The sequence below is a fragment of the Populus nigra genome, chromosome 5 (genome assembly GCF_951802175.1).
Source record: "Populus nigra chromosome 5, ddPopNigr1.1, whole genome shotgun sequence".
Classification (NCBI taxonomy): Eukaryota; Viridiplantae; Streptophyta; class Magnoliopsida; order Malpighiales; family Salicaceae; genus Populus; species Populus nigra.
In genome coordinates this window covers 13,526,932-13,599,020 of record NC_084856.1, presented here as the reverse complement: position 1 = coordinate 13,599,020, position 72,089 = coordinate 13,526,932, and the positions used below count along the sequence as shown (strand labels likewise).

General features: G+C 32.8%; 1 protein-coding gene and 1 pseudogene across 1 annotated transcript; one reads left to right on the top strand and one right to left on the bottom strand.

Annotated features, from left to right (window-relative positions):
* The first annotated feature begins 14,327 nt into the window (after window positions 1-14,327).
* On the top strand, window positions 14,328-15,682 carry LOC133693901 (dof zinc finger protein 4-like; annotated as a pseudogene).
* A 17,879-nt stretch (window positions 15,683-33,561) lies between these two features.
* On the bottom strand, window positions 33,562-38,910 carry LOC133694786 (serine/threonine-protein kinase SRK2I). Its single transcript, XM_062116481.1, has 9 exons — window positions 38,438-38,910; window positions 37,983-38,057; window positions 37,759-37,860; window positions 37,598-37,651; window positions 37,394-37,486; window positions 36,780-36,872; window positions 34,614-34,718; window positions 34,426-34,524; window positions 33,562-34,272 (listed from the first exon to the last, which is right to left on the bottom strand). Exons 1-9 carry the CDS (start codon window positions 38,612-38,614, stop codon window positions 33,982-33,984), a joined length of 1,089 nt encoding a protein of 362 aa, XP_061972465.1. The 5' UTR covers window positions 38,615-38,910; the 3' UTR covers window positions 33,562-33,981.
* Between the last annotated feature and the right edge of the window lie 33,179 nt (window positions 38,911-72,089).

The window sequence follows — 72,089 nt, the reverse complement described above, 5'->3', positions numbered from 1 at the left end:
GTCTTATGTGCTTGTTATTAGGCAAAACAGTGTTAGATGCAAACCAAATTTATATTACAAGCAAAACTTTTAGTACTCTTAGGTCCATGTAGGTATATTATATATATATATATATAAAAAAGGGTCCATGTAGGTAAGGTACCCTTGCAACTTTTAGGAAACTTCATCATGAAATTCGTCGTATATGTGAGCCAATTGAAGCTAGCAAGTAGTCAAATCTAGTACAAATTTTAGGTATCCACAATACCACAACTTCTCCCTTATCCAGGACCACTTCTTAAAATTGTGCTGTTAATTTGGTGAAGACAATATTAGATTAGGGAAGCTTTTTATTGTTTTTGAGTCGTTGGATAAGATTTAATTAATTAGTGGAGGGCTATGCCGACAAGTACAATAGGGAAGCAGATATATTAATCGGATAATTTTAGACGCCACAAGGAGTTTGCGCGCAGAAATTATTTTTGCTAATTAACATATTTTTTAATATTACATTGTTAACATATTCACCACGGCTTCTTCCTTTTCATTGCAAAATCTGCGTTGTAGGAATTATTCTCTTTGTAAGGAAGAATTTGGCTGACTCCCTCTTTTATATTATCTCACACAAACACAGTTGCAGAAGTCTTATTAGCACATCTTCGTGCAATAAAGAGCTTAAAGATGCAAATGCTTCCTGCATGTGAATAATTATACACTTGTGAGTCATTGGGTCTGGATTTAAAATGACTCAACGTGTAGCACACGATGGCTATCATATCTTGATTTTTGGTAGTGTCCGTGGGGAAGGCTGAATTCTAGCCATAAGTCTCGGCACTGGCTTGGTAGTTGGGGGTGGAGCCATCAACTTTACACGTATTTTAATGATGGTTTTTGAACAGCATCTTCAAGAAGGGAACACAAAGTTCCCACCAAAGATTATTCATTTAGAAAACTTGATTACTATAATCATTACGAACGCTCCCCTGCTGTTGACCCACACTCACCTTTAGCTAATGATTTTCTGTAAAGAGTGCTACTTAGCAAATTCTGTGGAAGCATAACGCTGTTGAGGTCATTGGACCAGTACAGGAGCCCATTTCCATGATTGAGATAAGGTTGTCAATTCTGTTTTGTTTCGTCTGAAATGACCGAAATATTCCATACCAATTCAAAAAGTGGAACAAAATGGAACAAATTTCATCTCATTTTAAATCTCAGTCCATTCCAATTTTTTGGTTAAATTCCACCCGGAACGTTCCGGTTTCATTCCACATGTTCCGTTCCGCTATTGAAAAGTCATTGAATCAAATTGAACCTTGTTCAATTTCATTAATTAAACCATCCAATTATAAAAAAACTCTTTTTTATTGCTATTTTCAATAACAATGATATTAATAATAATAATAATAAAAATTATTATTACTATTTTCATTAACAATGATATTAATTTTTTAAAATTAGATTTATCACTAATATATATGGTTTATATTCATGTTGTTTTTTCCATGTTTATACTTTGTAGGAATTTGAGCAAAACAAGTGATGCCTTTAGATTCCATTAGCCTTGATAACATTGACCTAACTTTATATTTAAAATATTTGTTTTAAAACATTTTACTTTCATAATATTTTGATATTTTGTTTAAGTTGAATTACTTTAAGTTAAAAATCTATTTAATCTTGACTATTTAGAAATATTTTAAATTTTAAAATTATATTTGTTTGGCATTGTGTTTGTATTGCATAATTTATAATTAATTTATCTTGAATTTGAATTATGTTTGTTGAATATATATATATATATATATATATATATATATATATATGAACAATACAATCCCGAAACGGCATGCCGAAATACTCCGAAACTGAAACATTTCATTTCAATTAAAAAAACAAAACACCTATCGAAACGAAATTGACAATCTTGATTGAGATATTATAAAGCAATTTAATTACATAAACGCCCTCTTGATCTTTCCATGTATCGAAGAATTAATCCGTCCAAAGCCGAATTGATCATTATTAAAAGTTTTTCGATGCATTAATAAAATATCCCAGTTCCCAATTTATGAAATGCTTGGATTGAAAGACATGTCATATGTCATGAAATCCACTCTTGTGATTGAATGGTATGTTTTGCTTAATGAACAAGATTTACCTTTATAAAGAAAATGAATGCGTTTTAATTTGGTCTGTGGGATAGTCTGGCTTCGGAAAACTTAATATGAAGATATAATACATATATTTAATTTTGCAATGAAATTGAAATTGAGTCACGAAAGTTAAGGGATATTGAATCATTGCTTATATAACTCCATATTCTTCTACAACTAGAATTGTAACTAAAGATATTACTGTAACCGAAGATTCTGGCCTAACATTGTTGCATGATACCATCACAGATCATGTATAGGAAGACGTATGAAATCTTGGGATTCAATCTTTATTGTTGTTGATACTCACTTTTGATCCTAAAAAAAATAAAAACAAAAAAAATATAGAAAAAAAATTCAAAATACAAGAGAATATACATGAAGAAAGCCTAGAAGATTATCAAAAAAAATTTTCTCTGAAAATTAATGGTCAACATTCTGGTATAAATGGTATACTTACAAGTAGGGTAGTATTTAAATATCAAGAGTTAACTAGAAAATTCTCAGAATTTGTTAATATTCACTTATTTTAATTGAAATTTTTTTTCATTACAATGTACGAGTTGTGAGAAACATTTTTGCCTTTCAGGATAGGTGAACCATATCAGGACACCAACATGGATTCTTCCTATAAAGATTTATCTAGGCATACGAGTACATAATAAATTCAAGATGCTAGTTTTGTTCATAAGTGTAAATCTTTGTTCTGAGTCATAGATAGACCACCGACTAAGAACACATCAACATTTTTAAATCACATTCAAACCACATAATGCAGTTTACCTCAGGTAATATGTGCTACGGGTACTAATACCTTTTATTGCCACAACCAGTCCTTTACCTTGAATTTTCCGATAAGACTAGTCTACTTGGGTCTTCTAATGACACAAAACCAAACAACTAGATGACAAATCCTTAACCTTGACGTCCTGCCACGTCGGGGGCTCACGTGCGATAATTGCATACACAAAATCTTAAGATTGTAGCCTGTATTATATATAAACTATTGTATTCCATGAAATAAGAAAATAAATCTTCATTCTTTCATGTGTTATTTGTTTTTATATGCTACCAGAGCCACAGACCCATGTCAATAACTTTTTTTTTTCTTTTCTTCTTCTTATTCATCATATCAATCTCAACCTCATTTGATGCCTAGACAAACCAATTGTGTTTTTTAATCCCACATCATCCCTCAAAATCACTAAACTTAATCATCACAACTATTCTATTTGGAAAGTTACCATGGTTCTATATGTGAAAGGCTAAAAAGTTTTTTTAGCTACATATATGTTACTCTTAAATAACCATCAAAATAAAGTTCTTGCACGTTTCTAACTACACAACTTCTCATTAGGTATGGCAGGCTCTTACCCTGCTTTTGCATTTCAATTTAGAGCTCAAGCAATCTAGATATGATTTCAATTCTCTACAACCCGTAAAACTAATCAAATGACAAGTGGATATTTCATAAACAATATTAAAAGACTTACAGATAATCTTGTCATTGTTGGACAACCTTAAAAGTCTGATGATATTATCATATAGAATCTTGTTGGTTTAGGACTCGAACACAACTCTCTTGTAACCACAATCTTTGCTTGTGATGATTCGCTCACATTGAAAGAGGTTTACTCTATGTTACTTAATTGTGAGACATATATTCAGCACCATTCCAAATATGTTCCTATCTCTCACGCATTAATTCATGTAGCTTCATGACAACCACCTCTTTATGAAAATCATGATCATTGAAATTTCTTTTAAATAAATGGCAAGGGTTGTAATTTTAGCAATCATCTAATATACAATATTTGCAATCTTAATAGTTATGGTGAAGAGTACATTGACATTGATCAAATTCAAGTTAGTGATGGTTCAAGTTTGTATATCTTTTTTTTTTTTATTCGAGGAAACCCCACCCCCCGAAAAGCACACTTTGTGGGCCCAGGTGAGTGAGTAAAACTCCGGCTGTCCCAGGCTCTTACAAGAGGTGCACATCCTGACTCGAACTCGAGACCTGCTGTGCAGATCTCAAGCCCTTTGCCACCACGCTACACCCCTTGGGGACAAACACATATATAAAAATTTACTTTGTCATTGACAACATTCTTATAGTCCTTCAAATAACAAAAATTTACTCATGATTGTTATAACCTATTTTTGGGTTATTTCCTAAATTCAATTTTTCTTCCAAAAATAAAAAATATATATATTCAGACTAAAAAACAAAAAAAAATTAAAAAAATAATAACAGTGAGAAGAGGACGCCAAAGCACTTAAAAATGACTAAAAATTGGTTGAGAAGGTTTACAAATACAAAGATTGAAATTTGACGGTATATCATTGACTGATGAGAACTCGACTGACAAAGAAAATTCAATTTGAGGAAGAAATGTCCAAAATCAGATGTTTATTGGACTCAATTAAATTTATTAAAGGTTTAATTAAGTTTATTAAGAGTTTGATTGCAAGAAAAATTAATTTTGAAGTCAATGTGGGCTTTAATTGGAAGAAATTAAAGTTCTGGGGTCAAAATATAATTTGTGAGAGTTAATTTGGTTAAATCAGGGGCTTAATTGCATAAATATTGAAGTTTAATGGCCAATTAGAGACTTAATTGAATAAATCCAAAACCAAGGACCAAATTGGAAAAGGCACGTAAATAGAAGGACAAAAATTGACAGAATCAGGGACTGAATTGAAGAAATTGAAAGTTATTGATCAATTGAGGGTCCAATTGCATAAATTTGAGACCAATGATCAATTTGAAAAAGACGGCCAACTTCAGGGCCGGCAATTGAATTTGGCAGGGATGCAATTGAATTGATTTTTAAAATCAAAATTACAATTGAGGAATTGATTGAACAAATCACAAAGGACTGATTTGAACTTTGACACGTTTTTTGCGCCATTTCCTTGTAAATGAAACTGCACGTTTTGTCCAAAATGGCGTCATTTCATCCACTACTTAAAAAAAAAATTGCAAAGCCCCAAAATGATGTCATTTTGAACGGCACTGTGGGTCTTCTTCTTTCCCTGGACGCGCGAGGCAGGGGAAGAAGAAGAATTTTCTCCCCTACTTTGCTATTCTCTCCATTTCCCTGAAAACTTCAAAAAAAACATTTACCACAACCCCGCTTGCCTAAACTTTGACTTATGGCCTACTAAGGGATGGTTAAAAAAAATAGAGGGGACATACCCCTTAGGCGGCTGTACAGTGGCCGCCCCGGCCGCCCTATCGCTGCGCCACGACTGGGCAGGGGTAGTAGGTCTCTCCCTCTCCCCCAGTTTTTTGCCTATAAATACAGGGGAGATAGGAGACAAAAAAAAAGAAGGAAGAAAAAAAAAGACGAAGAAAACAAGGAAAACAGAGACGAAGAAGAGAAGGAAAATAGAGAGAGGAAGAAAAAACAGGGGAAGAAACATTGAGAATCGTCATCACTGGCACCTCCACCGCTGCCAAGAGCATCGTGAGCCGCCGCAGGTCAGCCTCCTTTCCTTTCCCTTTCTTCTTCTTCTTCTTCTTCTTCTTCTTCTTCTTCTTCTTCTTCGGGTTTCGCCACTGTTCACGTTGCATGTGAACAGTGGAGAGATCCACTGTTTAATAGGCCGAGTCCGGCCCAATTTAAAAAAAAAATTCAACAATTTCTTTTTTGAAAAATTGTAATTTTTCCATGTATTTTTCTACTAAATTTTGCTTAATATTGGTTTGTATTTTTATACCATAAAAATATAAATCCGATATTAAAATACAGGGTTTTCGTCAAAACATAAAGAAATTATTTTTATTTCATGCATACGGCCAAGTCTCTCAAAAGCTAAAAATCATATTGTATTTTCATACAACAAAGAAAACTTTAAAAAATATGTTTTAGCATGCATTTTGGCTTTAATAACCAGTTTATTAAAGTCACGAGAATTTGACCAATATTTCAAAAATTCCAAAAAAAATATTTTTTTTTTGTTTTAGTATCAAGGATTATGAATTTCTACGTAAAAAGTATTCCCAACATTAAAAGGTATTTCTTTTAACAACATAAAACAGTTAGGTTTTTACCCGATAAGATAAAAATCTCCTTACAGAGGAGCACTTTTCATAAGAAGATAGACAGACCGACAATTAGAAATCGCAACAAGACCTTAGATTTTATCAGACAACAAAACAATGCAACTTACCTTAAGTAGGGCGTAATTGGGGTGTTAATACCTTCCCTTTACGTAACTAGTCTTCGTACCTGATCTCTGGACTAGTTAGGGTTCCTAGTGACAAGAATACTAGGTGGCGACTCCCATTTCATTTTCCACTGATAAAAGACAAGAATTCTTTGTCTTCCCATACTTGCCAGATAGACACCATACCTTGAGGGTGGACCATCGCCACGACACCGCATATGTGCGACAATGATAATAATGTTTTTCTATGTTCCATGACACTTTCTTTTTCATTAAAGACTACTTGAGGAATGTCATGTATAAATGTCATACAAAAGATGGGTTGTATTGCTTTTTGTCGCCTCTCCAACAACTTAATCCTTATATGTTTGTTGGTGTTGATATTTTAATTTCTGATTGGCATCATAGATTGGGATATGCATCCTCTCATATTTTCAACCAAGTATTGAACTCAAATAAAATTCTTATTGCATTTAATAAAAGGAACTCTATTTGCCTTGATTGTGAGATGACCAAAAGCCATAATTTACCCTTTCATAAATCTATTCATCATGTCATCAAACCTTTAGAACTTATATTTTCATATGTATGGGAACCTAGTGCAATTGTTTCTAGTTATAATGCAAGATACTATGTGTGTTTTTTGGATTATTACACCAATTTTATTTGTCTGTTTTCCATTTAAACAAAAATCTAAAGTTGAAAATATTTTTCTTTGATTTCAAAATTATGTGCAAAGGCATTTTGATAGCAAAATTAAAGTGGTTCAAACTGATTATGGTCGTAAATTTCACCATCTAAACAATTACTTCAAATCTTGTGGTATTGAATATTGTATTGCATGCCTTTATACTCATTAATAAATGTGTTATGTTGAAAGCCGTCATCATCAAAATGTAAAATGGGTCTTGCTTTATTCGCTCACTTAAATCTTAAAGACAATATTGGGAATATATATTTCAAACAATAACATATATCATAAATCAATGACCTATAAATTTTTTGAAGAATAAATCATCTTTTGAAAAAGCCTACCAAAAAAAGCAAAATTATTACTTTGTTTCGTGTTTTTAGTTGTGCTTGCTAGCCTAATTTATGACCATACAATCATTATAAAATTGATTTTCTCTAAACAAAACTTGCATCTTTGTTGCTTATAGTCTCTCATATTAAGGTTATAAATGTCTTAACTTATTTAAAGAAAGTTTCTAGACACGTAGTCTTTGATGAATCTTTCTTCTCATACACAAAACCTAGCTCTTCTTACTATCTTTCCTAGTTAGATAAAATTTCTCTCTCATTATCTATAAATCCTTCATGCACACACATCCTTCAAACACATATGTACCCTAACTCTTTCTGTAGGTAATGAAATCTCTCCACCTAAAGTATCACCAACTATATTTAATTAGTTGCCACATAACTTCGCTATGATACACCAACCTGCAGATGTTACCAATCATATAGAAATTCATTCTCCCTCAAACTCAGTTGTTGTTTCTAACCCAAATAGTTTTACTTCCAATAATACAGCAACTTCTACATCATAAATAATGACCATGAGGTCCCAAACAAATAGTCTCAAATCAAAAACACCATATGTTGGATATATCAAGTATCTTTTTTCTCAAGTACTTAGTACTAAAGAAACCTTCATTCCACATAAGCCTACATGTTATACAAAAGCTTCTAAATACCTTCATTAGCGTGAAATAATGACTAATGAGTTCAATGCTCTCATTTAAATTAGCACTTAAGACTTAGTTCCACCATAATAAGATCATAATTGTATTGGCAATAAGTAGGTCTTTATGTAAAATTCAAGTTGATGAGAGCATCGAGCATTTCAAAACACATCTTGTTACAAAAGGCTTCCATCAACAAGAAGGTAGTGATTATACATAAATATTCAGTCTAGTGGTTAAACCAAGCACAATTTGTTTGGTTATCTCTCATATAGTCTCTAATCATTAGTAACTTCATCAATTAGATATTTAGAATGTCTTCCTTTATAGTTCCTTTCAAGAAGATATCTATATGTAATAACCACAAAGATTTATACACCCCTAATTATCAATATCATGTATGTAAATTAAGAAGAAATTTTTATGGCCTTTAGCAAGCCCCAAAATCTTGGTTTTCAAGACTACAAATCAACTCACTCAAAGGGGTTTTGCAGGCTCTAAAGCAAATGCCTCTCTCTATACATTTCATTAAGACAAAGTTCATATCATCATTATTTTTTTTATCAAAATGTAAGTATATATTTAGATAAAAAATGACAATGCTAGAACCCAGCAAGTACAAAAATCTATACAAGAAAGTGAGAACATAGGGAGAACAAACTCCCAAAACAAGGGAAAATTAAATAAATAGGAACGGGAGCATGCTCCCAAATAAAGAAAGACCATGCAAGGCCATGCACCTCTAACAAATAATATCATTATCAATATAAGTTCATATCATTATTACTTATATTGATGATATCATTACTACTGGCTCTAACACAGAAGCAATTGATCAGTTGAACTACCAATTATTTTTGGTTTTTCCATGAAGGACTTAGGGCTTGTATCCTTCTTTCTTGGTGTTCGAACTTTATATATATTCCTCACGTAACAAAAGTATATTGCAGACCTACTAGAAAAGATAAGCATAAACAAAATGAAACATTATGCAACACTTATGTCTACCACCAGTCACCTTGAAAAAATTAAATGAATTGACTTCATTAATTCTATGCTCTATAAAAACATTGGAGCTCTACATTATCTTAGATTTACACATCCAAAAATTGCATATGATGTTCAATGTGTAAGCAAGTTCAGGCACTAACCAAATGATACTTATTGGCAAGCAATGAAAAGTATTAGAGACAAATCTGGTTCCCCTAATTATGACCAAGATATCAGTGATACTCCATAATTATAGCTATTCATTTACTTTGTATATTTGCTTTCCATATTTATTTATTCTGTATATTTGCTTTCCATTTCTATGATTGTACAAATTCTATAAATAAAGATTTTCTCATATTATAACGTTGAGACATTAACTTTTCATGGTATCAGAGCCAACAAGATTATTCTCCACTTTCTCTGCAATTTTCCCTATTTCAACGCAAGTCTAAAATTCTTGCAAATCTGATTACTTGTCATGGCTGAATTCTTTACCAACCAGCTTCCACTCAATATTATGGTTCATATGGTGACCATTAAACTCACTCCCACAAATTACCTCTTGTGGCGTCGCCAATTTGTACCCTTACTTGAAAGTCAAGATTTGCTAGGTTATTTGGATGGGTCTTTCCCAGTACCTTCAGCTCAAATTCATTAGGGTACTGAGCTGGTACCAAATCCTTCTTACAAAAAATGGCACATACAAGATCGGCTTATACTCAGCCTTCTTTATGCCTCTCTCACTGAGGAATGTATGGCTGAAGTAGTGGGTTTGCTCTTCCTCTCGTGATGCTTGGCTAGCTCTTGAAGCTTTTTTTTCACACAGTTCTAAGACCCGAGAAATTCAATTGAAAGATGAACTCTAGCTGATGCAACGAGGTTCTCGTATTGTCACTGAATATGTTCGTTCCTTTCACTCTCTTTGTGATCAACTTAGTGCTATTGGCAAACCTGTTGATGACACCGATAAGGTACACTGGTTTCTTCGTGGTCTTGGATCAGATTACAAAAAAAATTCAACTTTAATATTATCACAATTGTCGATGCCTTCCTTTGCCAACTTGATACCACAAGCTTTTAGCCATGAGCTTTTCTCTCGGTTTCTTCATGATAATTTATCCTCTCTGTCAGCTTTTGTTGCACACCGAGGTTCTTCTTTCAGTGTTGCTTCTGGTCGCCCAAAAACTGTCATCTCTTCATCCGTTTCTGGATTTTTTTCCAGATCTTCAATTGTTACCTGTTAGTGGTGTAATAAAGAGAGGCATACTACTAAGAAGTGTCACAAACTTAACAGGTTATTAAAAAAGGCTAAAGGAGACAACTTAATTGAGGCTTTTGCTGCTACCTCCATTGATCCATCTACTACTTCTAAATGGTATACTAATACTGGCGATATTTCGCATATGACAAATGATGTTAATGCACTTGATAATTCTGTTCCTTATACTGGTAATCAAAGGGTGTATATTGGTAATGGTAATTCCATGTCTATTTCTCGCATTGGCAAAATCAATTCGATTGTTGCCTCTCATCCTTTACCTTTATCTAATGTTCTTCTTGTGCCTAGCATTATTAAAAATCTTTTGTAGATCAGCAAATTTAATCGTGAGAACAATTTCTTAGTCATTTTTTCTTCTTCTGGTTTTTTCATACAAGACCTAACAACAAGAAAGGTGATGGGAGTAGGTCGATGTAAAAACGGGCTTTATGTTCTTGATCATGGCCATACAACTTTTTTATCTAGTCTTTCTACATGTAATCTTCGTGCTTCATCCATTATTTGGCATTATTACTAGGGCATCCGTCTTTTCGTTATGTTTCCTCTTTAAATAAACATGGTGCTATTTCAATTTCTAATAACCGTTCAATTGATTCGAAACCTTGTTTTGGTTGTCAACTAGGCAAAAGTCATCGTTTACCATTCTCTAACTTAGATCAATGATGTAATTCTTTATTTGAACGGATACATTATGATTTATGGGGTCCATCCCCGATCACTTCTCCATCTAGCCATAAGTATTATTGTGTCTTAATTGATGAATTTTCATGTTTTAGTTGGTTTTATCCATTAAAACTTAAGTCTGATTTCTTTGACATATTTGTTCATTTTCATAAGTATGTCCAAACTCAATTTGACATTCAAATCAAATCTTTTCAATGTGATGGTGGTACTGAGTTTACAAATCATCATTTTACCTCATTTCTTCGTGCAAATGGTATCATACAACGAATTGCTTGTTTTTATACACCGAATTAGAATGGCATTGCTGAAAGAAAGCATTGCTGAAAGAAAGCATCGCCGTATTACTGAAACTAGTCTTACCCTTATGTTTCATTCTAATATGCCTTTACATTTATGGGTTGACTCTTTTTCCATAGCTTGTTATCTCATCAATCGCCTCCCATCACCAGTTCTTGATGGTAAGTCTCCTTATGAAACTTTATATTCTCACCATCCTTCTTATTTCGTGCTTTGTACCTTTAGTTGCCTCTGTTTTCCTTTTCTTTGTGATTACATGCCTCATAAATCATCTCCTAGGTCACTACCTTGTGTTTTCATTGGCTATAGTCACCTTCACAAAGGTTTTTAGTTGCTTGGATAAGAAAACTAATCGGGTATACATTTCTCATCATGTTCAATTTTTAAAGACTATTTTCCCTATGTTTATGTTTCTTCCCCTCTTCCTTTTTTAAGTGGCACCGATTATATTACTTTTGATGATTCTTCTGACCCGTCTTTGTCCAGTGATACTTCAACTTCAAGTGTAATTCCAACTCATTGCCTGGCCTCCACCTCTTGTGTGCCTTGTGCTGATTCACACATTCCTTCACCACCTTCAGAAGATTTCTTACCGCCCTCATCTTCGGTTATAGCCTTGGACATCATACCTTTTGCTTCTTCTTCTTCTCATCCATCACCAACCATTAATCACCCTATGGTTACTCGTGCTAAGAACGGTATTGTTAAGCCTCACATTATTCATTCGCTATCTGCTTTGTCTTCTCCACCTTGGTTTTAGGCACATCTTGCAATTAAGGAACCTCATGGCTTTAAGTCGGCCATCAGGCATCCTGAATGGCTTTCTGCTATGGATGATGAAATTGTTGCTCTCAAGTAGAATAACACATAGCGTTTAGTTCCTCGTCCATATAATCATAATGATGTTGGTTATCGATGCATTTTCAAGACGAAGCTTTAGGCAGATGGTTCTGTAGAACATCACAAAGCTCATCTTGTGGCCCAAGGTTTCTCCCAAAAGCATGGCATTGATTTTGACGCAACATTCAGCCCTGTTGTTCGTCCTGCCACTGTTAGAATTATCTTAACACTTGCTGCTATGCATAATTGGACTCTCTATCAACTTGATGTTAAAAATGTTTTCTTCCATGGTTTCCTTTAGAAGGAAGTCTACATGGAACAACCTCCTGGATATATTGATCCTGAGTTTCCCTCTTATGTTTGTTGCTTACAACGGGATCTTTATGGTCTAAAACAGGCTCCCCGAGCATGGTTCCAGCATTTCAGTCATTTTTTGCTTAGCCTTGGTTTTCTTGCAAGTCGTGCTGATTCCTCATTATTTGTTTATCATGGTCCTCATGATGTTCTTTATCTTCTCTTATATGTAGATGATATGATCATCACCGACAGTAATTAGCTTATGCTTCGTACACTCATCAATCGTCTAGCCCAAGAATTTTCCATGAAGGATCTTGGTGACTTACATTATTTTTTGGGTATCGAGATCATTCGAAATGACAAATGAATTTTTCTGAGTCAAGCAAAATATACTCTTGATCTCTTAACTCGTGCTGACATGGTGGATTACAAATCGATTTCCACTCTTTTTGTGGTTAGGTCTCATCTCACAGAATCTGGCACTCCTCACTCTAATGCTACTCAATTTCGGTCGCTTGTAGGAGCTTTACAATACTTAACTCTTACCTGGCCTAATTTGTCCTACATTGTTAATTCTATATGTCAATATATGCATGCTCCTACAACTAATCACTTCCGTGCTTTAAAGAGTATTTTGCGCTATGTTGAAGGCACCTATCATTATGGCTTACAGCTTTCACAGCATTCTTCTTCCACTTTGATTGGCTATTCCGATGCAGACTAGGTTGGTTGTCCTGTTACCAGATGCTCTACCATGGGCTATGCTGTTTACTTTGGCCAAAGTCTCATCTCATGGTGTTCTAAGAAGCAAACCACTGTTGCTCGCTCAAGTGTTGAAGTAGAATACCGTGCTTTAGCCACTGTCGCTATTGAAATTTCCTGGATACTTCAACTCCTTAATGAGCTGCATATCACACTCCCTTCTTCACCAAGATTGTTATGTGACAACACCAGTGCCATTTTCATTGCTTCCAACCCTGTCACCAATTCTCGCTCCAAACATATTAATATTGACTATCATTTTGTTCGGGAACTTGTTGTAGGAAAGACTCTTAGTCTCTGTTTTGTCTCCTCACACCTCTAGCTAGCTGATGTCTTCACAAAGGGGGTGGCTAAATTACAGTTCTTATTGGATCGTGGCAAGTTGTGTATTTTTTCTTTTTCCACCACGACAACATTGAGGGGGGATATTAAAGACAAATCTAGTTCCCCTAATTATGACCAAGATATGAGTGATAGATACTCTATAATTATAAATTATAGCTATTCATTTACTCTGTAGATTTGCTTTCCATATTTATTTATTCTGTATATGTGCTTTCCATTTCTATGATTGTACAGATTCTATAAATAAAGATTTCCTCACATCATAACGTTGAGGCATTACCTTATCAAAAAGAATTCTCTAATATCTTAAATACACAATTTCATTCGGTGTATGATTTACTTCATAAATTGATTAATCCGTTCATGGATTTAGTGATGTAAATTAGGCAACTGATTGTGAAAACTAAAGAAGTGTTGGTGGGTACTTTATTTTTTATAACTACAATCTCATTTCATGGAGTTGTACTCTCTCTCTCTCTCTAAATATACATATATATATATATATATATATATATATATATATATATATATTGAATTTGTTACATTTCTTTTGACTGTCATTATCATTAGATTAAGGTAATTCATAATGTGGCCTTATTAAACTAGAGTTGTCAAATGATGAAAAAGCAAGATGAGCAGGAGGGTAGAGCGGAAAATGAAGAAAAGACATTCCACTTCCTTCTAAAGACAACCGACAGAGAAATTCCAAATCCAGGACCACTTGTGTTTTGCGATGTGAATTAAAGTGAGTGCTTTCACATTGTACGTTTATATTACATCCCCTCGAATATCCTGCTGTTCTGTATCATCTATTCCTTACGTACACCAAGAAATAAAATAACTGGCCAACAAAGCGAATAACAATAATCTTCTGAATTTTCTAAATTAGATTCCCATGTTTCTCACATTGGTCAACATACACATATACTCTACCAGACAATAAAAACCTGGCTGTCTTTCTTTAGCTGTTCCACTAACTCAAAAAGAATTCTCACCATCTTTGCTTTTCTTGTTTTGGATTGTTATAGATCCAAGAAGAAGAAAAGATGATTCAAGAACTCTTAGGAGGTGCTGGCTTAATTGGCGGGGAGAGGAAAATCCCCGTCAATGCGACCATTTTAGATCAAGGCGCTCCTTCACCATCTCCTTCATCTTCCACAACGACGACTACTTCAGCTACTAATTCAACACCTTCAGCGCAAGAAAAATTGAGATGCCCTTGATGCGATTCTTCAAACACCAAGTTCTGTTACTATAACAACTATAACCTCACTCAGCCTCGCCACTTCTGTAAGACTTGTCGCCGGTATTGGACTAAAGGTGGTGCGCTTAGAAACGTTCCAATTGGAGGTGGATGTAGAAAAAACAAGAACACAAGCGTATCGGCCTCTGTTGGAAAATCTGGCACAAGTAAGATAAAAACTATAGCATCTGAGATTGGAAGATCAGGTTTTGGAAATGGGTTTGACCACGAGCTTTCATCAAGCCCCATCATGCGGGCTTCACCACAGAATTCTCATATTTTTGCTTTACTTAGAGCCATACAAAACCCTAACCCGAGTACACCATGTAATTCTATTTCTGTGAAGCAGGAGGGGTTTTTGATTGGAAAGCATATGATAAGTGAGCCAGCAGTTGAAACAGCTGCTTTGAATGCTAGAATCCTAGGCTTGGACCCTATTAGTCAAGTTTCTTCTCTTGGTCTTTGCAGCCCTTCTTGGAAAAGCAATCAGCTCCAACAAAATCGCTTCACTGTTGGTGAAGCTCAAAACTCGGGGATACAAGAACTGTATCAAAGGCTTAGATCATCAACAAATTACTATACTGATAACCCATCAGCAATAGTTCTAAGCAATGTGACCACTTCATCATCAACCTCAACTTCAACTTCTTCAACCATTTTGGAGTCTGCTCCAGTTGCTGGAGGTGAATTCAGTTACTGGAATCAAGCTTTTTCATGGTCTGGTCTTCCAACAACTAATGGTGCATATCCTTAAGAACACTTTTTATCTTTTAGATCTCCTTTGTTGTTTGGGGTGTGGTATAAGAATATGGTCGTAAAATCAGTATTTCCTTTCCCTTTCTTTTATTGTTCCCGATTATCTGTGTTTTGAAGTTTGTTTAACTTGTGAGGATGTACCGAGGACCAACAAGTAGTGAAAATATAAATATCAATAATTGGCTTTAAATCCATCTTCATATAAATCATCTTTCTTTACTTTAAATGCAGGATTCAATAGTGCACTGCCTAGGGTGTTACAAGGTTCCAAACAGTTATTAATCTTGTAAAGATGATGCAAAGATTTTAGGCAATTTATAGTCCATCGTTCTTGTACTCTGAGAATAATAAAATTTGATTTAGTTTATCATCTTTGTTAACATAAAAACTGTACAAGCTTTCCTTTTCATACATATTAAGAGGTGGAGGTCAGGTGCAAGGTGTTGGTATGGTAGTCTGTAGGGTGGCATCTGCAGATTCTTTTGATTGTTACGAGAAAGTGATCAAAAGTTTAAATATTAAAAGCAATTTGATTCTCACAGTTGGGAAGAAGGATTCCTCTTGCAGCCTTATCTCAAAGGCTTCTGTCTGCCTGCTCTGTACTGCTTCTGAGTAATTTGTCTAGATTTATTCCCTTCATCTTGCAATGGAAAATATGCTCACCACCATCACCTCCCCCGCTCCCGCTCCCTCCTAGCTCCCTGCCTCCCTCCCTCTCTCACATACAAACGCCCGTGCAACCATACATTAGCTAACATGCATATATAATTAACTATCTTTTGATACCTTATTTTAGTTTTGAAGTGATAGAGTATGCCATGCATGATAATAATCAAATGAAGGACTTCTAATATGTCATGAGCCCTCCACCAAACTTGATTGGGTTTCTTCAAAAAGTAGAAAACTTTTGCGTACCTATAAGTCTTCTATACTATATTCTTTATCGTATCTATTATCAACCCATCACAGCAAAATTATCTTTTAGTTACATTTTCTTAAAAATTCCAATTAAAATGCCGCTATAAATATATTTTACCATGAGATTTTACAATTGCTATCATTATATATTTAATTATCGGTATTTAACATAATTTTAGTTGCAATAATGATTATCTTTACAGATATTAAATCTAAGGCATTTATACCCAATGCTGCTTATTTTAGTAGCATTTAGCGTAAAGGAGTTTAGATCTAATGTAGTAAAATCCATCATGATTGCTACTAAAAGTTCATTTATATAAATAAGAAAATCCTAAAAGAGCTCATACTTTCATTGTTTATTGTGAGGGTTTTTTTTCTCTCTTATTTTTTTTACCTTTCAATTACATTCTTAGATGTTTTGTTGATTAGGGTCAATGAAAGGTACCCAGAATGGCAGAGTGGGAAATCGATCAGTGGTCTAGTAATGAGAATCCAAGAGGCTGGTACTTCACAAAAAAGGATTGAAGTTGTGAAGCATAAGAGAAAGAGACTTGAAGAGGAAGAAGAGATAAAAAAAAAAAAAAAAAAAAAGGTAGAGTAGTTGCAAGCTGAGTTAGAAGCTGAAAAGATATCCAAAGCCTCATTAGAACAACAATTTCTAGAAGAGAGAGCTGTGAGGGAGAGAGTTGAGAAAGAACTAGATGTAGAAAGGGAGGTAAAAAAACTAGTTGATGCTAATGTTGAGTCAAAAAGGAATGTGAGGGTTCAAGCATAGCAAAAATAAGATAATAAAAAAGAATCCTGAAGAGCAACCGAGAAAAAGAGAGAAAATTACAAAGAAATGGTAGAGCACTAGGAAAAAGTGGTCATAAGAACCCAAACAGAATTATACATGAGGGTAAAAAAGTTAGAGAGGCTAAAGACTCAACTCATGGATACTGAGGCAGAATTATCTGGGGCAAAAAAGATAGAACTAGGCTATACAGTTGTGTTAGGGACTTCAAAGCTGAGTTAAATGCCAAGAATGCTAAAATACAAGAGAAAAACTCTGAATTAGCTAAGGTAGAAGATATAGTAGTTTTGACTAAAGAAGTAGCGACTTCTCAAAGAAAGTAAATGACAGAAGCGCAAAAGATGCTGAAAAAGCACATCAAGAACTTGGACACTAACAACAACTCCTTATTAATATATGCCAACCTAACCATTACTCATAACTATAAACTCTACAACCTTAGATTAATCAAGCTACTATTGAAGTTGATCAGCTATGACTACAATCCTACTAGATTAGAGGCTGTCAAAGAATTATCTCAATCTAATAACTTAAGTTGTTAGGTAAGGTTTCAAGATATGATTTATATTATTCTTTAACGCACCCCTTCAAGTGAAAACCCTTTTAGCTTGAAATTTGCACAGGCTCACATTACTTTGTGCTTAATTTTTATCAAATAAATAGGGATGGTGAGATTCAAACTCGTAACCGCTTGGTCATCAAGGCTCTGATATCATGTTAAAGAACCATCTCAACCCAATAATTTAAGCTATTAGGTGAGGTTCCAAAATATGATTTATATTATTCTCTAACAAAAGTCATATACATAGGTTATGGAGGAATCTTAGTGAGACCAATGAATTCTTAAAAAATATATCCAACAATGACTTTCTTTCTATGTAATACTTTATTGAATAATCTTTGTGTTGAGCTTGGCAATGCATATAAATTTCTTTTATGATCAATAAAAGGCTCTAAACAATCTTTTGAGATGTCAATTCTTTTGTGGAATGTATGGCTAAAAGCTAAGGAAAAACTAGTTAAATTTTCCATCAATAGTATGATAATGACATAAGGATCTTGCTCTTTAAAATCTATGAGTGGCAACTATTTGTCATATTTAGAAGGCAAATCCATATCTAATATACTCTTTTTGTATGCATATATACTTGTGCGTTTTACATTCATATACTTAACATTTGTTATAATTACTATTATAGGTGAAATATAGGTCCCCTCATAGACTAACCCCTCTCAATATTTACAACACTAAACTCCATAAAAAATAAATGTAGCATAAAGAGATAACTTAGTTAGAGGTTAACCAGCAAAATGAAATTGATAGCCTCAAATGTGAGGTTATTAGGCTTGTTGGTCTACTTAAATAAGAATTACAAGCCATCCGATCAGGGGATGGAACTTTCAGCCTAGGATAGGCTCTTATTGAGGCACAACCTACAACTAACACCCACCAAGTTCCACCTATATAAGTAGCCCATTTCATTTTTTATCCCACCAAACTAGTGAACAAATGGTGCTTCTCTAGAATCCCTGTACATAAGTTATTTTTTCACCTAGTTAACTCTTCATGCACAAACACCTTATATCATAGACTTGGCTGCTGATGAATCCTACAAGGCTAAAGTGGTAAAAGATTTTAAATCTGATAAGTAGTATATGATTGAGGAATGGTTACAAGCCTTAAAAAGGATGAACCTTTATTGTTGCGATGTCGTGGTCGTACAAATTAATTACCCTAGCTTAAAACACACAAGATAGTATAGAGCAAGCAAGGGGTCGATCCCACGAGAAAGTTTCAAGTCAGATTTTTATGTTGTACGCTATGTAATTGGAGGGATTTGGTTTGTGATTATCTAAATTATGACAGCAATTAAACTAGCAAACAAAATCAATTAAAACCGAAACTTATCAAGAAAACAAACCTTGGTCGCAAGCACACATCCACCAACGGAAATTAGAATCGATCCTTGAAACAAAAATTACAGTTTATGTTCTGAAATTTTATTTTTTCTTAACGTTGATTAATTAACGGATCTGTCGTATAACTAATACTAACCAATAAACAATCAAAGTGTCCGCACTAATGATTCAATTTAATGGTAGCTTTAAGAACTAGATAATTTCATCAAGATTAACATACAAGTTGTCCGCAGCTTGTGTCACTTTGTTCTAATGTTCTCCCTAAGTTCAATAACGTAGTTCCACCACAATTATCAAGCTTAGTTGCTTCACAAGTTCATATATCACAACTCCGGTTTTGATATTAAACTTAGTAATAGATTGTTCACAACAATAACTTAGAGTCCGCTCTAGCAATCATCAACAACAATCATAAGAAATATGCATAGGAAAACAATCATACTCATTCATAACATAAACTAAAAATAGAAGGAAGAATAAATCTCACGGTTCTTGAAATCTGAAGGTTTGTTGTGTCCTTGCAACCAAGAAAAGAGCTTAGCCTTGCATAACTATTGAACAACTACTTTTAAAGAATGAAAAGAGCATGATTTTTTTGGGTTTGTAGAGGAGAGAATTTGTGTTTATTCTCTGCTGGCTGCCTTCTGCTCTCCCTCTTTTCTGTTGGCTACTGCCTCTTCTCTCTTTCTTTTTATATGCTAAGAAACCCTAGTCTCTATTTTACATAATAGTCCTTCCTTAAGTTGGCAATTTACATTTAAGTACTTCAATAACTATTTTTCCTAAAAAGAAGAAATAGTCTTGCATGAAATCTTCAAAATCTGACTTAGAGGAGCTAAATTGCTGATATAAAAACTTAGATGTCGGTTTAGATGCTTCGGAATGTAATTTGGACTCGTTTCTTCACGAAACCTGTTTGCTGGCAGAATTCTATTGTCATCTTTGGAAAATCATATCTCCCTCATATGACATCGTTTTTTGCTGCAATTTGGAACGTGGATAGGTCTTTGAATTAGGAATCCAATAAAATTGAGTTTGCATCAATTGGACTTCTGTAGTTCCAGATATTAAATTTTTGAATGGCCAAAGGCCAACACTGGCAGAATGCGAGATTTGACTTTGCAGGATGTGATTTCCATGATCTTTCTCCTTTTATTTTTCTTACATTACATTTCCAGAAAGGTATGGATGTTAGCTTTTTAGTGCCACTGGAATCACTTCATTTCGATCTCTAGAACTCACGCTCTGCACAAAACATCTAGAACTCACGCTCTGCACAAAACATCGACTGAATGTTAAATCTGCCAATTACCTCCAATTTACTCCTTTTTGCATCTTTCATCCAAAAATGCCTTCAAAACATAAAACAAATAATATCAAGGCATTTTATATATAAAACATGGACAAAACATTAGGTAGATGTGGGTGAAACTATCGAATAATATGGTTACATCATTTATGATACTAAAAATATATTTAGTCCCTGACCTGGTGATCACAAATAAATTCAAGGTACTAGAATTTATCAAGTATATTGGTACATAATTCCTAATGACTCACCTTAGGGTATACTGCAACAAGATGACTGATAATTTTTCCATAAAAGTTTGACTGGTGACGGTTTGTGTTGGTACATAAGATTGAATAAAGGATATGAGACTGGAATAATCTTATAGAAAGAACAATAGAAGAACTTACTAAGTTGGAGGCTCAATAATATAATATCAAATGATGAAATAAAAAAATAATTTAAAAAAACTATATAAAAAAAAAGCCACAGTCAAACCAAGACAATCTTCAAAACTCGTGACCTATGTCATGAGACCGGGTTATCCTCATGAAGGAAAACTCAAAAAAATCATGAAGTAAAATTCTCAATCATCTAAAATTCAAAAATAAAACAAATAGCAATCAAAAAATAAAGAACCAAATCTAGTATAAAAATCAAATAAATAAAACTCTAGTCTGATTCCCTACTTTTTTTAGTAAGAGAAACAAAGTAATTAAGCATGAATTAAGAGAGAGTACATAAAATTTAAGTTTCTTTATCAGTTTTTAGAGAGAGAGAGAGAGATAAAGAGAAAAGGTGGGATTTGGGTTTTTTAAGGTTTCTTCTAATCAAGAAACAATAATAATAGGTAGTGATAATAATAATGTGATAAACAAAAAAGATTATATTTTGCTGAAAGATTTCATAAAGGAAATTGAAGTTGAAAATGAAAAGGATTTTTCTATTTCTTTTTGGGTTTATCTTATCAACTCCTGTATTTAGGTATTTCCTGTTACAATCATCAAACAAGTTTGGAAAACATTGTCCTTTTTCTCTCTACACTGTTTGTTTGTTTTCCTGCATTTAGGTGTTCAACTAAATCTTCAAGTTTATTACAACTTCTAGCGTCTATTCCTATCACTTTAAGTGTAACCCAAGTTTAATTTTTTGTTTTTTTGATGGGTTTAGTGTATTTTAGTGGTAGGGAAAAGCTTGTATCTTTTTTAATGTTTGGATGTAATCATAGGTAAATTTTATTTACATATTTGGTATGTTGTCAATTGGAGTGGGCATCAAAATCCTGAATTTTGTCTTTTTTATGGACATGTGATGTTAGTATTGGTCAAGTACATTACAAGTTTTTTGTTGGCTTGTTATTTTTGTTATCGCTAATGTTGTTTACATTATTGTTGTTATTTTTGCTTTTTTATAGGGCGACTTGAGTGGTTTTTTTTAGTGGTTTATAGGTTATACTAGAGGATGATTTGTTGTTGAACAATGAGTGTTTAAAGAGGAATGATGGATAGTTTTATGTTGTGTATGAGGTTGTTATTTGTGACGTGTATAACTGATATTGGTGGTTTTTTTATGGCATATTTAGATTGTTTTGGTTGTTTTTTAGAGGTTGTTGAAGGCATCTATTTTGAACAATTTTATAAATGTTAAAGGGTTGTTGTGAATGGTTACTTTAGGCTATTTTAAGGGATGTTGAAGGTGTGTATTTTGGACAATTTTATGGCCATTAAAAGGTTTTTGTGAATTGCTTTTTTAGGTTGTCAAGGAGCTATTATGAGTAGTTGGATCATTTAATTGTTAGGAAAAAACCAAAACATGCTCTTAGTTGATGAAGGACAATAATGAATTGAAAAAAAGAGAGAATAAGAGAACAAGATAAGAAGAAAACATGGGAAAAAGATGAGAAAGTTATTAGAAGTAAATATCTTATATAGAATTTGGTCTTCGTATAAAAAAAATTTAAGGGTGACATCTTTATTGTGTCAAAGAACATCGATATGGAAAGCATTATTAAGAACTACTCAATCATAAAGGTCAAAAGTATAATAGTGATTTTTTAAGTGATTATGATATAGTCTACCGATAGGAGCAATTTTTGAAAAGCACAGAACCAAATCCAACATTGTTGATGTTTAGCCTAAGTTAAAGTCCTTTATTGAAAAGTTTAAGTTCCAAATAATAGATTACAAGATTTTGGTAAAATCAAGATCTATATTTCCAATATGTGGTTTAACATACAAGTTAAACCATTTAATTACGAAGATTCCTTGACTCTTTTTTGCAACTTTACATTCCTTACCTAATTAGAGTCGATACGTTCTAGATAAAAAAGTTATCAACAAGTTTCTAATTTTTACCTTTCAAAAACAATATATGTGTGACACATAACCAAGTTTTTAAAGACTTTGAAGCTATTGTTAAATCCCTAACCAACACCAAAGAGTGACATATTTCATTCTTTACATATAGTGAAAAGTTATAAAAGATTCCTTAACTCTTTTTTGCAACTCTACATTCCGTACCTAATTAGAATCGATATGTTCTAGATAAAAAAGTTATCAACAAGTTCCCAATTTTTACCTTTCAAAAACAATATATGTTTGACACATAATCAAGTTGTTAAATACTTCAGAGCTATTGTTAAATCCCTAACTAACACTAAAGAGTGACATATTTCATTCTTTACATATAGTGAAAAGTTATAAAAGGTTTCCACTCGCTATTAAAGTTATTGACAGGTCACTCTATAGAGAGTCTAGAAAAATTTAGAAAATAAGAACAATAGAGTCTTCTACAATTAGTTCTTTTTAATATAGTGACCTCCTCAATTCTCTCTAGAGAAGTATGGATACCTTGGATAACAAGGTTATAATGAAGAATTGTTTTATGGACCCATGTTCATTTCCTAAAGATTAAAAGGCTCTTGTTAATGCCCTTTGATTAATGGATGGAATTGTACAATCTTTATGAAGAAGCATAATATATATTGGGGATTTTTCTTGCTTGGTTTATGAGAACCTATCTTCTACAAGGATTATATAAGCCAAAATAAAGTTTATTGAGGAACTTTGACCTTCAAATAAAATTAGGTATTCACATAAAATTATTCTAAAGTTCTTATTCCATTGTTGCCTTAATTTATAAAAGCAATTTCTAATATTAATAACTAATAAAATAGGGGGAAAAGGTTATAAAAAATTACAAATACCGAAAATAGAGAAGATTAGCTCTTTCCTTTAGATTAGAAATCTAATAACTACTTGAACTCTAAATATCATTATCAACTAGGAAACAAATTATTAAAAACAATATAAACTAAGATAAAAGATCTCTAATAAGATAACACAGGCTCATAACAACTCCCTCTTTAAAGAGATGCATTGTCCTTAAGGTAGTAACCAGAGGCTTGTTTTTCATGATTGCCAAATCTTCATAAACAACTTCTGCTAGTGATAATCCCTACAAATGGATGAGGACTTCTTTTTTTTTTTCCTTATGCTTATGATGATCCAGAACTACTTGAGTTTTAGGATATAAAACTTTATCTTTGGTGCTTACCATAAGAAGCTCACTCTAAACTTGGATCTTTTCTCTAGTTTTTTTCTTCAATAATGAGACATAAAATTTAAGATGGATTTAAGCTTTCCTTGGTAATTCTAGCTTGTAAAAGACTATACCAATACATTTCAAAACCTGAAATGGTCTATAATATTTAGCTGAAAGTTTAAAATTGCTTTTTATAAAAACTAACATTTTTCTATAAGGTTGTAACCTTAAATATACCCAATCACCAATAAAAAAATCTTTTTTCATTATTCTTTGAGTCATAAACATGCTTTATTCATGCTTGAGCTTTTTAAATTTATTTTTTTTTAACTCTATCAAATTTTTGTCTATATTAGACAACTCTTACTCAACCACATCAATCCTTGTTATGTCTGGAATATATGCCAGTGGAGTGGGAATATCTCATCCATATACTTCCTCAAAAAGGACTCTTTTAATTATTGAATGCTAGCTAGTGTTGTAACAACATTCAACCTATGCCAACCATTTCACCCATTTACTTGGTTCATTGCTTTATTTTTCCTATCAGTTTGTAAACGATATGTCAAGCTAAAATTGAATTGTGTGTCATTTAATCTGAATAGCTCTTGCTAGAATAAACTTGTGAAACTTGAATCTCGATCACATATAATTGGTCAAGGCATCTCATGTAAATAAAAATCTTGATAAAAAAATATGTGCAATTCCTATTTGTGATGTTGATAAATATGCATAATTTGATAGGTTATTAACTACAATAAACTTAGTCGATTTTCCTAGTGAAAATGGCAATCCATCAATGAAAACATTGATATATCCTCTCAAATATAATATGGTATTAGAAATGATTGCGTAAACCTTTCTAAAGCTAAATGTTCCACCTTATGACGTTGACAAATATCATAATTCTTGATATACTCTATAACTTACCTCTTCATTCCCTTCCAATAAAAATGGAGTGAATTTGATTTAAGGTCTTCAAGTTTATATGTACTATTATGGACTTGGCCTATAATATCACCACAAGGACCAAATAGATTTTTCTTTAAAGATTAAAATTCCATCTTGAATCCTCCAAGGACCAACAACCTCACTATCTTTGACCAATTGAACTAGATGTTGTAAAGATGGGTTGGATAATGTCTCCTATTCAATTGTCTCTACCTAGCTTGGAATGGAAGAGAAATAGCTATGATTTCTCCCACTTGATGTTCATCTTTCTCATTTCTTCTAGTGATATGTTAGCTATAAGATTCTCTCCTCCTTTTTTATATTTGATAACAACATCAAATCATATTAGCTTGTAAAGCCATTTTTGTTGCGCATCTATATAAGTTTTTCGATCCAATAAGTATTTGAGAATTTACTAATTAATATACACAACAAACTACCTTCCAATGAGATAATAATTCCATTTTTAGATGGTAAGAACACGTGCTAGCATCTTTTTCTTGTATATATACAACAATAAATTTTTCCCTTGAAAAGTGTGACTATAAAATAAAATAACCTTTCCTGTTTCAAAACTACACTAACACTTGTACTAGATGCATCACACTCCACTATGAATTATTTTATAAAATCAAGTAAGGCAAAGATCGGTGTAGCAGTTATGACTTCTTTGAATTTTTGCAATTTTGTTTCAGTTGTTGTACTCCATAAGAAAGAATATTTCTTGAGCATTTTTATGAGAGGAGAAACTATTTTACCAAAATTATGGATGAATTTTTAGTAATATCCTGTAAAGACAAGGAATCCGTATAATGAATTTGGTGTTTTAGGTTTTGGTCACTCAACAATTTTATATAGATCCACTACCACACATGTTTTGGATATAAAATGGCCTAGGTACTTAACTTCCCCTTAGCTAAATTGATATTTTTCAACCTTAACATAAAAGTTGATTACCCTTTAATACAAAAAATGTAATCTCAAGATACCTTAAATGGTTATCCAAAGTCTTACTATAAATTAAAATATATTAAAAAAAATAAAGATAAACTTCCTCATATAGTCTTTGAACACCTCATTTATGAGAGCTTGAAAGGTAGATGGTGCGTTGGTGAGACCGATTGGTATGACCAAAAACTCATAATGTTTTTTATAAGTGTGAAAAGTTATCTTTCTCTCATCATTTGGATACTAAAAAATTTGATGATATCCTAAACACCAATCCAACTTTGAAAAAATATATGAATCATGCAGTTCTTTTAGGAGCACATATATCATAGGAATAGGGAACTTATCATTGATAATGACTTTATTCAAATATCTATAATCAATACATATACACCACAATCCATTGTGTTTTTTACCAAAATAAGTAGAGAAAAATAGGGTAGTTACTCATATGAATCATTTTAATTAACAATAATTCTAATCAATTTTAGCTTTCTAGAAGTAGGGATACCTATAGTGTTTAACATAAGCATGAGCTTGTCTAAAAAGTAATAGAATATGATGGTCTTGCTTACAGTGAGGTGGTAAGCCTTTTGGCTAACTAAAGAGCTCCTTATAGTTATTTCATAGTGGTTGCATTGGTAAATGAGTAAGAGAGCTACCTATCTTCTTTAGTGGAACTCTCATCATTAATAGATGCAAGAAAACCCCTTATTTTATTATCACTTACTCTAGTTGGTGCTCACTAACCATTTTATTATCTAGTGTGGATAAGTCTTGTAATGCCACTTCTTTATTGTTCATAATAAACCTTATCTGTAATTTAAATAGATCCTGAATAATGGGTTCCAAGGTGCATAGCTACCAAGTTCCTAACATCACATCATATCTTTTTAAAGGAAACAAATAGAAATCAATAGAGAGGGGATTCCCTTGCAGAGTAAGTAGAACTTGAGTTTATTTACCTGGACTAACTAATTTTTTTCCCAAAGGGTACCATGACATCAAACTTTCCACCCAACATTGATTTCAATCCCACCCTTTTTGTTATTATTCCACTCATAAAGTTATGAATGTTGCCTAAATCCACAAGTATAAAAACTATTTTTTTCCAAAAAAACCTCTAACATGCATGGTTTAAGGTGCATATGCTCTATTAATATGGTGAAGGGAGATTTATGGTGTTTCACCTAAATCGTTTACTTCGTCTTTTTTCATCAGTATATCACTATCACTCTCTTTCATGCAAGCTTTAATGATGAAAATGTTTTTACAATAATGTCTAAGGATAAGTTTCTCATTGCAATTGTAATAAAGGCTCTTTGTCTATTGCCCTTACAATTCAATAGCTGGTATTTTTCTGATAAAAATCATTAGTTGGTTGATGTTATCCTCTTTGTTAGAACCAGGCTTAATTTTAACAAAAAAAATAATTGTCCACTATTAAGATAAGTTTTGTGCTTTATATAGGCAAGTTAATCCAATGAAAATAAATAATGTAGTTGGTTTATTAGCCACTACATCAACATAAATGTACTTGTACAACTTGTTAATAGAGCAACTCATTTGGTGAGCTTGTAAAAAGGTCCTAGTTTTTAGTTTTTTAAAAAATTTTGTATGATAGTCATGAACTGATCCATCCTATCATAATTTTATAAAATCCCTAAAGAAATCAAAGAATTCATTAGGACCATAGTAAGAAATAAGTCAATCCTTGAGTTTTGCTTGAGTGACAATTGTCATCTCTTGCTTCAATAATTGAAGCTATAATTGAGCATCACCCTCTAAATGGTGGGATACCAAATATACCCATTAAATTATTGGTGTGGAATGGAATTTAAAGAACTGCTGAACTTCACAAAATGAGGAAAATGCAACTTGACTTTAGAAGTTGGAGAAACATCGTTGTCATTACCATTGTTTGGCCCTTTTTCAAGGATAGGAGTGTGATCCTTCTTCTTCATGAATATGATAAAAAGAGATTTAAGTAACTCAATTTTTTATCTTTTCAAACATTTGTGTCACTTGTTTTAAAAGTTCTTTTTGTCCCTTGGAAAGGGAAGCCATAGCAAGCTCAAGTTACTCAAGTTGTTGCTCCATGCCAAAGCTCTAATACCACTTTGGTATGTATTTAAGATTCTTCTTGCTTGTTTTTTTAGAACCTATTTTGTACAAAGGATTATATAAGTCAAGATAAGGTTTATAAAGGAAAGTTGACCTCCAAATATAATCAGGTATTCTCATAAAATTATTCTACATTTTTTATTCCATTGCTACCATAATTTTAGGCAATTTCTAACATTAATAACTAATATAATTAGGAAAAAATTATAGAAGATTACAAACATAAAAAATAGAGAAGGCTAGCTTTTTCCCTTAATTAGGACTTTAATAACTAATTGGAATCTAAATATCCCTATCAACTAGGAAATAATTTATTGAGAGCAATAGAAATTAAGATAACATATCTCTAATAAGATAATAGACTCATAATATAGCATATGCAGTTGCTAAACTCCATGAACTCTACAACAAGAATCTAATTGATCTTGTAGTTATACTTTATGCTGCCATAATGGGTGGTTCTCTTCTTCTTCAAATTACATTTGAATAAATATATTCTTATTTAATTTTCCTATATGCAATTTTAAACAAATTTTTTATGGTTCATAATGTTTAATTGTAATTTGTCTAATAAAGTTACCTTTATAACTATTATATTCATTTTTTATTAGAAAAGCTTTTATTATACATCCTATAATAGGAAAGATCTAAATTATTCTGTAAGCAATTAGTTTTTGGTATTTAATTAGGAATTTGTTATGAGAACTAATTGATTGCATGTGAAGAAATAATAATTATCTCAAAACAAAAGTATGAAGACAACAATAACAAGCAAGTAACAGAAATGATAGCAACATCAATAAGCATTAAAATAATAGTAGTTATATGTTAGCTAACTAAAAAATAACATGTGAAGAAGTCAATTAGATGTTAATAGTTAGTTGGTAGTTAATTGGTTAGTTAGTTAAAAGGAGGAATTATACTTGTATAAGTAGATTGCAATATAAATATGTGAAGAAGTTAGTTAGATGTTAATAGTTAGTTGGTAGTTAATTAGTTAGTTAGTTGAAAGAAGGAGGAATTATACTTGTATATGTAGCTTGTAATATAAATATGTTAAGCAAGAAAAAAATTGAAAGAATAATTTTATATAATCTTTTTTTTTGTTCTTCATCTCTTTTCTTTTAATTATACGACTCTTTGTTAAGGGAAGCCTTAACAAGTTGGTATAAAAGCATGATTTTTAGGTATTAAACACAGTTTTCATCATTAATAAGCATGGTGGAGAATAACAAGATGAGAGCTTTGGAAGAACATAATTAAAGGTTTGATGAAGAAATACAAAATATCCATCAAGAAATACAAGAATCCATAGTTAAAAACCAAAAGTGATGGATGGAACAAAACCAAAATATTGAATGTTGCAATGAAGATGAAAGCTATAGTGATAACCCTAAATTTTTTTCATGGTTAATTAGGAGCATAGAAGAGACAGAAGGGATGACTAGAATCATAATGGGATTAATCTTTAATCAAGAAACTGCACTCGTGGTAAAGCTAATAAAAATCAAGACAACAACAAAACTGGATATAATGTAGCTTTACCTAAGATGGAATTACCAATTTTTCTTGGTGAAACTTAAAGGAGGTGGATTATGAAAGTAGGAAGTTTTTTAAAATGCACTTCACATTATTGCATCAATGGGTGGAGTTTGTTTTACTATATCTTGAAGGAAATGTAGAAATCTAGTATGATATATTTTTGTTGGGAGATAATGATTTAACTAACTGGGAGAAGTCTTCTAATGTTATTTGCATGAGATTTGATAGCCTAAATGATATAGTAGAGGAGTTTAATAAGATGAAATGGGACAAAGCGGTGAAAAAATTTGTAAATAGGTTTAAACAGCTTAAATTATTGATGAACACCCTTAATCTCTCATTATTATAATCAGATTATATGTCTAGTTTCATTAGTAGGCTTAAAAATGATATTAAACTAATTCTTAAGATTCTTAAGCCAACTACTTTAATGTAAGTTTTTGACTAGGCTAAGTGGAAGGAAGAATCAAACAATGCATAGCCAAGAAGAACAAATTTATTTCAATAATCACTCCCTTATACAACATTGACAAACTAATAGGTGACTCACTATTCAAATCCTTCATTCAACCTAAAACAAAAGTGTCACAAGGCTTTAAACAATCTATTGAAATTATATGAGCAAAGAAAAAGAATGTGATAGTGTTTTAAGTGTAGAGAAAAATATGTTCCTGTGCATAAATATAGAAAGAGAATGTTATGATAAAAGGAGTGAAGGATGACAAGGAAAAAAAATTATGTTAAAAAGGGGAATGAAAGTGGGGATATCACAGAGGATGGTAAGATTGATGAATATAGGTTGTCATTAAATGCTTTAGCATAAAGCTATGCACATAACACCATTAGAAATAGAGAGAGATGTTAAGGAAGGGATATTGTTATCTTTATTGATAGTGAATGAACATTTAACTTTATTGATGAACAAGTTATTAAAGAAATCAAGGTTGTTATTATGGGGGCAACTGTACTAGTAGTAATAGTGATTAATGGTAATGTCATAAAGTGCAATGCTCATGGTCCAGGGTTTACATAGTTTATAAAAGGGTATGAGTTCCAAACAAATTTAAGGATATTGAAGCTTGGAAAGTATGATATGGTGTTAGGAGTGGATTGATTGAAAATCTACTCACCAATATTGTATGATTTCAGAAATTATCATTCAAAAAAGAAAGGTGAATGATTAAATTAAAAGGAATCTTAAAAGAAGTCAGGTTGTATATGGTGTCAACTACTAAAGTACATAAAAGTTTAAAGGAATCATTTTATGAATTCATTGGCGAATTTTTCTCTTCAAAAGTCTTTGAAAAACCCAAATAGATTGTATAAAATTTAGAAGTGAAGACCTTGCTAGAGAAATATCAAGAAGTTTTCACAGAACCAAAACACCTTCCACTTGCAAGACAAATACATCACATAATTCCACGTATTCCAGAAGCCAAACCAGTCAACATTAGACCCTATAAGAGCTTATTTATGCATAAGGAAGAAATTAAGAAGTTAATAAAAGAGATGTTACATAATGGCATCATTCAACCAAGTTTCAGTCTATTTACTTCTCATGTTCTATTGGTGAAGAAAGAAGATAATATTATAAGGTTTGTTGACTATAAACAACTCAATGACTTGACTGTTAAGAAAAAATTTGTATGCCAAGCAATCAAAGTGTTCCTTTTATAAACATCTAATGGAATACTTAAGATATATTATTTAGGATAAAAGTTTTGCTATTGATCTTCAGAAAATAAAAGTTGTGAAGAATTGGCCTACTCCAAATTTTATCAAGGAACTAAAGAGGTTCCTAATATTAGTAGGTTATCATAGAAAGCTTATCAGAGAATTTGGAATTATCAGCAAACCCTTAATTGTTATGTTGAAGAAAGATAATTTCAATTGAGACACGAAGATTGAAGAACTTTTAATCAATTGAAAGAAGCATTGTGTAAAGATTTTGTGTTAGCCTTGTCAATAAGAATTATAAAAGGAGATACATTAATTACAAGTAATAACATTGTTGAAAAAATCAAGGGCATTTTGATGGCAACAACTACAGTAATTCTAGCTTGGTATGAAAAAATAAGTGAGACTTATGAAGATGGTTTCAATTACAAAAAATTATCACTAAAAATATAGTTAATACATATAGTTGGCTAGATTATAATCTTATATAAGGAGTTTTGAAATACAATAACAAGATAGTGATTGGTAAGAGAGGGAATTTATGGACTAAATTAGTAAGTGAAATTCACAACTCATATATAAAGGGGCATACTAGTGTGCAAAATACTTACAAAAGGCTTAAAACAATGTTTTATTGGCCTTCAATTAAGACTGTTGTGAAACAGTTTGTGAAAGAGTGTGATATGTGTAAGAAAAAAATGATTGAAATGATAGCTTATCATAGATTATTGCAGCCATTACCAATACAAGAAGGGTCATGGAGGAATACCACAATGGATTTTATAGAATGGTTACCAAGTTAAAGGGGAAGGACATTATCATGGTCGTAGTAGTGGACAAGTTCATCAAATATACACATTTCATTATAGTGACACATTCAAATATAGCTCAAGATCTGGCTCAAGTATGCCTAGATTATTTCTACAAAATCCATTTATTACCAGCTACAATTATCACAAACAAAGACAAGATTTTCACAAACTTGTTTTGAAAAAAATTGTTCAAATTATTGGGAGTGAAATTATTGAGGAGTTCTTTATATCATCCACAAATAGATGGTCAATCTGAGAGAATTAATTAATATTTATAAACTTATTTAAAGTGTGTGAGTATGCATAATCTAAAAAAATAATTTCATTGGTTGTCATTAGCTATGGTGGTATAATACTAGCTTCTATTTTCCTATTAAAATAATTTCATTTTAAGCTTTACATGGTTATCATCCACCCAGCAAGGAGATAATTATTCAAGAATCTACTATAGTGCTTGCAATTAAAGAGGTGATTTAGTAGAGAACTCACATAGATTTGTTGTTAAAGACAGTTGGAGAGAGCTAGGCATAGGCACAAATTGTTGATAAAAGAACAAAAAGGGAGTTTAAAATTGGAGATTAGCCTTATAGACAAACCAGTGTTGCCTTAGAATGAGTATGAAGTTGAATCCAATATAATAAATGTTGTTGATAAATGGTTGCAAAGTCGGTTTAAATTAATATCTTCTTTCTGCACTTCAATTGATTTCCATGCACAGGTAGTTTCTTCATTACATCAGAATTTCTAAATGAGTTCTGAGTTGTTCCGATAGATCCTATTTGAAAACACAATTCAAACTTCGTTCCATCAAGATTTAAAAAAAAATTGCTTAAATTTAATTATTTTTTTTATTTTTAAATTATTTGGATGTGTTGATGTTAAAAATAATTTTAAAAAATATATATTATTTTAATGCATTTCTAAGTGAAAAACATTTTAAAAATTAATTGTTACCATATTCTGAAACACACATAAGAAAGTCACGTTGCTCGGCAAAGTGCTGATTGTAGCAGCCATAAGCAGAATTCTGTTAAGGCTTCTCTTAACAAAGAGTTGTAGAATTCAAAGAAAAGAGATGAAGGATAGAAGATGAAGAAGAAGAAAGAGACAGAGAAGAAAGGATTACAGAAAACTATTCTTTCAATTATTTTCTTGCTTAATTTCATCGTAATACCCTTCATTGTTTTCTTCAGTTAATGTGAAAGTTCACTTTTTCTATTTTATTGTTTTGGTGGGAGCAATTACGCAAAGGAAGCTGTGAGATTGCCCTGAGTAAAAGAAGAGAAGCTGCAATTTCCTGACTCGAGTGTTTGTATTCTGTTGCATATATGGTGACAGTATCATTCATTCTGAGTAATAGATAATATCGAAGGTAGAGGGAGAGCTTGACTACTTCAAATTAGAAAATTTCCTATGGATTGACTTTTAGGGAGAGATCGGTGAGGGCAAAGAACAAGGGATTCCACGACTATCTGCCGGTGCCCCCTTATGCAAGATAGAGGATCTAGGTCAAACTACTCTGTACATGCACATGCTCAGGCAGGGACGAGTTTATATTAAGACAGGAAAAATGATTCCTAAAATATATAAATTCCATGTAATACAAGCAGATAATATGCCATTGCACAAAGAACAAAACGCATGGGACAGACGCAAAACTGAAAAATGTGATGAACAGACTAGTTCGATAGGAAGGCAGAGGATGGAGATCCCCTGACATACAGAATTTTTTACCAGATTCCCACCCTTCATGAATAAGATCAAATCCCTCCACGCACAAAGGTATGAAAGCTTACAATGTGAACATGAAATGTCAAGTAGCATGCATTGAACTTTCCCATGCTGTTGCCTATTCTACACCTACAATATTCTACAACACATTTCTTTGGCTTTTGAACTCCATGCATCCATTTGCTCCATGAACATCATCTTGCCAAGCATGCTGAGAGTGCAACTGCATGATGATCAGATTACAATGCATAAACTATCTCCCCACTGCTGTCAATATCAAGCTCGGATTCAGAATCTAGATCGTCCATGTCATCATCCATGTCCAGATTGTCCATCAAACATCGATTAAGACCATGCACTCCAACTGCTGGTACAGTGGCCTCGGAAACTATCTGCATGATTGCATCAACGCTCTGCATGGGCTGATCAGGCTCTTCAAACTGGCTGCCCATAGTTTTTTCATCCATTAGGTCAGCGGGAAGATTCTTCAGAAACCACTCATGATTCCTGATTTCGGGGATGGTAATCCTCTGTCGCATGCAAACAGAAAAGGCAGGAGGATTACCAGAAGATCACACAAACTCAAGTGCTACAGGTTGAATGTATCATCTATATCATGCTTTGCATGACTTTAAAGCAATTTGAAGTATCCAACAAAAAGAAAAGGGAGAGAAAGTACTCACAGTTGCAGGATCGGCATCAAAAATCCTTGAAATCAGGTGGCAACACTCTGGTGTTATCAGAATGGAGTCTGGAATAGAATACTGGACATTAATAACTCTCTGCACATAACCAACAAAAAAAAATTCATAAAAATAAATTGCATAAGAATTAAGAGTTTAGTGAGTAATAGCAGGATCCATTAGTGTACCTGTATTGTCTTTCGGAAGTCTTTAGGCTCAGCAGGGTCCTCGAAGGGATATGATCCAACCAGCATCACATATAAGGTTACACCACACGACCAAACATCTGCAACCTGGCATTGCAGAGCAACAAAATATCAACCTGTTTACCATAAATGCAGCTGGAACACATGTATGTGTGCATGTGAAGCATATATCAACTAGTACTTCTAATGGCCACATAAGATATGTTTAGAAAAGAAGAGAGAGGGGAGTTGAGAGGTGGAGAGAGTGAGAGAGAGAGAGAGTTTACAAGCATGCCTACACAGGCTTAAGGCACCATGGGAAAATTGTGTTTCCCCTCAAATCAACACATGTTCACCTTAAGCAAAATCAAGAGGCAGAAAGCACAACTCAAGTTACCCAAGGCATTGAAATCAGCTTTCTCATCTCTAATTAAATTACATATAAATTTATGGTTTTTGACCTTTAATCAACCTTTATTTCAAGGTAACACTTATTACCATACACAAGGCGCCTCCACTAGCTAATGGACTAATTGCACCTTCTTTGCTTTTCTTTATTTATTTTTTTATTTCTATTCTTTGGTTTAAATATTATTCTTAGAAATAATGCTGCACCTTGAAAATGTGTTTTACTATATCTACGTGCACTTGCACTGAGTGCTTTGCACGCATCTGGTGATGAAAACTTCCAACCAGCTTTTGCTACTTGTTAATTGCTAAATAAAACAACCTGCTGGCAACTAATGAATTCCAGTAAGTGTCATCCAAGTGGAACAGAATCAAATCCATTGAAAACTGGAATACCTTATCGTGTAACCAAACACCAGATGAAAAACTAAAAAAGAGCAAACTAATTGAAGTAGAGCGTACCAAAACCCTTCATGAGCTGTGCAGGCATTGCCAGCAAAAGGGGAAGCGAAGCAAAACTTACCCCATGAACCAAAAAAATGAGATATTGACATTATCATTATTTATCAGCCTTGAAAGAGGAGAAATTCATGCCAAAAAATTAAAGGTCAGGATTGCTTCTAGAGTCCATTCCAGGAACCTTTCTATTATGACATGAACAGCAGGGCCTATTGTATTACAGCCATGGGTTAACCCTTTAAAAAAAAAACTCATTTTCTCAGCCAATGCAATGAAGCATCAGAAGCAAGGAAACAAGGGCTACTTGACCTTCAACACTATGGACCAAAACCACTTCAGCAAGCCTATAGCATGATCACTAGTCCTAGACTTATGATATTTTGATAATAAAAGTGAGGATAAGCATGAAAAAACTTCAACCTGCTCCATGTTCTGTCCAAGCAAATCGGAGTTAAGAACAAAAGAATTGCTCAACATTGGCTCAGAGTTGCCTACTATCAGTCTATCACTACTGCAAATGTACATGCAACGTCATAGATAACCCATTTCCAAACAAATGATCATACATGCATACAGCATAGACCAGCAATCAGTCAGAGACGAGCTCTGATATGCTTGCCTGATTCATCTGTAAGAACTTTCAAGCCATAACAGACAATAAAGAAGGATAACCCCACCAAATGCTCCCAACAATCGTAAATTTGAAGGCTCCATAGCAGTCTCATTGGAAAAAAACTTAATGCACACCTAATTCCCAGCTAATAATTATCGCATCCACAATGCTCAAAGCTCACCACCAGAGCCAAAGTAATCAATAACAAGGACAGTGTAGAGAGACCTAAATCTCTTAATTTCCAAATTTCATTTTTCCACCAAACACATTAGTGTGTGTTTGGTAATGCAGTTGAGAGAGCTTTTCAGAATTCTTTTCATCTGAAAAGGAATCAAATTGGTTAAAAAAAAAATTAGATGTTTTTTTATGGTTTTGACATCCTCATATCGAAACAATCAAAAAGCACATAAAAAAACATTAATTTGGTTCTTTTATAGATTTTTAAAAAAAAAAAAAAACCCAAACCACAATAATACCAAATGGTGACTAATTGCCAATCACTTGAAACAAAAGAATAAAAATAGCACTCGGTACAGTAAGAACCTCTAATCTGGGTTCAGCCAAATGATCCTAGCATATTTTGTAAGCTAGGACTTAGAACAAACACAAAGTCCAAGTGCATAAGATGATGTTGGTAGGATGTAATAATAATATTCTAATTGAAAACACAATAAGAGAAATAGTATTACCTTGCCATCATATTCTTGCCTCAACAAAACTTCTGGAGCAATGTATGCAGGAGTTCCCACAGTTGATTTCGGTTGAGAGTGGAGCACTGAAGACTAAGAGAGCACCCATACAAATATGTAAGGTAGAAACAATAATTAGTAATGCTAAAGCCTTTAGATAGTGAATGACAATCATGAAGTGCTACAAAACAACAAACAATTATGATTCACAAACAAGAAAAAAATTGAAAACAATATCTACCGCAAAGGCAGCTTAGGGGTTTTACCACAACACAAATTTGAAAAGCTAAAGATTATTCAATTCCAGTTTAACACAGTGAAAGCAACTTCCGGGCAGAAAGGCGTGTTATAAGAAATATAAGTAAGAATAGAACTGATTGCCATCCATATTGTAAAGATCAACATCATCTGCCTCTAGAGGACAACCTTTCAAAAGAATCGTGTACTCAACATGGAAGCAACACTTAAGTAGGATAATCCTAAGACTTGATCTATGCACCAGAACATTCTTAATCAAAATATATTAAGGTCTGAAAATTTGGTAAATATACAAGTACAGGCCAGACGCTCTGCCCATATGAAAAGAGAATAGGCAAGTGAAAGATAACAATTACCTTGGAGTACCCAAAATCACAAATCTTCAAACGAGGAGCAGGACTATCATCCAACAATGTGTTCTCCAACTTCAAGTCACGGTGACATACTTGCTTCATCAAGAAGCACGTTATTAAAAAGCCAAACAATTAACCTAAAATTTCAGTTTCTATCACCTCGAGGAATTATAAAAAGACAAAAAAAAAAAGAAAAGGAACAAGTACCATGGCATGACAATAGCTGACTCCAGATATAAGTTGTTGAAAGAAGAACCGTGCCTGAACCAGAAACCAGAGTCAAGAAACCATAGAAAAAAAATGCAACCATTACACTGCCGAAGAAAGGAAACACAAAAAAAAAGGTTCAAAGATAATTGTATAGGAACCTCATCCTCGCTGAATCGCCCACTCTTGCAAATTCGCTCAAAAAGCTCTCCTCCAGCTGCATATTCCATTACAATTGCCAAATGGGTCGGTGTTAAAATCACCTGGAGTTAGATTTATATCAATGCATACATATAGCTTAAACCAGCATCCCTTTAAAACACCAACAATCTCATAATAATAATAATAATAATAATAATAATAATAAAGAAACAAGTAAACTAACCTCTTTAAACCTCACAATATTGGGATGCCTCAATGACCTATGATTTATTATTTCTCTCTGAACATTTTCATCAATCTATAACACAATAATACCCCATCAGAAAAACTTCAGGAATTCCATAATCTAATCATCGTCCCCTCAATATTTAATTTTAATAAACAAAAAATAAATAAATTCAGTGAGAAATAATACTCCAAAAAGCTAAAATAGTCTATTTATATCTCCTCTTTATCTTTTAATAATAATAATAGATAGATAGATAGAAATAGAATATCATGTAATCAGAAATAAATCCATAAACGAACCAACAACATTAAATTCAGCAACTATCTAAATTTAGCAACCTCCACCATTAATAAACGTGACAAATCAATCAAACCAATCATCAGTTCACAATAGAAAATAAATAAAAATAATAAAAACCAATCTTTATAAGAACAAAAACAAATACGGACCTTATCGCCTCTTTCTATGTATTTAACAGCAACAAGTTCTTTAGTAACTTTATCTCTCATCAGCCGAGCTACACCGAAATTACCCGACCCGATATCTCTCACTAAATCGTAACGGTCACTGTCATGCATGATCGGCATGTCCATTCCCGGTCCTACTGTCATCGCCGATCTATCCATTTGTCTTCCCCGTTTTATCCCTCACCACTCCTGCTTATCACGCATTTACACCAAGGTTACCCTAAAACGATACCGTTTCTGAACCGGGCCACTGGAAGATATTTTTTTTGTGATGATCGGAGCGGAGGCCAATAGATTAGACAGAGAGAAGACTTTCTTTTTTATAAAAGAAATGATGATATTTTTTAAAAATTATATAACGAAGAGGAGAAGGGAGAGGATGAGACGGGAAAAGAGAAAAGAGGGAGGAAAACGACGCAGTTTTGTGGTTTTGGTTTTCTTTAGTAATTTTATGTTTTTTTAATCATATTTGCATAGTTGGCAGAAATGGTTTTCTTCTCTCTGGTTGCTGGTTTTGTGCTGTCTTTACTGGCTTGTCTATTACTAGACCACTCCTTTTGTTGTCTTCTTCTGTGTTTTAAATGACTTAAATGCCCTTGTTTTTGGATTTACACCCATCACGTGAATTGCACGTGATCAGTTGATAGGTGGAGTTTATTTGGTTTTTGGAAGGACTTGAAAATATCCAATGAAAGTGTCCGAGGAGGTTAGATGGCATCGAGGCATATTAAAGTATTTTTTACAAATAAGTATTGTTTTACAAATAGCTAATAAGCTCATGTTTATGTTCTTCTTTTAATGCATGCATGTGTTTGGGACTGTGATGGGTTATTTTTTAAATTATTTTTTATTTTAAAATATATTAAAATAATATATTAAGATGTATATTTAGGAGTGTAATATTTTTTAAAAAAGAAATTTATTTTAAAATCAACATATTAAAACGCAAAAACCTTCCAAAAAAAAAAAAAGACTTTCAATCATTGGTGCTAAGGCTTCTAGAAATAGATATATGATAGGAACTTCGTATCTTCTTTATGATTTAATTCTGCACGGGTCATTCATTACTAAATAAGATGTTAATAAGAAATGTCTAATAATTTATTTTTTCTTGAATAAAATACAAAATAGTGATTGTTACGCTATAAAAAAAATTGAGAAAGAAGGACGGGGAAGGTGCAGCCCAAGATAATTATTATTATAATAATAGTAGTAGTGGTAAATAAATAAATAAATAAATGGGGGGGATGGCGGGGATGGTGGGCATTCTGATGATTTTGGACAAGTGGGGATGGTCCGTTCATGAATTGAGGCTTCGGAATAAAGGAAAGTTTCTGAAGTTTGAAGGATTTATTAATTTGGTCGAATAAATTAAGGAAATGGGCATGTGATGTGTGGTGGAGTATGCTGCCCTGAATATTGTTCTTTATAGTTTATCTTATGGTATGATTAAAGTGATACGATGCTTATGATACTTTGATTTCTTAATATTTTTTTCCCATTTCCTCACTACCTTACCTTATGCCTTTTGTTATAGGGACCAAATACTAGTTTTTTATTCATGATGAACTTATATGCAGCTTTTAGCATAACCTCTCGTTTATGTCAAAACTCACTGCTACTAAATATCAAGAAATAATTTATGGTTATAAATACAAAATAATTTGTATTCAATGATGCTAGAAAAAAAAATGAACTCAGGACATGTGAGTGATTCACTTATCTTGAGAGATTCTTAATTATGATGCCAATTTTATAGATATTATTTAGATAAATGTTGTAAATATATTTATGAACTAGGTAGTTAAAGTAAAGTGTTGGATCGGGCTCAAATTTTACTAGACGATTCTAAAACTTTAATTGTATAAGGAGTTGAGTGTCTATAACTAGTTAAGGACTAGAAGACACTCAAATTAGACACGAAAAATGTTGTGTTTGCTATTTTAATTTTTTTTTACATAATTTTAGATTTTAATTACTTTTCTTAATTAATTTTAGATTCTTTTGGTTAGTCAGTTTTAATACCTATATAAACTTGATGTGTTATTTTTATCAAAATATTGAATACATATTGTTAGAAAAATATCAATGTTTTCCACCTTATACATTGTGTGAATTGATATATGAACAAGTTGGTCTTTTTAATGTACGGAGATAGTAGCAATAACAAATCAATTATTGATTTGTAAAATGGATCATTATTGATGAGAGACATTCAACATCAAATTAGTTTGATGTCAAGAGCTAGTTTTTCAAATCTATTATATTATCGAACAAGTTCTAAAAATGATGAAATAGTGAAAAAGAAGCTAGAAGAGTTATTAAGAAAATGGTGGATTTAAGACAACATCAGTCTTTGTGCAGTTTCAACCTTGTTGACCTTAAAAAAACATGGTAATTGGTGTCTATATATTGATAGTCACATCATCAATAAAATAATAATATAGGTTACAAGTTTTCAATTTCATGATTAGATGGCATGATTAATGAGTTAGATGGAACATTGATTTTTATAAAACAAATAATAATTTAAAAAGTGGATACCATTAAATCTGAATTTGACTAAGGAGTGAGTAAAAGACAACCTTCATAAAAAATGAAGGATTGTACGAGTAATCACTCGTATAAATAAATTTATAAATCAGGTTATACCTTTATAATTTTCTAACAAGCTGAGTTTTTTTATAAAATTGATGAATCAGGTTTTATGTCATTCTATAAATGATTTTTTAGTTGTTGTTTTTTCATGATATTTTGATTTATAGTGAATATGAAATTGATGTAAGACATCTAAAAAAAGTGCTAGAAGTTTTGTTGGAAAATAAAATATACATGAACTTGAAGAAATAAAGTTTTATGATTGATAAACTACTTTTTTTAGTCTTTATTATTAGTTTAGATGATATATATATATTGATGAGGAGAAGATTAGGGCTACTAAAGATTGGCACATTCGTAAAATAGTTATTGAGGCGAATAGTTTCCGTGGATTGACTACCTTTTATCGATAATTCATACAAACTTCAGCAACATAGTTGCATCAATTACAAAATACATGAAAAAAAAAAGTTTGATCGGGAAGAAAAGGCATAAAAGAGTTTTAATATGATCTAGAAATTGAACACTTCTTCAATGCTAGCCTTTTTGGGTTTTGACAAACTATTTAAGGTCAAATATGATGCTTATGATGTAGGAATTAGAGATGTATTATCTTAAAAGAAAAGATCTGTAGCATTCTTTTTAGTGAAAAGTTGAGTGATAGTAGATTGAAATGGTTCATATATTGATGTGAACCTCGAGGATAAAAACCTTAGAATCCATAATCAAAATAGAAAACAACCCAAGAAACCTAAAATCATATTGATAAAAACATGACTTGATGGTTACCTAAATTAAAGAACTAGAGTTATTGATGAAAAACCTCAACCTTATGATTACAATGAATCACAAACTAGAAGTATAGAAAGAACGCCACAAAGACAGTTGATTTTCGATAAATCAAAAAATAGTTCAATGAAGAATCTAAAATGTGAACAATCTAGCATGCACACACAATATTATTCTGAAATAAATCAAGTCTTCTTTAAAAAAACCTAAATACAAGTTAAATAATCATATTTATACTAGATAAAATATCATAAATAATGCTGAAAATAGCATAAAAGTTCTAAATAAAATTAGAAAAATTTTGAAACCAACTAGGAAAATAATGCAATTCATGTAAAGTTGCTTTTGAGCTTTATTGCAAGGCCTTCCTAAAACACAATCACTAAAAAATTTAACCCTATATAAAAAAAAAGCTTTTGGCATATTTTAAAAAAAGCTTAGCCCAATCTAACAGTCGGATTAAGGGTTATGTTTATTATTGTAAAACTATAAATCTAGAATTTTGCATGAATCGGTCGACCATTTAGGGTTATCAAATGAACTTGTAAGTCGCTTATTTATCAGTGATGAATACCTAAGAATTTTATAGCAACCGATTGATTGATTAGGTTGATCAATTTTAACCGGTCGACCATTTTAGTTGTCAGGAGAATAGTAACGACTATAAACAACTAGTTTTTCTTAGAAACATATATATAACTTGTCTATTTGCAAAATTAACAAGAGAATCCAAACACATGATATACAAGCTATTATAAGAGTAAAACTAGTACAAAATCATCAATCCTTGATCCTACTCTAATTTGTGCTATTAAACATTCATATTCTAGCACAAAGAATATTCATTATCATTCTCACTACATTTAAACATATTTAAATCCTATAAGTGTTATCTAGTGATTTATAGAGATATTAGAACTTAAATTATATTATACACTATAGTGAGAGAGTTTAATGTAAAAAAAAAAATCATCCTTGTAAACCATTAAGAGTTAAGTAAAAGCTATTGGTATTGGTGAGCTATTTTCACCAAGAGAAAAATCTTGAATATGACATGTCTTCAAGTAAGAAGATCTTGAATTAGGGATTTCTTCAAGTGGTATAAAAAACATGGTGTGGATTCATCAAGTGGCAATTATACTATAAAGCTTGGACGGGTTAAAGAATACAATACTTAAGTATAGTTTAGTAATTGAGGTGTAAATGTAGGTTTGTCAAACTACGATAAAAATCTTCAAACAAGTATTGACTTGTCAAATGCTAAGTATGATAAAAACAACTATAATTGTAGATTTAATATTAGGACCAGGCTTAAATTTTTCTAAATGATTCTACAACCCCAGTTCTATAAGGGACCAATAGGATAATTAGTCAAGATCCAAAAAACTCTCAAGTTAGACCTAAAAGATGTTATTTTTGCTATTTGAATTATATTTCTAGTTAATTTTGGATTGTAATTTCTTTTCCTATTGAGCCTTAGATTCTTTTTGTTATGTCAGTTTTATCTTATATATAAATAATTGGTGTCTTATTTTTTTCATCTAATTATTGAATACAAATTTTTCTCTACCTATTTCTTTATAGTTTAAGGTTCTAACCTTTAGGCTTCAGAGCTTTAGTCTTTATCTATATATACATTGTGTTAATATGTTACATGGTTTGAGATTTAAATTATGTCCAAAAATATTGTTTGATTTCTATTTATAAAATAAATAAATAAATTGAGACTTCAATATAATTAGATAATTATCTTACTCTTAGAGATGACAATTTAATCCAAATCCAATTGATACTAACTTGAACAAGTGGATATTTTTTGGATAGTTACCTTAATCAATGGATAATAGGTAAGGTATGGATATTGTCAAACCCAAGCCGAAACCTACCCAAACCTAACTTCAAATATATATTTATATTATATGGATATATTTATAGAACATTTAAATTTTTTTTAATATAATATGATATATACATATCTTAATATTGACATAAAATACATAATTAAACATGTATAATATCTATAATTTTATCATTTAATATACAAATACAGAATTTAAATATATATTAACTAATTTATTTTTTATTAAATAGTAAATAATAGATACCTAAAACTAAATGGATAGTTTGTGGATATATAAATTCATTACCTAATAGATAATGGATAAAGTATGAATATTAAGAAATCCAACTCGTGGGTACCCAATGTCATCCCTACCTACATTATGTTGTGGGTCTGATCAAATTTGTTTTTAAATTAATAAAATGTCTAAGCCACAAAGAACTCGTTGATAATATCATTAAACTCAACCCATCAAGTTAGCTTTGAAACCTTTCAAATTAACTCCTTGTCTAACCTTATTTTCAAATGAAACCAACTGAGAGTTGCTAGACACTACTCAGTCAACTTGGCGAGTCCAAAGGAATATGAGACGATCGATAAAAATGTAATTTGGTTTAAAAATAATTTCAAAAGATATTTTTATAATATTGATGACATGACATATTGGATTAATCGATTTTTGGTGGGTTAACCGGCCAAAACCATAACTTGGGTCTTGGCCTCCATCAGGTTTAATAACTTTAGTTAACATGTTAAACCCATAATCCGGGTTATAAACTTCACTAGGCTTAATAACTTTGTTTTTTTACCATTATTATTTAATTATATGGCTTAAAAAATAGAACCTTTCAAAATTGAGTATCAACCTAATGCTAAAATGTTTGTTTCAGACCATGATAATCCTATAAAAATAAATTATGAATCATAAGTCCTAATCAATCTAAACAACCAATCAAACCTGCAAAGGGTCATGGACTTTATCGAGTTTAACAATTTTGATCAACCGGCAAACTCACAAACCATATCATGAACTTCCTGGGTTTAATAACTTTTTTTTTAACTATTTTTTTTAATTGTATTATGAAAAAGGACACTAACAAAACTAAGCACCAACACAATGATATTACATTTGTTTAAGACTATGATAATCTTATAGAAAACAAACAAAAACAAAATAACAAAGCTCAATTTCTAACAAACTTGAAATTGAAGAATGAAATTGAAAAAACCACAACACTATTTTAGTGAATAGTGATTTGTGAGGAGGTGAATAGTGAATTCACCACCCCTTTTTGTTATTATCAGTAGATAATTGGCTTATGCTATGCCACAGATAAGGCCAATTTGTTTTTATAAAAAAAATATTTAGGTGTTACTAATATGTTTTCCAACAACAAAATAAATTTTAATCATTAACTCAAAATATGATGTATATGTTTAATAAAATATATTGGGGATTATATTTGTCAATAAATGCTAAAAAAAGATATTAACACTAATTAAAAACTAGTGTCAAGTTGAGAATAAAGATATTTGATCATGTGTTGTGGAAAGCCCTTTAAATTTTGAACTTAATTATATGGAATTAATATTTTTTAATGAAAAAGAGTAATAATTTAAATTTCATTGAAACAAAATAATTTTCTAGTAAAAGTCTTTTTTTTTTATTAATATTTTTAACACACACATACGCGCACACACTTTTTCTATGTCATTCATTTAACAAAAACTAAAAGCATTCAAAATACATACCCCCAAAAAAATAAGGATAATTTAACATAAAAATAAGAAAGATACTTTTTAAAACTCCTTTTATCTCATTAACATGCTTTCTAAAAAAACAATTGTTACCCGAACATTTGTTTCATAGACAACATTCTATCATTATTCCTAAAGTGAGTTTAATTTCTAAGAAAATAATACCTTAATTATTTTAATTCGAGTGTATTGGAAAATATAATAATAATAATAATAATAGAACAATCATGCTTTGTCATGTGAAACTCTTTGGAAATGTTAATAAACATAACTTAGTTGGTCATTCTTGAAACCTTTCACCTTGAATCTTTGCCTAGCTTAAGTTTCAAATTAAATCACATAGGGATTAGTTCATCTGATATGACTCAATCAACTAGACAAATACAAAGGCAATCAGGAAGATTGGTAAAAACATGATTTGAATGTAAAAAAAATCAAGATGATATTTTTTTTTAATATTAAAGCAGTAACATGTCAGATCGACTTAAGTCAACCCTCCAATCCCGTGACTTAGGTCATGGACCTGATTAGGCTTAATAAGTTTGTATTTCTAAAATTATTTTTTATTTAATTCTATAATAATAATATTCGTTGTTCATAGCAAAGAAACCAAATAAAAAAAATGATTATGATGGATCAAAGAACATTGTTTAAGAACAATGTGAAAATAAATAGAATTTAATAAAATAATATCTAAAAAGCATTATTAATTAATCTAATAATTTAAAAGAAGTTATATATTATATTTTAAATTATTTAATCTTTAATAAATTAAATACCAATTATTATAAATTATTTTTTTTAAAAAAAGGCTAGGCGAGCTTTTAAAAATAAGCCTATGCATTTGAGCTTGCGTGCCCACCGAAGTCTTTATTTATTTATTTTTTTCAAATTAGAAAGATGTGTTATCCATCCAATTTTTTTAAAAAATACAAATAACGCATCATATGCATGTTTAGATTTCAGCCGGTGGCTTAAAAATCAAGTTGTGAAATTTCTTACTCAAAATAAAATTTTAACTTATTTTCACTTAAAAATACTTGAAAAACACTTTTATAACTTTAAAAATCTAATTGCAAAACTCAAAAATCTGAAATTAATTAAAAACAAAAAATCAAACAAGGAAAATCTCTTAACCCTAATCAATTTTTTTTAGCGATATTGAATCCCATAAATACCTCAATAGCGTTCTTCTCATCAAGAGGAATACTTTGATATTATATTTGGCTATTTTCATCAATGGAATTGGACCAAAATCTCTCTCTCTCTCTTTTCTTTATTGTTTTCTAATGATTTTCTCTCTTCTCTCAAACTAAGGAACTAAAATATAAATAAAATGAAGTTTTAGACGAAATCATATAATTTCCAAACTATAGGGATTAAAAAAGAAACTGGACAAAATCTTAATGCTAAATTTTCAAAACATACACTAACACAATTTTTTTTTTTAAAAGAGCTATTATTTTACCAAGCTTAATTTTCATCACCTCATTTTTTATTTTTTTGCAAACAACAAAACTTTTTTTTTTCAAAATCAAGAAATAACCTAATATCATGGATTTTTTTAAGACTACAATAACCCAATAAAAAGCAATATGAAACAAATTATCAAACCAAATCATCAATCAAAGTGATGTGGAAGGATAAAATTTTAAAAGGAAAAAGTTTGATGGGCGAAGTGAAAAAATAAGTACTTGAATATTTTTTTAAAAAAATAAAGGGGTGTCATGTCACCTTAATTTCAATTTTGATCACCTCATTTTTAAATTCTCACAAACAATTAAACTATATTACTTTTACAAAATCAAGAACCAACTCAATTCCAGGGTGTTTTTTAGATTAAAAAAAACCAAAACAAAGCAACACAAAATAAATCATCAAGCCTAATCACTAATAAATACAATATGAAATGATAAAATAAAAAGATAGATAAATGGAGTAAAAGAAATTGAAAGATAAAAAAAAACACACACTATGTTAATCTATAATGTTTTCACTCACGTAACACAATAAATTATTAAGGTTTGTTAGTATTTTTTAATAGTTATAGTTGTAATAATATCTACTTGCTTCGCCAAATATCAAATATTATTTTTCTTAAAAAAAGTGTACATGCAAAGACTTCATATGTTTTTTTACATAAAAAAATCTTAAGTGAAATTTAAAATATTTATGCATACATCTAATTAAATAAATAAAAATTATTTATATAACAAAAAAAATTAAGAAGCTTGATCTCTACCTCGTCAAAGTTCACCAGCCAAACTCGTGACTTGGATCATGGACTCAATTAGATTTAATAAGTTTTCTATAATTTTTTATCTAAACTAGACACTCATAAAATTAAGAACCAATTATATATCAAGCTGATTGGAAAACAAATATCAAACCAAAACAATTTACTTTGCCCAATTAATAATCAATCAATTATTAAGTGATGAAATTGAAAAAAATAAGTAGAAAAAATAAAAAGAAAATCCAATTGCAATGGATAAAAAAAAAGGTTCAATCTCTCATGCTAGAAAGACCCAAAGCTCCTAGGCCTTTAGAAAAAGACCTAGACGCATGAGTCTAGACCAATTCATGCACCTGAGTTTTATGTTTTTTAAAGAGTTGATAATAGTTTGTCCGTTTTTTAATTTGAGCTTATAAAAATATAATTAAAAAAAACTAAAAAAAATATAATGACAATTCACTATTATTGTCTCTATCTAAACAGTGGCAAGGGACAATATTTTCTCATGATATTTAGAGTATTTTTTTAAGATTAATATAATATAATTATAAGAGTGCACAATAAAAATACCTAATAATCTTCCTTCTGCTAATTCCTACACATTAGCATTTCCACGACTTTTTACAAATGTGACAATCATGACTGCTGCTATCTTCTTCTTTTTAATCGAATTATCTTATTAGGTAATCTCTACAAATTTAATTAACTTGTGTTGGTAAATGTTAATATTGTGAAGAAATTAGTTGGAAAAAAGTGTATTAATGTGGCAAACATTTCTTGACTCAAGTATGTTGCTTGTAAAATTCCAGTTCCGGAATAATCCGCTGGAAGGTACCTTTGCTTTTTTGCTTCTTTTTTTTTTTTTCATTTTTTGTCCAGATTCAGCTGCCCATCTCTCCTCCTTTTTCAGTGTCCGTTTGCTTTACTTCAGCCTTTATTTCCTCTCTTTCAGAACCCCAAAATGTCATAAAGGAAGGTCTCTACGTAAGCCACGAACACTACTTGCGGGCAGTAAATGTCATGAATAAAATATTTATATAACATTTTTGAGGTGTGGTTTTGCAGTGACCTAGTTTCTTTGTAGTTTTGGACCACCTGCATAGATTCAAGATCCCATCAATTTAGAGCTGGAATTAAATTAAGTTGAAAAAAAAATAAGGAAAACAAATCTGGTATAACCCAATTGGCTTAAAAGGTAGACCTGGTGACTCGGCTAAAAACTTGATTGCAACCCGTTGATTTTTATTTTTTTAATATCAAAACAACATCGTTTTAATTTTAAAAAATTGACCCAGACGACCTGGTCATCCGGTCAAAATTCAGAACATAAATCTTGAATTGGATCGGATTTAAAAACTATAGTTTATCCGTCATCTCATTTTTAAAATTAAAAATAAATAAAAATTAATTTTATTAAACTTGACATGCAAACTCTTAGTAAGCATAGCTTTTTTTTTTCCCACGCAATAGTTTGGTGTATAACATATGTGCCATTTATGATGAAAATTTATTCTTTTCTTATATGTTCTGTGGTGTATGCGAAAACAATTTTACTTCGATCCTAGCTTTGTAGTTCAATATTATTGAGTTAATGCACATAATAGAAAAGTATCTAAATCATTTAAAGTGGTTTTTTTAAATGAATTTTTTTTAATAAAATCATTTTCTTACAAATACACTCACACACATGACACATTAACAAAAAAATTAAAAATAAAAAGGATTTTTACTATACTTATAAAGAAAAGGGATATAAAGACAATATATTAAAGTTAAACAAAACCTTATATGGATTGAAGCAAGCTTGAAGAGCTTGATATAGTCGTATTGATGACAAAGAAAGAGGGGTTTTTACATCATTCCTCCTCATATAACATTATTCACTAGAATAGTGTTTTTACTTTTTTTATTTTCTTAACTATATTTTTTTATTTTAATTTCATCATTTAACATTAAATTTATTTAAGAAGTTTTATAATTTTTTTATGAGATTATCACATAATCATGACTCGAACTGCGAGTTTAACAAGTTAACTTGGTTGACTCGAGTTTTTTTTATTTTTGTAATTGACTTTTTTTGCTTCAATTTCATCATTCAACATTGTATTGATTGAGAATTAAGGTTCGTAATCTGTTCCAGTCTGCTTTCTATTAGATTATCCCCATATCATAACTCGAGTCATATGTTTGACATGTTAACTTTGGTTGACTTAAGTTGTTTTTTTTTATCTTTTTTTTTAATAATTTTTTTTTAATTTCATCTTTCAGTATTGGGCTAATCAAGAATTGAGTTTCATGATTTATTTCAATTTTCTTTCTATAGGGTTATCATGATCTCATGACTTGGAATGTGAGTTTAGTACGTTAAAATCGGGTTGACTTAAATTATTTTTTTAGATCTTCTTTAATTGATTTTTTTTTCAGTTTCATCTTTCAATACTGAATTTATTGAAAATCAAGTTATTTAATTTGTTTTGATTTGTTTTTTATGAGTTTATCTTGATTTCATTAAAAAAGTCATTAAAGATCACATTCATCTTCCAATTCAAAAGCATTGAAAATGTGAAGTTGAAATTGATCAATCCTTCGATATATATGCATTAGGTGTGTTATTATATGCACGCAGCCCAACTAACGAAACGGTGAGTTTTTTATCTTTCATTTTTTTTCTTCTTCTTAATATTGATTCATGACACCATGAGTCAACATGGAGCCAAATCAGAATTGCGACAAAAACAAGTAGAAATGGTCCGAATACAATGCAAAACTTGATGTGCCGTCTTGTCTCGGCTGTGTGTGGGCATGATGCATTAGCAGCTTCCCTCGTATTGTCGCCATCTTTTTCAAGCACGTGAATACGATCTCAGCAATCAACTTTGTCATTGATTATCCAACCGTGCGACAGAGATTTTTTTTATTGTTCAAAACTAATTTTGAAAAATTTTAAAATTTTTATTTTTTATTTTAAATTAATTTTTTTATATTTCATATTAAAATAATATTTTTTTAAAAGATATTTTTTAAATATATTTTTAAATAAAAATATTTTAAAAAATAATTATTATCAAACTGCTAAAATCGTATTTTAATACATAAACAGACAGACACATATTTCTTATCTTCGGTGATCCACTTTTCTAGACACAAGATTTATTTAGTGATTCGAGTCCTTTTGGGCGAAACATAACTATTTCTAAAAAGGTTAGTTTCAATTTACTTGCTGAGGTTTGGGGCGAATATAACCTTTTCTCTTGGGTTAATTTTTATGGTTTGAAGTTTTGACATTAAATCATCGAATAAAAATATTTTTTTAGTCCCTTAACTATTAAGAGTTAATCAAATAAAACCTTTTACATATAAATTACCAATCCTCATTTTCTATAAAAATATAAAAACAAAAGCCACATGCAAATAAAAAGTATGAATTGTTCTATAATTCTAATTTTAAAATCCTTATATGATTATGATGTGTGGAATTTATATAGAATTGTGGTTTAAATTATTTATGAAACTCATTCTTTGTAACTATAAATAGATTGTCTAGTAGCCGCAAAAGCTAGTCACTTCCATATATACAATTTCTTTACAAGTTTTCTCTAGTTTGTCACTTTCTCTTGTTTATTGCAATTTATCGCTTTCCTTTATGGTTTTGTTTAGAATTTTTACCTCTATTGCTTTTTAAGTTTTTTTTTAACCTAGTTTGATAGTTTCTTGGCATAATCATTTTCATATCTTAACTTGTTCAAGTTATAAATTTCACACTCTGCTTGATTTGCGAGGTTAGTACTTACTTCTGCTCGAGATCAAGTTTCAATTATAATTTCTTCTTGTTGGAAGAAAAAATGAATAACAAGTATCAAGGATTGTGAAAAGAGTTATGGTTACGGGTATATAAACAATTTTAATTTTTTTTAGAAGGGTGAGATGTAGAAGAGGCACATTTTTAATTGAGATGAGTATAAGGAGACTTGGAATTTTGGATAAACCTCTCTAAGTTTCAACAAGTTACAAGCAAAAGAGTTTATTGATTAGTTTCATGAAGTAGAGATAATTTTTTAATATAAGAAAGTTCCAGAGCAAATGAAGTAAAAGTTGATTACCATCTAACTCAAATGACAAGCTTTTGCTTGGTGGTAATAATTAAAAAGAACCTAATATAGGAATGGAAAACAAATGATCATTAATTAGGAGAAGAAGAGAAATCACTTTCTTAATTTTGGATACACTCAAACTTTATACTTGTGATTCCACACGTCGAGGCAAAGGGGAAAATCTTTTAATGAATACAATAGCAATTTCTATTAACTAGTGATGATGAATGATTTGTCAAAAACAAAGGAACAACTAGTGTACTTAAATGAGTTATGATAGTCAATCCAAAACATATTATGCTTATAGTAACTATATGATACGGATCAGCCCAACACCAAGCGTAATCATGCCAACGACCCATTGGAGGTGTCAATTGGGCCAATCACAAGAGCTAGGGCAAAGAAGCTTAAAGAAGCATTACATGGGCTTGTTTAGAACATATGGAGCAAAATGGACCTAGATGGGCTTGAGACATTTAAGGAGCATGAAGGGCAGCCTTTAATCCATCTAGTTTAGGTCCAAGAAGAGCCCAATTCGTGTGGAACATGGGGTTGATGTGTTCGACCCAATACCAGCCTTGTTAGGCTTGTTTTTCCTAATGCTACAAGGATAAAAAGTCAGCAATTGATTCTCCTAATTAAGTAAGGAAGTTGGTCATATCTTATTCCTAAAGAGAGGAGGACTATTTAATGCTTTTCCTAACTTAGGAAGGAAAGTAATTAAATCAGCAACAAAGGAGGAAATTTATTTTCTTATTTGTCAAAGTTAAACAAGGAAATCCAAGCTAATAAAGGACATCAAGGGGGGCAGTAACACAAATTTTCCAAATCAAATTTGTCCTAGTTTATTTGGGACTTCTTAAGGGTGACAAATCTGATTCTAGCATATTTAGCATGATAATTTTTGGAATTTTATTATTTTTATTATTTTCTTCTTAGTTTTTGGGTTATTATTACTTACTTGGATCAATTGTAAGTGGGCTTCATATAAGTCCACCTAAGGGGGTCCATTAGGGTTTTCTTAAGTCTAGAGTCAGTATAAATAAAGGCATAACCAAACATGTAAGGTTACGCAATTTTCAGATCAATTAACTTCTTTGCTGCACTTATTGTGTGTTGGTGGGGTAATCTCCCTTCCTTGGTTCTCTAAAGAACTGAAAACGACTTATCGAAGAACAACTGTCTTCGTGGCGTCATCCTTATACTTCTCGTTCGCGAATCAATATTCATTGGGTGGGGGTCTCCATTTTCAATAGTGCTGGTGCCTAGGTACAAGTTATCTTTGTGTCACACTCCTATCAAACCTGATTTACTTGGCTTTCCGAGAATTGATGTCTTTGCGTGTGGGTTGCGTGACCACATGATCACAAGGTTCGCATCATTTGGCATTAGAGCTTGGCTCCATTAATCAGGTTATATCCTTCTAAAATTTTTGTTTCTTGTTGATTCCGCAAAAAAATTCCTCAGTATCCAATTTCTTCTTCTCCTTGAATTTGCGGCATATAAAAAAAAATTGTTATTTCATTCTGTTATTGTTCAAAATATATCAGTAGCATCAAAAACAAAAAAAAAAGGGAAAAGAAAAAAGCAAAAAAAAAATCATTCAAAAAAAGATGTTATTGGATTTTGCCGCAATAAACTAAACAAGAGAAAATTGGATCAAATCAACTCGGAATTAGCTCAAATTTTATAATATGATTACTGGGCTCCTAATCGCACCACATATCAAATTTGGGGTCAATTGAATATCGTTTTCTTTGGGTTTCAAATTCGGGTCTAATCAGGTCTAATTCATAACGTTTTTGCGTCAGTATATCAAACCTTATCGTAAATTGCTCAAACTTTATATTCTGTCTATTTGGGTTGATATAACACTATATATGAAATTTTAACTCAATTGGATGTCATTTACTTTAGGTTCCAGATTCGGACTTAACTCTTCGTAAACGAGTCTGTTTTGCGTCAACTTTTGAAATTCGCTTGCTTTCTATTGTTTTCGTTTCTTGCAGTTTATCTTCATCATATACAACATATTTGGGTGTTGTTTCATCATTTTGCATATTTTTTGTTTTTGTTTTTTATTTGAGTCTTCAGTTTCGTTCATATTTCGGATAGACTCGCTTGCTACTCGCGAGACTATCATCGCAGTTTTGTTTTTCTTGTTTTCTAGTTTTTATTGCTTCTTGAGTCATATATATATTTGGATTGCGCTGCCAAGTTGGTTCTATTTGGTGTTGGTTTCAGTTTCGCAAGAACCGTGGAAGGTGAGACGAGAGGTGTGAGCGTGTGAGGATATTAAGAGTGTTTGAACGAAACACGAGCAATGTGAGGATAATTTTTTTTTTACCACTAACCAATTTTTACAGGTACTATCATGTCAGATCAAAACAACACACCACCCCATCCCGAGGGAGAACTTACGTTCCAAATACAAGTCATGACGCAGATGATGGAGAGGATGAATTTTATGATGGGAAATGTGTGTGATAGACTTGATAGGGTAGAGAAACTTGGTAACGAGGCTGGTACAAGCACCCAAAATATGAGGAAGCTTGGGGCTGAACCGAAAGCAAACAATGGCGGTAGGGCCGAAAGGCCAAGATGGGCTGATTATGAGGATTTTGAGGAGGCCGTTGATGATATTGGTGATGGTGGTTTTGAGGATGAGGCCATAGGCCATCGGGAAGGTTTTCAGCAGCCTAGAAACCGAAGGGATTATGGGAATAGAACTAGGGGCCAATTCGGCCAAAGGGAAAATTTCCGTAGTGTTGAGGGACATGCTGATTTAGATGGTGATTTGGATGCCATCAAACTGAAAATACCTTCTTTTCAAGGTAAAAACGATCCCAAGGCATATTTGGAGTGGGAGAAAAAGGTGGATTGGATTTTTTATTGCCATAACTATTCGGAAGTGAAGAAAGTAAAATTAGTAGTCATCGAATTCACAGATTATGCACTGATATGGTGGGATCAGAATGTTATTAGTAGAAGAAGGAATGGAGAGAGGCCGGTAGCGTCGTGGGAGGAGATGAAAGTGTTGATGAGAAGGCGATTTGTGCCTAACCACTATTATAGAGATTTGTATTTGAAATTGCAGGGTTTGAATCAGGGTTCTAGGTCCGTGGATGAGTATTTCAAGGAGATGGGGATTGCCATGATTCGGGCCAATATGATTGAGGATCGGGAAGCTACCATGGCTAGATTTCTAAATGGGCTGAATAGGGACATTGCGAATGTTGTAGAATTACAACATAGTGTAGAATTGGAGGACATGGTCCATATGGCAACGAAGGTGGAGAGGCAAATAAAGAGAAGGGGCAGTACACGTTTTCAGACCAATTCGGCTTCATCTTCCTCAACATGGAGGTCGAATTTGAAAAGAGAGGGGGCTGTCCAACCAAAGCCTTATGCAAAGGTCGAACCATCTAAGGCCAAAAAGGATACTCATACGGATGGGAAAGGTAAATCTGAATCTCAACCTACTCGTGATAGAGATATTAAATGCTTTAAGTGTTTAGGGAAGGGGCACATTACATCTCAGTGTCCAAACCGAAGAGTTATGCTTACAAGAGACAATGGGGAGATTGAATTTGAAAGTGACAAATCTGAAAGTGAAAAGATGCCACCTTTGGTGGATTGTAGTGATGAGGAGATTGCATATCCTGTTGAGGGGGAGGCCTTGGTTATAAGGCGTGCGCTGAACATGCAAATCAAAGAAGATGATATAGATCAGCAACGGGAAAATATATTTCACACTCGATGTCACATCCAAAAGAAGGTATGTAGCATGATAATTAATGGAGGTAGTTGTGCTAATGTTGCTAGTGATACTCTTGTGAAGAGATTGAATCTGAGTTGTGTTAAGCATCCGAGGCCTTATAGATTGCAATGGTTGAATGAATGTGGTGAAGTGAGGGTTACTAAGCAGGTTGTGATTGCGTTTGCTATTAGGAAGTATTCCGATGAGATTTTGTGTGATGTAGTCCCAATGCATGCTAGTCACTTACTTTTGGGGTGTCCATGGCAGTTTGATCGGAAAGCGATTCATGATGGGTTTAGAAATAGGTTCACTATTGTAAAGGATGGTAAAACCATCACTCTTGTACCTCTTTCTCCAAAACAAGTGTATGATGATCAAATAAAATTAAAAAAGGAATGTGAGGATGGGAAGAGTGAAAATTCACGTGAGGACAATGGTGAGAGAAAACCATCAGATTCGGCTAAACCTAAATCATTAATTAAACCGGTTGAGAGTGGAGGTAAAAACCGAGGAGTGAAGAAAGTAAGCTTGTGTGATGATAATACTGTGGAAAAATTAAAGAAACAACCCAATTTTTATGCAAAGGGATCTCAAATCAGATCTGTATTTTTCACTAATAAGCCAATGATCTTACTTGTGTATAAGGAGGCTTATTTTAACACTAACGATCTTGATTATGCTATTCCTAGTGTTGCTGTTTCTTTGATGCAGGAGTTTGATGATGTATTTCCTGAAGACATCCTTAATGGATTACCACCATTAAGGGGGATTGAACATCAAATTGATCTTGTGCCCGGAGCTTCAATTCCTAACCGTCCAGCCTATAGAAGCAACCCCGAGGAGACGAAGGAGCTTCAAAGGCAAGTAGATGAGTTGATGATGAAGGGGTACATTTGTGAGAGTATGAGTCCTTGTGCTGTACCAGTGCTACTTGTGCCTAAAAAGGATTGTACATGGAGGATGTGTGTCGATTGTCGTGCCGTCAATAACATAATGGTAAAGTATTGACATCCTATTCCTAGGCTTGATGACATGTTAGATGAGTTACACGGATCATGTATTTTCTCTAAGATTGACTTAAAAAGTGGGTACCATCAAATTAGGATGAAAGAGGGTGATGAGTGGAAAACTGCATTTAAGACTAAGTATGGTTTGTATGAATGGTTAGTCATGTCGTTTGGACTTACAAATGCACCTAGCACGTTTATGTGTTTAATGAATCATGTATTGCGTACGTTTATAGGTAAGTTTTTTGTTGTGTATTTTGATGACATTTTGATCTATAACAAGAACTTAAATGAGCATCTTGATCATTTGCATAATGTACTTAGTGTGTTGCGTAGTGAGCAATTATATGCTAATCTTAAAAAGTGTACCTTTTGCATGGAAAAAATTGTGTTTCTTGGCTATGTCGTAACTGCGCAGGGTATCGAGATGGACGAGGAGAAAGTTAAGGCCATCCAGGATTGGCCTACACCAAAATCAGTAAGTGAGGTAAGGATTTTTCATGGACTTGCTAGTTTTTATAGAAGGTTTGTGAAGGATTTAGTACTATTGCTGCACCTTTAACTGAAATTGTGAAAAAATCTGTTGGATTCAAATGGAATGATGAACAGGATGAGGCTTTTAATTTGTTGAAAGATAAACTTTGTTCGGCACCTGTTTTAGCTTTGCCAGACTTTACGAGAGCTTTTGAAGTTGAATGTGATGCGTCAGGTATTGGTATAAGAGCTGTGTTAATGCAAGATAGGAGGCCCATTGTGTATTTCAATGAAAAACTTAATGGGGCAGCCTTGAATTACCCTACATATGACAAAGAGCTCTATGCCTTGGTAAGAACTTTAGAGACGTGGCAACATTACCTGTGGCCCAAGGAGTTTGTGATACATTCTGATCATGAATCATTGAAGCACTTGAAAGGGCAAGGTAAGTTGAGTAGGAGACATGCCAAATGGGTTGAATTTATTGAAACCTTTCCGTATGTGATCAAGTATAAGCAAAGGAAAGAAAACATTGTAGCTGATGTACTTTCACGCAGGTATGTTCTTTTATCTACTTTGGATGCTAGATTTCTAGGATTTGAACACATAAAAGAATTGTACAAGGATGATAGTGATTTTGCAAATGTTTACGATGCTTGCAAAACTTTGGCTTTTGGAAAGTTTTATAGACTTGATGGATATTTGTTTAAAGAGAATCGTTTGTGTGTTCCATTAAGTTCTATGCGTGAATTGCTTGTACGTGAAGCACATGGAGGCGGGTTGATGGGGCATTTTGGTGTTGTTAAGACTTTGGATGTGTTGCATGAGCATTTTTATTGGCCTAAAATGAAAAAAGATATGCAACGCATATGTGATAAATGCATAACGTGTAGAAAAGCAAAGTCTAGGACTCAACCACATGGCTTGTATACCCCTTTGCCTATACCAAAAGAACCATGGGTAGACATTTCAATGGACTTCGTCTTAGGTTTACCTAGGTCAAAACGGGGTAGGGATTCCATCTTTGTAGTTGTTGATAGGTTTTCAAAGATGGCACACTTCATTCCATGTCATAAAACTGATGATGCAACTAACATTGCTGATTTGTTCTTTAGGGAGATAGTACGGCTTCACGGGGTCCCTAAGAGCATTGTTTCTGATAGAGATGTTAAGTTCCTTAGTGATGCAACCATATTATTCAATAGTTTCACCCACATTTAACTAGTGTTTTGCCTATGTTTTATATATAAAATGCCTTGATATTCTTTGTTTTATGTTTTGAAGGCACTTTTGGATGAAAGATACAAAAAGGAGTAAATTGGAGATAATTGGCAGATTTGACCTTCAGTCGATGTTTTGTGCAGAGCGTGAGCTCTAGAGGTTGAAATGAAGTGATTCCAGTGGAATTAAAAAGGTAACATCCATACCTTTCTGGACATCTAAGGCAAGAAAATAAAATAAGGAAGAGCATAGAAATCGCAGCCTTCAAAGTCAAATCTCGCAATCTGCCAGTGTTGACCTTTGGCCATTCCAACTTGAATATCTGGAGCTACAGAAGTCCAATTGATGCAAACTCAATTTTGTTGGATTCATGACTCAAAGTTATATAAACGCTCAAAATTGCAGCCACAAACGATGTCATATGAGGGAGATATGATTTTTCAAAGATGACATCTGAATTCTGCCAGCAAACAGGTTTCGTGAAGAAACGAGTCCAAATGACATTCCGAAGCATTTAAACCGATATCCAAGTTTTTATTTCAGCAATTTAGCTCCTCTAAATCAAAGCTTGAAGATTTCATACAAGGCTATTTCTCCTTTTTAGGAAAATAGTTATTGAAGTACTTAAATGTAAACAGTCTACTTAATGGAGGACTATTTTGTAAAATAGAGACCTAGGGTTTCCTAGGATATAAAAAGAATGAGAGAAGAGAAGGGGAGCAGCCAGCCAAGGAGAGAAAAACGCCCCCTTCCTCTAAGAAACCCTAAATTATGCATTCTTTCTTCTTTTTGATTAGTTGTTCAACAAACATGCAAGGCTAAACACTTTTTCTTGGTTGCAAGGACACAGAAACCTTCGGATTTCAAGAACTGTGAGATTTATTTTACCTTTTCTTTTCAGTTTATATGATGAATATGTTTGTTCTCCTATGCTTATTTTTCCTATGATTGTTTATTTTAATTGCTAGAGCGGACTCTAAGTTATTATTGTAGACAATCTATTGTTAAGTTTGATATCAAAACCGGAGTTGTGGTATATGAACTTGTGAAGCAACTGAGTTTAATAATTGTGGCGGATCTACGTTATTAATCTTAGGGAGAACATTCAATCAAATCAAACATAGACTGCGGACAGTTATGTTTTCTTGATTAATCAACTTATCTAGTTCTTAAGGCTGCCATTGAATTAAATTACTAGTGCGGACACTGTGGTTGTTTGATGGTTAGGGCTAGTTATACGGCGGATCCGTTAACTAACCAATGTTAAGAAGAGATAAATATTCAGAATATAAATTGATGTTTCGTTTCCATGATCAGTTCTGATTTCTGTAGGTGGATGTGTGCTTGTGAGCAAGGTTTGTTCTCTTGATAATTTTCTGATTTTATTAAATTTAGTTTGATAGTTTTCTGTTTTCTTTTGCTTTAGCCTAGATAACGTCCAACCCCCCCCCAAATTGCATATCATCTAGCATAAAAATCTGACTTGAATCTTCCTCGTGGGATCGACCCCTTGCTTGCTCTATACTATCTTGTGTGTTGTGTTTGAAGCTAGGGTAATTAATTTGTGCGACCGCGACATCGCAACAAATTTTGGCGCCGCTGCCGGGGAAGTAATTTTAGTTGATTCTTGTGCTATTATTTTTATTTGCTGTGATTGTTATTTCTTTTTCTGAAAAAAAAAAAACAGAATTTTTGTTTGCTGCGGTACTGTTCATTACGGCAGCGGTACTGTTCAAAACAGATTTTTTGGTGGAATTAGGTATCGGCCATTTTTTTCCTGAAGGGAAACGACGTTCTAAACAGGACTAGTGGTAAACCACTAGCCCCACCCTATCGAGGCCAAATTCCGCTGTTTTCTAGGGTTTTTAGGCAGTTTTTGTTTTCTACCGTAGGATTTTCGTACAATTTGCATTGTTTTCGATCTCTTGTGTGGTTGGTTTATTTTGAATTTTCTTGATGATTTATGCCAGTAACCCGTTCTACTAATCAAATTCAAGTGCATTTGGATCTCGAAATAGAAAAAACTTTACGCAGGTTACGAAAGGAAGCTCGCCTTAACACCATGGCTGTTGCACGACAACAAACACTCAAGGAGCTTGCTGCTCCTAACGTGGAAAATCAGCCATTGTGCATAAACATCGACAATAATGTAAACTTTGAGCTCAAATCTGGTTTTATACATTTGCTACCAACTTTCAATGGTCTTGCAGGAGAAGATCCTCATACTCATCTCAAGGAATTCCATATGGTTTGCGTTGGCATGAAACCGAATGGAGTTGATGAAGAACAGGTTAAGTTGAAAGCTTTCCCTTTCTCTTTAAAAGGGGCAGCAAAGGTATGGCTTTTCTCCATTCTCCCAGGTTCAATTGGAACGTGGAATGGCATGAAGAAGATCTTCCTTGAGAAGTATTTCCCAGCATCTCGAGTTGCCAACATAAGGAAAGAAATATGTGGGATTCGACAATCTCATGGAGAGACACTTTCCGAGTATTGGGAAAGATTTGAGCAACTGTGCATTCAATGCCCTCATCATCAAATACCCGATCAGCTGCTCATTCAATATTTCTATGAAGGATTGATGCCTACTGACCGTAGTATCATTGATGCTGCAAGTGGAGGGACATTGGTAGATAAGACACCCGAGGCTGCACGCCAATTGATCTCAAACATGGCAGCCAACTCGAAACAGTTTGGCACTCGTGGAGACTTTGCAAATAAACGAGTAAATGAGATAAGTATTTCTAACCTTGAGAATAAAGTTAATGATCTTACTTCTCTTGTGCGTTCTTTGGCTTGTGGCAATGTACAGCAGGTGAAAGTTTGTAGCATATGCTCCTTACAAGGACATGCTTCAGATATGTGCCCAACAATGCAAGAAGATTACATTGAACAAGCTAATGCAGTTGATGGAGCATTTAATGGACAACCTCAGCGTAAGTATGATCCTTTTTCCCACACGTACAATCCTGGATGGAGAGATCATCCCAACCTACGGTATGGGAACCAGCCTCAACAAGGCAATCAAGGCCGACAATTCCATCCCCATGGATTTCAGCCCCAACAGAATTATCAAGCAAGACAACCCCCTTCATTCACAAACTCCAATGTTATGGGGTCGTCATCCAGTGATGATCTTCGTGAGATGATGAAAACTTTGGCTTCTAACACTGTGACCTTGCAACAAAATGTCATGTCTTTTCAACAGGAAACAAGGTCAAGTATTCACAACTTGGAGAAGCAAATGGGGCAAGTAGCTTCAAGTGTGGGGAAATTGGAAGCACAAATGAATGGAAAATTGCCCTCCCAAGCATTGAATCCAAAAGAGAATGTTAGTGCGATCATGCTGCGAAGTGGGAAAGAACTTGAAGAGAAAAGGTCGAAACAAATTGAGATGGAGGAAGAAGAAGAGATAGAAACTGAATTGAGTACAAAAAAGAAACATCCTTCTCCTTCACAAATTGAAACCACGACCAACACTCTAAAGGTAAGTCCTCAATCAATGACTTCCAGTTTTAAAACAATTCCACCCTTTCCTGTGAGTTCTTCTAGGTCAAAGAAAGAGGACAAAGAAAAAGAGATTTTAGAGGTTTTCAAGAAAGTAGAACTCAATATTCCTTTGCTTGATGCTATCAAGCAAATTCCCAAGTATGCAAAATTCTTGAAGGAGTTGTGTACTACTAAGAGAGCTTTCAAACTGAAAGGTCATGAAACGGTAAGTATGGGTGAAGTTGTATCTGCCGTTGTTCAAAAGAATCTGCCTTTGAAACAAAAAGACCCAGGTGCGTTTACTATCCCATGTGTTATTGGAATGCTAGTTTTAAAAGAGCTTTATGCGATTTAGGTACATCCATTAGTGTTATGCCCAAACATGTTTATGATTCTCTTAGTCTTGAGCCTTTGAATAAAACTAGCATTGTAATACAACTTGCGGATCGTAGTTTTGTTTACCCACTTGGTGTGATAGAAGATGTCCTAGTTAAGATTGATAGTTTGGTCATTCCATGCGACTTTTATATTCTTGATATGGAACATGATTCTTGTGATTCATCAAACAGCACTCCTATATTGTTTGGGAGACCATTCTTGAAAACTGCCAATATAAGGATAGATTGTGGTAAGGATACTTTGTCTATGGAAGTAGGAGATGAAAAGATTGAATTTAATTTTCATGATGCAATGAAATATCCTTATAGCAATGTTTATTCTATCACATGCTATGACCAAGTTGATAAGTGTGTGCAGCAAGTTTTTGATTTTGATTGTGAGGATGGATTAAGCGTAGCTTTGAGCTATGACTATGATTTTACCGAGATAGAAGAGATGGAGAGGCACATATGTGTTCCCCAAAACGTGCACGAATCAGCATTGGCTTTGCAATCATTGCAAACTGTTCCCCATGGTAATGTCTTTGTTGATTTAGTACTCTCACATAAAAAGCTTTTTCCATCTATTTTACAGGCACCCGAGTTAGAATTGAAACCTTTGCCCGATAATTTGAAGTATGTATTCATTGGCGACAACAATACACTTCCCGTTATTATAGCATCAGGTTTGACAAATACGCAAGAGGAAAAACTTGTGAAATTGTTATGTGATCACAAGACGGCCATTGGATGGACTTTAGCTGACATCAAGGGCATTAGTCCCTCAATGTGTATGCATCACATACTATTGGAGGACAATGTGAAACCAACAAGGGAAATGCAAAGGAGGTTGAACCCGCCTATGATGGAGGTAGTGAAAGCTGAAATTTTAAAACTGTTAGATGCAGGAGTCATTTATCCCATCACGGACAGTAAATGGGTTGCGCCAATCCATGTGGTGCCTAAAAAGACCGGAATCACGTTGGTGAAAAACAAAAATGATGAGCTCATTCCTACTCGCATCTCGAGTGGATGGAGAATGTGTGTTGATTACAGAAAGCTAAATCTTGCTACACGCAAAGATCATTTTCCATTACCATTCATGGATCAAATGCTTGAACGCCTAGCAGGTAAGTCTTTTTATTGCTTTCTTGATGGATATAGTGGATACAATCAGATTGTTATTAATCCTGAGGATCAAGAAAAGACTACATTTACATGTCCATTTGGTACATATGCATATAGGAGAATGCCCTTTGGTCTCTGTAATGCACCTGCAACTTTTCAAAGATGCATGATGAGTATTTTTTCTGACTATGTTGAAAGAATAATTGAGGTTTTCATGGATGATTTCACGGTGTATGGTGATTCTTTTGATAAATGTCTAGAAAATTTATCTTTGATCTTGAAAAGGTGCATTGAAACTAACCTTGTCTTAAACTATGAGAAGTGTTATTTTATGGTAGAACAAGGAATAGTTCTTGGGCATGTTGTGTCTTCACGTGGATTAGAGGTTGATAAAGCTAAAATAGACGTTATTTCATCATTGCCTTACCCCTCCTGCGTGAGGGAAATTCGTTCTTTTCTTGGCCATGCAGGTTTCTATCGACGCTTTATTAAAGATTTCTCAAAGATTACAGCACCCTTGTGCAAACTATTAGCCAAAGAAGTGGATTTTGTGTTTGATCAAGCATGTAAAGATGCCCATGATGAGCTTAAGAGGCGTGTCACATCTGCCCCTATCATCCAACCACCAAATTGGGATGAGCCTTTTGAGATAATGTGTGATGCAAGTGACTATGCGGTAGGGGCTGTCCTTGGGCAAAGAATTGGGAAGAATTTGCATGTTATCGCCTATGCTTCCCGCATGTTGGACGGTGCACAATGCAATTACCATACAACTGAGAAGGAACTTTTTGCAGTGGTGTTTGCTCTTGAAAAATTTAGGTCATATCTACTTGGTATAAAAGTCATTGTTTTTACTGATCATGCAGCTTTAAGGTATCTTTTGAAGAAAAAGGAGTCCAAACCAAGATTGATTAGGTGGATCTTGCTTTTACAAGAATTTGATCTTGAGATCAAAGACAAAAAAGGTGTCGAAAATCATGTGGCTGATCACTTGAGCCGACTAAGGACTGAGGATATACAAACCGAAACAATAAGAGAGACATTCCCCGATGAGCAGTTGTATGTGTTACATTCCTCTACAAGACCATGGTATGCTGATTTGGTGAACTATTTAGTCACCAAAGAATTCCCTCCAGGTTTGTCTACATCCCAAAAAGACAAGTTACGAGCTGATGCTAAATATTATTTTTGGGATACTCCTTATCTGTGGAAATTTTGTGTGGATCAAGTAGTTAGGAGATGTGTACCACAAGATGAATTTCATTCCATTCTTACCTTTTGTCATTCTCATTCTTGTGGTGGGCATTTTGGAGCAAAAAGAACGGCCCACAAGGTACTTGAAAGTGGTTTTTATTGGCCTTCTATTTTTAAGGATGCATATCATTTTTGCAAATCATGTGAAAAATGCCAAAAAACAGGTAATATCACTCACAAGAATCAAATGCCTTTAACAAATATTCTTGTGAGTGAAATTTTTGATGTTTGGGGTATTGATTTTATGGGTCCATTTCCTTCTTCTTTTGGCAATCTTTATATCCTTCTTGCTGTTGATTATGTGTCCAAATGGATTGAGGCGAAAGCCACACGAACTAACGATGCTAAGGTTGTTTTAGATTTTGTCAGGACTCACATAGTTGACAGGTTTGGAATCCCTAAAGCTATCATTAGTGATCGTGGCACTCATTTTTGCAATCGTTCAATGGAAGCATTGTTACGCAAATATCATGTGACTCATCGAACTTCCACAGCATACCATCCTCAAACGAATGGCCAAGCTGAAATTTCAAATCGAGAAATCAAGTCCATTTTGGAGAAGACAGTGCAACCTAACCGGCGAGATTGGAGTCTACGACTTGGTGATGCACTTTGGGCTTATCGGACTGCTTACAAATCACCTATAGGAATGTCACCTTATAGGATGATTTATGGAAAAGCATGTCATCTACCGGTGGAGCTTGAACACAAAGCTTTTTGGGCCATTAAAAAATGTAACATGGATTATGATGCTGCTGGGATTGCAAGAAAGTTGCAATTGCAAGAGTTGGAAGAGATTCAAAATGATGCTTACGAGAATGCAAGGATTTATAAAGAAAAGACTAAGAGTCTCCATGACCGAATGATTACAAGAAAAGAGTTTAATGTTGGAGACAAAGTCCTTCTTTATCATTCGCGTTTGAAACTTTTTCCTGGAAAGTTACGCTCTCGTTGGATTGGACCATTTGTTGTTTCTAATGTTTTTTCTTATGGTGCAGTTGAAATTACAAGTTTAGAAACCAACAAAGTACTCAAGGTCAATGGGCATCGCTTGAAACCTTTCTATGAAGGTTGGACGACAGAACTCACCGCTTCTGCGGAGTTAGCTGAACCAATCTATGAAGAATAAGCATGCAACATGTCGAGCCAATGACATAAAACAAAAGTGCTTACTGGGAGGCAACCCAGCACAAAAAAAAAACAGATTTGCTTTCTTTTTCCCTTGTCTTTTATTTTTCGCATTTTACTTTATTTTTGTCATTCTCCAATATTCCTTTTCTTTTATTTTAACATTGAGGACAATGTTATGTTTTAAGTGTGGGGGTATTGGGAGAATGTTGGTTTTCTAATTTTGGTTTTCTTTGTTATTTTTCAAAATAAAAAAAAAATTATGTTTGATCTTTTGAACTCCCATTGGTTTTTGAGAATATGAGTATTATGTATGAGAATTAGTTGAGATAGATGAAGATATAAATCGAATGAAGGAGTGTGCATGCAAGTTTTAAGGTTTAATTGGTTTAGGGATTGACTTTGAGAATATGCCATGTTGACTTTATAGTGTTATACCAATGCAAGCTTTTGAGCCTTCAACATTATATTCTTTGATTGTGCCTTCTTTCAATGATATGTATCTTTAGAACTTGCTTCATATCTTGTTGAGATTACATTCATATTACATACATACATGAAGATGATAAAGGCATTAGGAATTTTAACCATTTGAGCCAAAAAGCTAACCTAAAGCATATTATCCTTAGTAAACCCCTTTTGAGCTTGTTTATCTTTTCTTTGCTTTATCCATGTATAAGCCTTAACTTTATATATGTTTTCCTTTTCCCTTGGCCAAGGATTAGTAGAGCATATACTAGTGATATTTCATGGAATTATGGTTGGAAATTATGTGAAAAGAAAGAAGAAGTGATGTTTGATGAAAAGATGGGCAAAGTTGCCAAAGGTAAAAAAAAAAAAATAGAAAAAAGAAAAAGAAAAAGAAAAAAGTGTTCCTTTATGTTCTTAAGATTTTATATTGAAAAAGCTTGAAATCAAAAGAAGTTAAGCATTGGTGATTAAAGATGGAAAATTTATGTGCTTCGATGGAATATCTTGTTTGAAATATCATTTTTCAGAATGCTCTACTTTCTTTGGTTTGAACCTTTTTCTTTTACTCTCTTTTACCTCACCTTTACCTTAGCCCCATTACAACCAGAAAATAAGACCTTTTGATTCATGCATTGTTTGTAATATGTTATTAATGGAGATGAGATTGAAGAGCAAGCTTATAGTAGAACATATTCATTGATTGAATTTGAGAGATTTAAACACATAAGCCCTAAACACGTGAGTGTTGGAGTGTATATCAATGAGAGGACCTATCACTTTGGCATGACATAGATTTCATTTAAATCCCGACGATTAATTAAGTTTTGAAGTTTGCATGTAAATAAATTCATGAAAATTTATACTCTTTATCCTTCTTAATTGTGTTCTTGTTTATAATGCATATATTCTTGGATATTGATGGGAGATTAGAAGATTAGTCATAGTGATTTCATTTAATTTAACTTCAATTTGGTTTTACCTATCCTTTCTCGAGGACGAGCAAGAGGTAAGTGTGGGGGTATTTGATGCAACCATATTATTCAATAGTTTCACCCACATTTAACTAGTGTTTTGCCTATGTTTTATATATAAAATGCCTTGATATTCTTTGTTTTATGTTTTGAAGGCACTTTTGGATGAAAGATACAAAAAGGAGTAAATTGGAGATAATTGGCAGATTTGACCTTCAGTCGATGTTTTGTGCAGAGCGTGAGCTCTAGAGGTTGAAATGAAGTGATTCCAGTGGAATTAAAAAGGTAACATCCATACCTTTCTGGACATCTAAGGCAAGAAAATAAAATAAGGAAGAGCATAGAAATCGCAGCCTTCAAAGTCAAATCTCGCAATCTGCCAGTGTTGACCTTTGGCCATTCCAACTTGAATATCTGGAGCTACAGAAGTCCAATTGATGCAAACTCAATTTTTTTGGATTCATGACTCAAAGTTATATAAACGCTCAAAATTGCAGCCAAAAACGATGTCATATGAGGGAGATATGATTTTTCAAAGATGACATCTGAATTCTGCCAGCAAACAGGTTTCGTGAAGAAACGAGTTCAAATGACATTCCGAAGCATTTAAACCGATATCCAAGTTTTTATTTCAGCAATTTAGCTCCTCTAAATCAAAGCTTGAAGATTTCATACAAGGCTATTTCTCCTTTTTAGGAAAATAGTTATTGAAGTACTTAAATGTAAACAGTCTACTTAATGGAGGACTATTTTGTAAAATAGAGACCTAGGGTTTCCTAGGATATAAAAAGAATGAGAGAAGAGAAGGGGAGCAGCCAGCCAAGGAGAGAAAAACGCCCCCTTCCTCTAAGAAACCCTAAATTATGCATTCTTTCTTCTTTTTGATTAGTTGTTCAACAAACATGCAAGGCTAAACACTTTTTCTTGGTTGCAAGGACACGGAAACCTTCGGATTTCAAGAACTGTGAGATTTATTTTACCTTTTCTTTTCAGTTTATATGATGAATATGTTTGTTCTCCTATGCTTATTTTTCCTATGATTGTTTATTTTAATTGCTAGAGCGGACTCTAAGTTATTATTGTAGACAATCTATTGTTAAGTTTGATATCAAAACCGGAGTTGTGGTATATGAACTTGTGAAGCAACTGAGTTTAATAATTGTGGCGGATCTACGTTATTAATCTTAGGGAGAACATTCAATCAAATCAAACATAGACTGCGGATAGTTATGTTTTCTTGATTAATCAACTTATCTAGTTCTTAAGGCTGCCATTGAATTAAATTACTAGTGCGGACACTGTGGTTGTTTGATGGTTAGGGCTAGTTATACGGCGGATCCGTTAACTAACCAATGTTAAGAAGAGATAAATATTCAGAATATAAATTGATGTTTCGTTTCCATGATCAGTTCTGATTTCTGTAGGTGGATGTGTGCTTGTGAGCAAGGTTTGTTCTCTTGATAATTTTCTGATTTTATTAAATTTAGTTTGATAGTTTTCTGTTTTCTTTTGCTTTAGCCTAGATAACGTCCAACCCCCCCCCAAATTGCATATCATCTAGCATAAAAATCTGACTTGAATCTTCCTCGTGGGATCGACCCCTTGCTTGCTCTATACTATCTTGTGTGTTGTGTTTGAAGCTAGGGTAATTAATTTGTGCGACCGCGACATCGCAACACTTAGCTATTTTTGGAAGGTGTTATGGGGAAAATTGGGTACTAAACTGTTGTTTTCAACTACTTGTCACCCTCAAACAGATGGACAAACCGAAGTAGTTAATAGGACCTTAACATAACTTCTGCGTGCTGTCATTCAAAAGAACTTAAAGAATTAGGAAGATTGTTTGCCATTTATAGAGTTTGCATATAATCGTAGTGTGCATTCTACTACTGAATTTTCACCATTTGAAATTGTGTATGGATTTAACCCTTTAACTCCAATGGATTTGATTCCTTTGCCAATTGATGAAAGGGTTAGTCTAGATGGTAATCGTAAAGCACAGGTGGTGAAGACACTTCATGAGAGTGTGCGGCAACAGATTGAAAAGAGGAATCGTGTGTATGCGACCAAAGCCAATAAGGGGCACAAACATGTTGTCTTTCAGCCCGGCGATTGGGTTTGGGTGCATATGCGCAAGGAGAGATTTCCGGCCCATAGGAAATCAAAGCTACAACCACGAGGAGATGGGCCATTTCAGATCCTTGAGAGGATCAATGACAATGCTTATAAAGTTGATTTGTCAGGTGAGTATGGTGTTAGTGCTACCTTTAATGTTTCTGATCTTACTTTGTTTGATGTAGGTGATGATTCGAGGTCGAATCCTTTTGAAGAGCGAGGGGATGATACGGATCAGCCCAACACCAAGCGTAATCATGCCAACGACCCATTGGAGGTGTCAATTGGGCCAATCACAAGAGCTAGGGTAAAGAAGCTTCAAGAAGCATTGCATGGGCTTGTTCAGAACATATGGAGCAAAATGGACCTATATGGGCTTGAGACATTTAAGGAGCATGAAGGGCAGCCTTTAATCCATCTAGTTCAGGTCCAAGAAGAGCCCAATTCGTGTGGAACATGGGGTTGATGTGTCCGGCCCAATACCAGCCTTGTTAGGCTTGTTTTTCCTAATGCTACAAGGATAAAAAGTCAGCAATTGATTCTCCTAATTAAGTAAGGAAGTTGGCCATATCTTATTCCTAAAGAGAGGAGGATTATTTAATGTTTTTCCTAACTTAGGAAGGAAAGTAATTAAATCAGCAACAAAGGAGGAAATTTGTTTTCTTATTTGTCAAAGTTAAACAAGGAAATCCAAGCTAATCAAGGACATCAAGGGGGGGCAGCAACACAAATTTTCTAAATCAGATTTGTCCTAGTTTATTTGGGACTTCTTAAGGGTGACAAATCTGATTCTAGCATATTTAGCATGATAATTTTCGGAATTTTATTATTTTTATTATTTTCTTCTTAGTTTTTGGGTTATTATTACTTATTTGGGTCAATTGTAAGTGGGCTTCATATAAGTCCACCTAAGGGGGGTCCATTAGGGTTTTCTTAAGTCTAGAGTCAGTATAAATAAAGGCATAACCAAACATGTAAGGTTACGCAATTTTCAGATCAATTAACTTCTTTGCTGCACTTATTGTGTGTTGGTGGGATAATCTCCCTTCCTTGGTTCTCTAAAGAACTGAAAACGACTTATCGAAGAACAACTGTCTTCGTGGCGTCATCCTTATACTTCTCGTTCGCAAATCAATATTCGTTGGGTGGGGGTCTCCGTTTTCAATAGTGCTGGTGCCTAGGTACAAGTTATCTTTGTGTCACACTCCTATCAAACCTGATTTACTTGGCTTTCCGAGAATTGGTGTCTTTGCGTGTGGGTTGCATGACCACGTGATCACGAGGTTCGCATCACTATATATGAATGGTTTTAGAAGCTTATCAAAGATCCCAGACTATAGAGAAACAAAATTCCATAAAAAATTAACTTTACCAATATTTATCTAAAAAATATTGTTCAAATAAATACTATAATAGATGTGCATTATAATGGCATTTCATAATTGTTATTATGATATCTATTTAGTGGTATTTGTCTTAATTTTAATGGTAATTGTGATATATTCTTACCAACATTGAATATAAAGGTTATTGTTTCAAGTGTCATTAAAGCCTTTAAATCCCATATAAGTTAGGTTTTTCTTTTATATAATTTCTAATAAAACTGATAAAATTTCTTTTAAAATTAAATAAATATAGCAAAACATGTATAATAAAATTGTTTGAAATGTCACTATAATTTACTTGTAATAACATTTTACTCCAAAGGTTGGTATAACTATAAAACAATTAACAATAGAATTACATTTTATAGTATGACACCACTCCACCCACCATATCTACCATCCTCACAATCGCTAACATATATCCACTATTATTACCTTGGTACCAACACAACTATGTTGTCGCCACCGTTATCCTATTATTTTACTATTATTGTTATAGTTATCAGATCTAATTTGAGAGTTGACCCGGTTAAGAAGCCAGGTTTCAAGTTACACGGGTCAACCCGAATCAACTCTGAAAAATTTTAAAAAAATATTTGAAATTTTAATATTTCATATGAAAAAATTAAAAAACAATCCATGTGAATATATACTATATATGTTATAAATAATGAAGTTTAAAAGATTATTTTAGAAGGTTTTTTATCCCATTAAAAAAATAAAACATTCTAATATTTATATAATGAACTTTGAAAAGAGTTAATAACCAACTAATATATATATATATATATAGGAGTCTCTAGCTAAGAGAAAAAAAACATATTTGAAAAAACAAGTCTCAACCGAGTTTTATCGGGTCGCCCGGGTCACAGGTCAACCCGACAAGTCGATCAAGTTTTGTTGGGTTTTTGCTCATCCCAGTCTTTTGCCTTACCCAAACCGGTCCAGCCATCGAGTCGACTCACCAAGCCGGTCCAGGTTTAATAACTATAATTATTACCATCACCTTCATCATTCTTATTATTTCATCTTCATCTTCATCTTCATCGTCACTATTATTATCTTCACTATCATCCCATTATTGCTATCTCATTATCATAATGTATTATATTACTTTTTTTTTTTTGCACGTGTCAATAAAGATATTAAGTGTTATATAACTTAATGTAATTTCTAAAAAATAAAAACAAATTAAATTAAAAATAATTAAACTATAGAAGAGGTAGGATAATTTTTCTACTTTATAATTAATTCTCACGAGTATGACAAGATAAGACTTGAATTTTAGTGTTCTATTGTTGTTTTGATATGTTCCCATGGATTCTAATGAAAAAAATTAATAATAATACAAATTTTTCATAAAAAGAGGTAAAAAGACTAAAATAAAAAAAACTCAACAATCACACACATCAATTTAATCATCAGGGCATGTTTGTTTTTATGTTTCAAGAATATTTTTTAAAAATTTAAAGTTTATTTTATTTTTATTTTTAATTAATATTTTTTTTAGTTTTAGATTATTTTAATATGCTGATGTCATAAATA

Excerpts from the sequence above, each read along its gene's own strand:
- LOC133694786 (XM_062116481.1), bottom strand. The coding sequence starts at position 38,614 with ATGGATAGATCGGCGATGACAGTAGGACCGGGAATGGACATGCCGATC. Across the intron at positions 37,861-37,982 it reads ATATTGTGAGGTTTAAAGAG|GTGATTTTAACACCGACCCA; the intron begins GTTAGTTTACTT and ends ATCTAACTCCAG. Across the intron at positions 37,487-37,597 it reads TCAGCTATTGTCATGCCATG|CAAGTATGTCACCGTGACTT; the intron begins GTACTTGTTCCT and ends TTCTTGATGAAG.